Source organism: Oncorhynchus nerka, linkage group LG5 (genome assembly GCF_034236695.1).
Source record: "Oncorhynchus nerka isolate Pitt River linkage group LG5, Oner_Uvic_2.0, whole genome shotgun sequence".
Lineage (NCBI taxonomy): Eukaryota > Metazoa > Chordata > Actinopteri > Salmoniformes > Salmonidae > Oncorhynchus > Oncorhynchus nerka.
The window spans coordinates 16,810,314-16,882,402 of NC_088400.1; the positions used below are offsets into that span (position 1 = coordinate 16,810,314).

Here is a 72,089-nt window from a genome sequence, read left to right on the forward strand (position 1 = left end):
TATCTCTGCTGGCCACCCTCAGCCCATCCCATCTATCTCTGCTGGCCACCCTCAGCCCATCCCATCTATCTCTGCTGGCCACCCTCAGCCCATCCCATCTATCTCTGTTGGCCACCCTCAGCCCATCCCATCTATCTCTGCTGGTCACCCTCAGCACATCCCATCTATCTCTGCTGGCCACCCTCAGCCCATCCCATCTATCTCTGTTGGCCACCCTCAGCCCATCCCATCTATCTCTGCTGGCCACCCTCAGCCCATCCCATCTATCTCTGCTGGCCACCCTCAGCCCATCCCATCTATCTCTGCTGGTCACCCTCAGCCCATCCCATCTATCTCTGCTGGCCACCCTCAGCCCATCCCATCTATCTCTGCTGGCCACCCTCAGCCCATCCCATCTATCTCTGCTGGCCACCCTTAGCCCATCCCATCTATCTCTGCTGGCCACCCTCAGCCCATCCCATCTATCTCTGCTGGTCACCTCAGCCCATCCCATCTATCTCTGCTGGTCACCCTCAGCCCATCCCATCTATCTCTGCTGGCCACCCTCAGCCCATCCCATCTATCTCTGCTGGCCACCCTCAGCCCATCCCATCTATCTCTGCTGGCCACCCTCAGCCCATCCCATCTATCTCTGCTGGCCACCCTTAGCCCATCCCATCTATCTCTGCTGGCCACCCTCAGCCCCTCCCATCTATCTCTGCTGGTCACCCTCAGCCCATCCCATCTATCTCTGCTGGCCACCCTCAGCCCATCCCATCTATCTCTGCTGGCCACCCTCAGCCCATCCCATCTATCTCTGTTGGCCACCCTCAGCCCATCCCATCTATCTCTGCTGGTCACCCTCAGCAAATCCCATCTATCTCTGCTGGCCACCCTCAGCCCATCCCATCTATCTCTGTTGGCCACCCTCAGCCCATCCCATCTATCTCTGCTGGCCACCCCCATCCCATCAGCTCCATCCCCATCCCATCTCTGCTGGCCACCCTCAGCCCATCCCATCTATCTCTGTTGGCCACCCTCAGCCCATCCCATCTATCTCTGCTGGTCACCCTCAGCCCATCCCATCTATCTCTGCTGGTCACCCTCAGCCCATCCCATCTATCTCTGCTGGCCACCCTCAGCCCATCCCATCTATCTCTGCTGGCCACCCTCAGCCCATCCCATCTATCTCTGCTGGCCACCCTCAGCCCATCCCATCTATCTCTGCTGGCCAACCTCTTCAGATTTCTACGCAACACATATCTTTCAACTATGCTGTGATGTTTAACTTACAATTTCAATCTATCTAATCGAATAGAATCCACAGATTGAGAGTTGAAGATAAATACTTTTATTAAGAGTATTAGTATATTAGTAATTGACTGACCCGGTCTCTCCAGATCTCATAACAGTACTATTTGTAGGGTCAATTTTAGATCAATGCTATTCATTTTCAGCCATTCCTGAACCTGAGACCAGAGACAGGCTACCTGAGGGCAATATCAAAATAAATGGTCTATTGATGATTTTATGCCCCAAATATTCAACATTTTGTTGGTGGCAAGAATTCTATATAATAATTTTTTGAATCTTGCGTTGTTTTATTTATCAACTCATACACCCTGTACAATGGAATCGGTACATAAAAAATCTCTTCCCAACTATTTTGCAATCTGTATGGCACAGTTGTCAACATCCTGGCCCTCAAATGAAACTGGTATACTTTCCTATTTATGCTATTTTTATTCCTCCGCCAGTTTTGATCCTTTATATTGGGCAGACAGACCATTTCCCTACCTCCTCCCACTGCCACCTGCCTCCTCCCGCTACCACCTGCCTCCTCCAGTTTTGATCCTTTATATTGGGCAGACAGACCATTTCCCTACCTCCTCCCGCTGCCACCCGCCTCCTCCAGTTTTGATCCTTTATATTGGGCAGACAGACCAGTTCCCTACCTCCTCCCGCTGCCACCTGCCTCCTCCCGCTACCACCTGCCTCCTCCAGTTTTGATCCTTTATATTGGGCAGACAGACCATTTCCCTGCCTCCTCCCACTGCCACCTGCCACCTCCAGTTTTGATCCTTTATATTGGGCAGACAGACCAGTTCCCTACCTCCTCCCGCTACCACCTGCCTCCTCCAGTTTTGATCCTTTATATTGGGCAGACAGGCCAGTTCCCTGCCTCCTCCCACTGCCACCTGCCTCCTCCAGTTTTGATCCTTTATATTGGGCAGACAGACCAGTTCCCTACCTCCTCCCGCTACCACCTGCCTCCTCCAGTTTTGATCCTTTATATTGGGCAGACAGACCAGTTCCCTACCTCCTCCCACTGCCACCCGCCTCCTCCAGTTGTGATCCTTTATATTTGGCAGACAGGCCAGTTCCCTACCTCCTCCCACTGCCACCTGCCTCCTCCAGTTTTGATCCTTTATATTGGGCAGACAGACCAGTTCCCTACCTCCTCCCACTGCCACCTGCCTCCTCCAGTTTTGGGGTAATGCTGTAATCAATTGGATTGAGCAGACCTTCCCGTACAATTCTGATAACTTCATGAAGGACATAACTCTACCATTCCAATTTACAATATAATTTAAGAACAAAATACCCTTTTCAAACATCTTTCCCATAAATACAGGTATTTTATCAACCAGCACATTTGAGTTCAGCCATAATATTTGTTCTATCTTTTCAGGGCGAGGAAATTCAAATTGTAGCCAGCTCTGCAATGCTTGTTTGAAAAAGAGAGATATTTTTAATTAATCGAAAATGAGACGTGGCAATCTGCACAAATGTAAAAAGGCAATTTTTAAACAATGGATGAGATTTTCTTAGTAATGTACTTGATAACTATTTAGGTTCAAGTAAAACGTTTGAATAAGTGAAGCTTTTAGAGAGAGGTTTAGTGCTTTTATATTTAATAATCTCAACCCACCGCCCAATTCATATTCACTATATAGATCGGCATGTTTCATTTTGTCTGGTTCAGTGTCCCAGATAAAGCCACATTTTTTTTGCTCATATGATTTGAAAAACAAATCATCAGCAGTAGGCAGTGCCTTAAGTAAGTGAGTAAACTGAGATATGTCAACTTTAAATATACAGGTATTTACCTCTCCATGGTTGCAGGATTTAGTCTATTGTTACAAGTTTTCTATTGAAATTCATTGTGGAGAACTTATTTATATCTTTTGTGATGTGAATACTGAGTATGTCTACTTCACCATCAGCCCATTTTATAGGTAAGCTGCAGGGTAATGTCAAAGTTGTATTTTTTAAGTATCCAATACGTAATATGGTACACTTATCATAATTAGGTTTTAGTCCAGAGAGTCCAGAAAAGTTATCTAGATCTTTAATGAGACATTGCAGGGATCTAGCTTGAGGACTTAATATAAACTTGAGTCATCGGCATACATGGACACCATTGTTTTTAAGCCTTGGATTTATAATCCTCTAATGTTGTTATTGGATCTGATTTTAATACCTAGTATTTTGATGGCCGTAATGCATAGATATGGTGACAATGGACACCCTTGTTTAACTCCTCTTGACAATTCAAAACTCTGAGAAGTAGCCATTATTTACTATTTTACACCTGGGGTTGCTATGCATTATTTGTACCCATTTTATAAGAGAATCACCGGAATTTTAAAAAATCCAAAAATAATTACTGAAATTGAAAAAAAACAGGCATTTATAAATCCAGTCTTACTTTATCAAATGCCTTTTCAAAATCCGCTATAAATACCATTCCTGGCTTCTTATATGTTTCATGATGTTCTATTATTTCTAGTAGTTGTCGTATATTATCTCCAATGTATCGTCCATGTAAAAAAACCTGTCTGATCAGGATGAACAATACCTGGTAAAACCCTTATAATTCTGAGTGTTTTGGATTTCGCTAGTATTTTTGCATCACAACATGTGTAAGGGGCCTCCAGTATTTTAGATAGACTGGGTCTTTATATTTGCCATCTGGGTCTTGTTTTAATAATAGAGAAATCAGACATTCCTGCTGAGTACCTGACAGACTATAATTTCTATAGGAGTAGTTAAAACAATCTAACAATGGAGCTTTTAGGATATCAAAAAAGGCTTGATATGCCTCTACTTGTACGCCATCAAGCCCTGTGGTTTTTCCAGAATGAAAGGATTTAATAGCTTCAAAAAGTTATTCCTTTGTAATTTGGCCTTCACACTGATGTTTCTGTGCATTTGTTAATTTTGTATTTTTTATACTGTAGTATTTGGAAATAATTCCTTCCCGTAATCTTCATTCAGTGGGAGAGGATGAGACGGAAAAGAGAACATTTGCCTAAAATAATTACCTTCCTCTTTTAAAATGTCATTCAGAGAATCATAGATGACTCCGAGTTTCTGCAAATGGTTTTTGTTAGTTTTCCCGTATTGGAGATTCAGGAAGAATTTTGTGCATTTTTCTCCATATTCCATCCAGTTTGCTTTATTTTTGTAATAGATTACATTAGATCATTCTTGAATAAGTTCCTCAAGTTCTTTTTGTTTTTCCTCTTAACTTATTTTGTACCTCTGTAGTATCGTTTTTATTGCTATCTACCTGTACTATTAGTTCATGGATTTCCCTTGTTAATCTTGTCTCTAGCCAGAAACGTTGTTTTATTATTGATGAATATTGAACTGAATGACCTCTGAAGGTACATTTTAAGGTATCCCAAACAATAAGGGGATTTGCTGAATCTATATTATTACTGGAATAATTCAGTTATAAATTATTTTGTTTCAGTTAAAAATAAATTGTCCTCCAGTAAACTGTGATTACATTTCCAATATCCCCGTCCACATGGAAATCTATAAGTTATGTGAAGGTCAATTAGATGATGATCCGATCGCATTGTCTCCTATTCAAACTTTTAAAATCTTTGATGCAAGAGAGAAAGAGACAAGAAAGTAGGCAAGACGACTAGCTTGATTAAGTCTCCTCCATGTATATCTCACTAGGTCTGGGTTTTTTAGTCTCCAAATATCCACTATTTCTAATGTGTCCATAATATTTGTGATTTCCTTAAGGGCACGGTGATGATAGTTTGTAGAGTGATTTCCTTAAGGACATGGTGATGATAGTTTGTAGAGTGATTTCCTTAAGGGCACGGTGATGATAGTTTTTAGAGTGATTTCCTTAAGGACATGGTGATGATAGTTTGTAGAGTGATTTCCTTAAGGGCACAGGGATGATAGTTTGTAGAGTGATTTCCTTAAGGACATGGTGATGATAGTTTGTAGAGTGATTTCCTTAAGGACATGGTGATGATAGTTTGTAGAGTGATTTCCTTAAGGGCACAGGGATGATAGTTTGTAGAGTGATTTCCTTAAGGACACGGTAATGATAGTTTGCAGAGTGATTTCCTTAAGGACATGGTGATGATCGTTTGTAGAGTGATTTCCTTAAGGACACGGTGATGATAGTTTGTAGAGTGATTTCCTTAAGGACACGGTGATGATAGTTTGTAGAGTGATTTCCTTAAGGACACGGTGATGATAGTTTGTAGAGTGATTTCCTTAAGGACATGGTGATGATAGTTTGTAGAGTGATTTCCTTAAGGACATGGTGATGATAGTTTGTAGAGTGATTTCCTTAAGGGCACAGGGATGATAGTTTGTAGAGTGATTTCCTTAAGGACACGGTAATGATAGTTTGCAGAGTGATTTCCTTAAGGACATGGTGATGATCGTTTGTAGAGTGATTTCCTTAAGGGCACAGGGATGATAGTTTGTAGAGTGATTTCCTTAAGGACACGGTGATGATAGTTTGTAGAGTGATTTCCTTAAGGACACGGTGATGATAGTTTGTAGAGTGATTTCCTTAAGGACACGGTGATGATAGTTTGTAGAGTGATTTCCTTAAGGACACGGTGATGATAGTTTGTAGAGTGATTTCTTTAAGGACACGGTGATGATAGTTTGTAGAGTGATTTCCTTAAGGACACGGTGATGATAGTTTGTAGAGTGATTTCCTTAAGGACACGGTGATGATAGTTTGTAGAGTGATTTCCTTAAGGACACAGGGATGATAGTTTGTAGAGTGATTTCCTTAAGGACACGGTGATGATAGTTTGTAGAGTGATTTCCTTAAGGGCACAGGGATGATAGTTTGTAGAGTGATTTCCTTAAGGACACGGTAATGATAGTTTGCAGAGTGATTTCCTTAAGGACATGGTGATGATCGTTTGTAGAGTGATTTCCTTAAGGACACGGTGATGATAGTTTGTAGAGTGATTTCTTTAAGGACACGGTGATGATAGTTTGTAGAGTGATTTCCTTAAGGGCACGGTGATGATAGTTTGTAGAGTGATTCCCTTTACGGTCCATTGAGGTTCTTAACACCGTGTTATAGTCTGCTGTCATAGTGATTTAATCATTTGTTGCCTGTAAGTTCAATAAATTGGTCTAAATGTTTTCAAAGAAGTATGGACCATATAGATTAATGAGTCAGTGCACCTCATGCAGTCTTGCAAAATAACTTCCATCCCTGCAGCCTCACAACCCTAAGTTGGATAAATAGAGAGAAAAGCAACAGTCACCGTGATCGAGAACCCTCAAGTGTCCTTTTCATTGATGCCCGATTTCACGTTGTTATTTTTTTATCCCGAAAGTCATTAAAGATTGTGAGCACAGAGTAGTGGAAAGAACTCTAACACATCTACTGTAAGTGCAGGTCTGTACGTTTATTTTGATTTATAGTATTAAAGTCACAAAATATCATTTCAGTTTATGTTAGTGCATGTCATGTCATACTCTATGAGATAAAAAGCAACATTAATAAATAAATAATCATAAATATTACTAAATACATTTCATAACAAGTATAAAGATTGTAAAAGTGAAGTTAGAGTGTAAATGAAGTCACCTTTGTCATAATGGATGTTTTAGAGTGTAAATGAAGTCACCTTTGTCATAATGGATGTTTTAGAGTGTAAATGAAGTCACCTTTGTCATAATGGATGTTTTAGAGTGTCAAATAAGTCACCTTTGTCATAATGGATGTTTTAGAGTGTCAAATAAGTCACCTTTGTCATAGTGGATGTTTTAGAGTGTCAATAAAGTCACCTTTGTCATAGTGGATGTTTTAGAGTGTAAATGAAGTCACCTTTGTCCCAATGGATGTTTTAGAGTGTAAATGAAGTCACCTTTGTCATAATGGATGTTTTAGAGTGTAAATGAAGTCACCTTTGTCATAATGGATGTTTTAGAGTGTCAAATAAGTCACCTTTGTCATAGTGGATGTTTTAGAGTGTCAATTAAGTCACCTTTGTCATAGTGGATGTTTTAGAGTGTAAATGAAGTCACCTTTGTCATAATGGATGTTTTAGAGTGTCAAATAAGTCACCTTTGTCATAGTGGATGTTTTAGAGTGTCAATTAAGTCACCTTTGTCATAATGGATGTTGTAGAGTGTAAATGAAGTCACCTTTGTCATAATGGATGTTTTAGAGTGTAAATGAAGTCACCTTTGTCATAATGGATGTTTTAGAGTGTAAATGAAGTCACCTTTGTCATAATGGATGTTTTAGAGTGTAAATGAAGTCACCTTTGTCATAATGGATGTTTTAGAGTGTCAAATAAGTCACCTTTGTCATAGTGGATGTTTTAGAGTGTAAATGAAGTCACCTTTGTCCTAATGGATGTTTTAGAGTGTAAATGAAGTCAACTTTGTCATAATGGATGTTTTAGAGTGTCAAATAAGTCACCTTTGTCATAGTGGATGTTTTAGAGTGTCAATTAAGTCACCTTTGTCATAGTGGATGTTTTAGAGTGTAAATGAAGTCACCTTTGTCATAATGGATGTTTTAGAGTGTAAATGAAGTCACCTTTGTCATAATGGATGTTTTAGAGTGTAAATGAAGTCACCTTTGTCATAATGGATGTTTTAGAGTGTCAAATAAGTCACCTTTGTCATAATGGATGTTTTAGAGTGTCAAATAAGTCACCTTTGTCATAGTGGATGTTTTAGAGTGTCAATTAAGTCACCTTTGTCATAGTGGATGTTTTAGAGTGTAAATGAAGTCACCTTTGTCCTAATGGATGTTTCAGAGTGTAAATGAAGTCACCTTTGTCATAATGGATGTTTTAGAGTGTAAATGAAGTCACCTTTGTCATAATGGATGTTTTAGAGTGTAAATGAAGTCACCTTTGTCATAATGGATGTTTTAGAGTGTAAATGAAGTCACCTTTGTCATAATGGATGTTTTAGAGTGTCAAATAAGTCACCTTTGTCATAATGGATGTTTTAGAGTGTCAAATAAGTCACCTTTGTCATAGTGGATGTTTTAGAGTGTCAATTAAGTCACCTTTGTCATAGTGGATGTTTTAGAGTGTAAATGAAGTCACCTTTGTCCTAATGGATGTTTTAGAGTGTAAATGAAGTCACCTTTGTCATAAGGGATGTTTTAGAGTGTAAATGAAGTCACCTTTGTCATAATGGATGTTTTAGAGTGTCAATTAAGTCACCTTTGTCATAGTGGATGTTTTAGAGTGTAAATGAAGTCACCTTTGTCATAATGGATGTTTTAGAGTGTAAATGAAGTCACCTTTGTCATAATTTTACATTTACATTTAAGTCATTTAGCAGACGCTCTTATCCAGAGCGACTTACATAATGGATGTTTTAGAGTGTAAATGAAGTCACCTTTGTCATAATGGATCTTTTAGAGTGTAAATGAAGTCACCTTTGTCATAATGGATGTTTTAGAGTGTAAATGAAGTCACCTTTGTCATAATGGATGTTTTAGAGTGTAAATTAAGTCACCTTTGTCATAATGGATGTTTTAGAGTGTAAATGAAGTCACCTTTGTCATAATGGATGTTTTAGAGTGTCAAATAAGTCACCTTTGTCATAATGGATGTTTTAGAGTGTCAAATAAGTCACCTTTGTCATAGTGGATGTTTTAGAGTGTCAATTAAGTCACCTTTGTCATAGTGGATGTTTTAGAGTGTAAATGAAGTCACCTTTGTCCTAATGGATGTTTTAGAGTGTAAATGAAGTCACCTTTGTCATAAGGGATGTTTTAGAGTGTAAATGAAGTCACCTTTGTCATAATGGATGTTTTAGAGTGTCAATTAAGTCACCTTTGTCATAGTGGATGTTTTAGAGTGTAAATGAAGTCACCTTTGTCATAATGGATGTTTTAGAGTGTAAATGAAGTCACCTTTGTCATAATGGATGTTTTAGAGTGTAAATGAAGTCACCTTTGTCATAATGGATGTTTTAGAGTGTCAAATAAGTCACCTTTGTCATAATGGATGTTTTAGATTGTCAAATAAGTCACCTTTGTCATAGTGGATGTTTTAGAGTGTCAAATAAGTCACCTTTGTCATAATGGATGTTTTAGAGTGTCAAATAAGTCACCTTTGTCATAGTGGATGTTTTAGAGTGTCAATTAAGTCACCTTTGTCATAGTGGATGTTTTAGAGTGTAAATGAAGTCAACTTTGTCCTAATGGATGTTTTAGAGTGTAAATGAAGTCACCTTTGTCATAATGGATGTTTTAGAGTGTAAATGAAGTCACCTTTGTCATAATGGATGTTTTAGAGTGTAAATTAAGTCACCTTTGTCATAATGGATGTTTTAGAGTGTACATTAAGTCACCTTTGTCATAATGGATGTTTTAGAGTGTCAAATAAGTCACCTTTGTCATAATGGATGTTTTAGAGTGTCAATTAAGTCACCTTTGTCATAGTGGATGTTTTAGAGTGTAAATGAAGTCACCTTTGTCCTAATGGATGTTTTAGAGTGTAAATGAAGTCACCTTTGTCATAATGGATGTTTTAGAGTGTAAATGAAGTCACCTTTGTCATAATGGATGTTTTAGAGTGTAAATGAAGTCACCTTTGTCATAATGGATGTTTTAGAGTGTCAAATAAGTCACCTTTGTCATAATGGATGTTTTAGAGTGTAAATGAAGTCACCTTTGTCATAATGGATGTTTTAGAGTGTCAAATAAGTCACCTTTGTCATAGTGGATGTTTTAGAGTGTCAATTAAGTCACCTTTGTCATAGTGGATGTTTTAGAGTGTAAATGAAGTCACCTTTGTCAAAATGGATGTTTTAGAGTGTAAATGAAGTCACCTTTGTCATAATGGATGTTTTAGAGTGTAAATGAAGTCACCTTTGTCATAATGGATGTTTTAGAGTGTAAATGAAGTCACCTTTGTCATAATGGATGTTTTAGAGTGTCAAATAAGTCACCTTTGTCATAATGGATGTTTTAGAGTGTCAAATAAGTCACCTTTGTCATAGTGGATGTTTTAGAGTGTCAATTAAGTCACCTTTGTCATAGTGGATGTTTTAGAGTGTAAATGAAGTCACCTTTGTCCTAATGGATGTTTTAGAGTGTAAATGAAGTCACCTTTGTCATAATGGATGTTTTAGAGTGTACATTAAGTCACCTTTGTCATAATGGATGTTTTAGAGTGTAAATTAAGTCACCTTTGTCATAATGGATGTTTTAGAGTGTACATTAAGTCACCTTTGTCATAATGGATGTTTTAGAGTGTCAAATAAGTCACCTTTGTCATAATGGATGTTTTAGAGTGTCAATTAAGTCACCTTTGTCATAGTGGATGTTTTAGAGTGTAAATGAAGTCACCTTTGTCCTAATGGATGTTTTAGAGTGTAAATGAAGTCACCTTTGTCATAATGGATGTTTTAGAGTGTAAATGAAGTCACCTTTGTCATAATGGATGTTTTAGAGTGTAAATGAAGTCACCTTTGTCATAATGGATGTTTTAGAGTGTCAAATAAGTCACCTTTGTCATAATGGATGTTTTAGAGTGTAAATGAAGTCACCTTTGTCATAATGGATGTTTTAGAGTGTCAAATAAGTCACCTTTGTCATAGTGGATGTTTTAGAGTGTCAATTAAGTCACCTTTGTCATAGTGGATGTTTTAGAGTGTAAATGAAGTCACCTTTGTCAAAATGGATGTTTTAGAGTGTAAATGAAGTCACCTTTGTCATAATGGATGTTTTAGAGTGTAAATGAAGTCACCTTTGTCATAATGGATGTTTTAGAGTGTAAATGAAGTCACCTTTGTCATAATGGATGTTTTAGAGTGTCAAATAAGTCACCTTTGTCATAATGGATGTTTTAGATTGTCAAATAAGTCACCTTTGTCATAGTGGATGTTTTAGAGTGTCAAATAAGTCACCTTTGTCATAATGGATGTTTTAGAGTGTCAAATAAGTCACCTTTGTCATAGTGGATGTTTTAGAGTGTCAATTAAGTCACCTTTGTCATAGTGGATGTTTTAGAGTGTAAATGAAGTCAACTTTGTCCTAATGGATGTTTTAGAGTGTAAATGAAGTCACCTTTGTCATAATGGATGTTTTAGAGTGTAAATGAAGTCACCTTTGTCATAATGGATGTTTTAGAGTGTAAATTAAGTCACCTTTGTCATAATGGATGTTTTAGAGTGTACATTAAGTCACCTTAGTCATAATGGATGTTTTAGAGTGTCAAATAAGTCACCTTTGTCATAATGGATGTTTTAGAGTGTCAATTAAGTCACCTTTGTCATAGTGGATGTTTTAGAGTGTAAATGAAGTCACCTTTGTCCTAATGGATGTTTTAGAGTGTAAATGAAGTCACCTTTGTCATAATGGATGTTTTAGAGTGTAAATGAAGTCACCTTTGTCATAATGGATGTTTTAGAGTGTAAATGAAGTCACCTTTGTCATAATGGATGTTTTAGAGTGTCAAATAAGTCACCTTTGTCATAATGGATGTTTTAGAGTGTAAATGAAGTCACCTTTGTCATAATGGATGTTTTAGAGTGTCAAATAAGTCACCTTTGTCATAGTGGATGTTTTAGAGTGTCAATTAAGTCACCTTTGTCATAGTGGATGTTTTAGAGTGTAAATGAAGTCACCTTTGTCAAAATGGATGTTTTAGAGTGTAAATGAAGTCACCTTTGTCATAATGGATGTTTTAGAGTGTAAATGAAGTCACCTTTGTCATAATGGATGTTTTAGAGTGTAAATGAAGTCACCTTTGTCATAATGGATGTTTTAGAGTGTCAAATAAGTCACCTTTGTCATAATGGATGTTTTAGAGTGTCAAATAAGTCACCTTTGTCATAGTGGATGTTTTAGAGTGTCAATTAAGTCACCTTTGTCATAGTGGATGTTTTAGAGTGTAAATGAAGTCACCTTTGTCCTAATGGATGTTTTAGAGTGTAAATGAAGTCACCTTTGTCATAATGGATGTTTTAGAGTGTAAATGAAGTCACCTTTGTCATAATGGATGTTTTAGAGTGTAAATGAAGTCACCTTTGTCATAATGGATGTTTTAGAGTGTCAAATAAGTCACCTTTGTCATAATGGATGTTTTAGAGTGTAAATGAAGTCACCTTTGTCATAATGGATGTTTTAGAGTGTCAAATAAGTCACCTTTGTCATAGTAGATGTTTTAGAGTGTCAATTAAGTCACCTTTGTCATAGTGGATGTTTTAGAGTGTAAATGAAGTCACCTTTGTCATAATGGATGTTTTAGAGTGTAAATGAAGTCACCTTTGTCATAATGGATGTTTTAGAGTGTAAATGAAGTCACCTTTGTCATAATGGATGTTTTAGAGTGTCAAATAAGTCACCTTTGTCATAATGGATGTTTTAGAGTGTCAAATAAGTCACCTTTGTCATAGTGGATGTTTTAGAGTGTAAATGAAGTCACCTTTGTCATAATGGATGTTTTAGAGTGTCAATTAAGTCACCTCTGTCATAGTGGATGTTTTAGAGTGTAAATGAAGTCACCTTTGTCCTAATGGATGTTTTAGAGTGTAAATGAAGTCACCTTTGTCATAAGGGATGTTTTAGAGTGTAAATGAAGTCACCTTTGTCATAATGGATGTTTTAGAGTGTCAAATAAGTCACCTTTGTCATAGTGGATGTTTTAGAGTGTCAATTAAGTCACCTTTGTCATAATGGATGTTTTAGAGTGTAAATGAAGTCACCTTTGTCATAATGGATGTTTTAGAGTGTCAAATAAGTCACCTTTGTCATAATGGATGTTTTAGAGTGTCAAATAAGTCACCTTTGTCATAGTGGATGTTTTAGAGTGTCAATTAAGTCACCTTTGTCATAGTGGATGTTTTAGAGTGTAAATGAAGTCACCTTTGTCCTAATGGATGTTTTAGAGTGTAAATGAAGTCACCTTTGTCATAATGGATGTTTTAGAGTGTAAATGAAGTCACCTTTGTCATAATGGATGTTTTAGAGTGTAAATAAAGTCACCTTTGTCATAATGGATGTTTTAGAGTGTCAAATAAGTCACCTTTGTCATAATGGATGTTTTAGAGTGTCAAATAAGTCACCTTTGTCATAGTGGATGTTTTAGAGTGTCAATTAAGTCACCTTTGTCATAGTGGATGTTTTAGAGTGTGAATGCCTACAAACTAGAGTGAATTAATAGGTTAATATTTGATGGCCATCAGTATGGTAAAGATATACTATTGAGACACATTCTTCTTCTTCTTCTTCTTCTTATTCTTCTGCTTTTCCCGCCTCCCCCTCTTGTTTCCCTGGTTGCTGAGTCTGAAAAATCACATCATATTGTAAAACGTGTTGTTCTACAACCTCTTCTCAGAAATGACATTCTTGAATTGATAAACAAAGGCCCATTTTCCAATTTCAATCCACTTACTGAATGTACTGAATGGAAAACCAAATTGAACCTAACCCTGGTAGTATAGATGTAGCTCAATGTCTCCGTAATGAAACAATAGACTACAGCAGGGTTTTTAACCCTCTACTCTGGGAGCTGTTTCACTATTTTGTTGTAGCCCTGAACTAGCACACCTGATTCCGTACTATTCAAGGGCTTGATGATTAGTTGACAGATTGAATCAGGTGTGTTAACTCTTCAATAGTTCAACTACATGGAACAGCTGGGGGTCCTCGAGGAGAGGTTCTGCTGAATACAGTAGACTAGAGAGTGTGGTACTGACCTGTACTCTGTCCAGTCGCTCCAGGGGGAGTCACATAGGGCATCCTGGGCCCTGACACACACCGTCACCTTGGCCTTGACTGACCACTGGCTGCTCTCTGTGGTGTGAACCTGGGGGAACGCAAAGGTTTATTTCATCAAGCACCAAATGGAGGAAAATGGCCTGACGCAGGGACTACATGAACTTGTCCAATAAGAAATGCTCCTTTTCGTTGCAAAATGTTTTGCTAAGGTGTGCTCTAATGAATTGAACCAGGGACCAGAGTGACCACCTCTATTAGTTGAAGAGTATGAGCCTATTAGTACATGGTCTGGATCTCTTGGGGTAATGGCCCTCAAAAAGCTCCGGAGACAAGGGTTAGTAGGATGTACAGTATGTAGACAGTAGTCCTCACCTCTGTGTAGGGAGAATCACACGTGCACCCATTCTTGCACTTTCTGCCTTCGATCTCTTTGACCTGGAAGGAGAGGGGGAAGTAGGAGATGGGTCTGTTCCAGGAGACAGGATAGCTCCACTCTATAGTACTTCTGTTCACCTCCTTAATGTATACATTGTCTGGCCTCACTGGAGAGAGGGAGAGAGAGCATGTGCGCGCGCGAGAGAGAAAGAGAGAGAGAGAGAGAGAGAGAGAGAGAGAGGGAGGGTGGGTGAGGGAAGGAGAGGGAGAGAGGTGGGATAAGGTGGGATAGATAATATTACCATAACTTCTACTAACACTGCACTATCAACCTAACTTTCAGTAGCACTTAAACCAACAAACTCTCAGCATATAATCTTCTGATAGGCCTACGTATATGTGCAATATATTTGTATACTGATCAAAAATATGAATTCAACATGCAACAATTTCCAAGATTTTGCTGAGTAACGATTCATATAAGGAAATCAGTCAATCAATGTATTAGGCCCTAATCACAACCCAGGGCCATCCACGTGGTCTGCAGTTGTGAGGTAGGTTTGACGTACTGCCAAATTCTCTACTACGACGGTGGAGGCAGCTTATGCTAGACAAATGAACATTCAATTCTCTGGCAACAGCTCTTGTGGACATTCCGGCAGGCAGCATGCCAATTGCACACTTCCTCAAAACCTGAGACATCTGTGGCGTTGTGTTGTGTGAAAAAACAGTATATTTTAGAGTGGCCTTTTATTGTCCCCCAGCACAAGGTGCACCTGTGTAATGCCCATGCTGTTTAATAAGCTTCCTGATATGCCACACCTGTCAGGTGGATGGATTATTTTGGCGAAGGACAAATGCTCACCAGTAGGGATGTAAACAAATTTGTGAACAGAATTTGAGAGAAATACGTTTTTTGTGCATCTGGAAAATTTCAGGGATTTTTACACTTCACATGTTGCGCTTATATTTTTATTCAGTGTATATAGAGGCGGTGACGAAGACTTTAGTAGTGCGTCTCTGCACTAGTGCTCTACAAACTCCTGCCATTTTAGAGAGCTTTGTTTCTGCATTCTAAATGTTTGCTACGGGATAGACAGGTTTACCAGCTCGAAAGCTTTTTATTTTCAGAGACCACTTACATTGTGAAGTTTGTAAATATAATTGTTTAATTAGTTGGTAAATATAGTGAAGTGCACACCTAGACCATTATTGTCACCTTTAAGTAGCCTAAAATCACAACTTGTGCACCTGACCCTGCCAGCCTCTTGCAGCATGTCTGCCCTTATGACTGCAACAAGGTCCCCTTTTAACACTCACCTATCTCTGATAAGTAGAAGTGTTGTGTGTGTGTGTGTCTCTCTGTGTGTGTGTCTCTGTGTGTGTGTGTGTCCTCACCTATGTCTGATAAGTAGAAGTGTTGTGTGTGTGTGTGTGTGTCTCTCTGTGTGTGTGTGTCCTCACCTATGTCTGATAAGTAGAAGTGTTGTGTGTGTGTGTGTGTGTGTGTGTGTGTGTGTGTGTGTGTGTGTGTGTGTGTGTGTGTGTGTGTGTGTGTGTCTCTCTGTGTGTGTGTGTCCTCACCTATGTCTGATACGTAGAAGTGTTGTGTGTGTGTGTGTGTGTGTGTGTGTCTGTGTGTGTGTGTCCTCACCTATCTCTGATATGTAGAAGCATTTGGAGTATTCCTCCAGCAGGTAGTTAGTCCTCATGTAGATGGTCAGGGTGATCCGGTCAGTCTCCTCAGCATAGGGACAATACTGTCTGTCCACACAGGACAGCCCCAGTCCACTACTGTTCACAGAACACATGATGTCACTATGGCCAGACGAAGAGGAACATGTCCACTGCTGTCCACTGGCGTCCACAGAACAGCTGATGTTCTCCGCATCAGACAGGCCACTATAGAAAAGCCAAGAAATGGATGAATAAAAGTAGAGTAACATTGCAGTAGTCCAGTAATATTTGACATTGCAGTAGTCCATTCAGTAATATTTGACAATGCAGTAGTCCATTCAGTAATATTTGACATTGCAGTAGTCCATTCAGTAATATTTGACATTGCAGTAGTCCATTCAGTAATATTTGACATTGCAGTAGTCCATTCAGTAATATTTGACATTGCAGTAGTCCATTCAGTAATATTTGACATTGCAGTAGTCCATTCAGTAATATTTTACATTGCAGTAGTCCATCCAGTAATATTTGACATTGCAGTAGTCCATTCAGTAATATTTGACATTGCAGTAGTCCATTCAGTAATATTTGACATTGCAGTAGTCCATTCAGTAATATTTGACATTGCAGTAGTCCATTCAGTAATATTTGACATTGCAGTAGTCCATTCAGTAATATTTGACATTGCAGTAGTCCATTCAGTAATATTTGACATTGCAGTAGTCCATTCAGTAATATTTGACATTGCAGTAGTCCGCAGCGAGATTTACTTAATTGTTTGTTTTACTGATATATCTGTGTTTTTGCATGTTCTATACATTGATTGATTGATTAATTTTATGCTACATAAAGATAAATAAGATACAGTTTTATAAACGTATCCAATCTGTTAGTTATTGGATTTATTGCACCTGTTACTGAGATGGTTGTTCCAGTATAGATGATTGAGCTAGGCTCAGAATTCAATCTTCTCTACCCTGGCAGTTATTCTGAATGCAGGTCGCAAGTGATATATATACATATTCCACTTGTTGGATATTCTAGCTCTGGCTGGATTTCAATAAGAGTTTAAAGTCAATAAGACTTTGCAAGCCACAGCATAATGTGATTTGCAGTCCTGATGTGGCCTGTGAACCAGGAGTTTCCAAACACCACTTTGTTAGGCTATAACTAGGCGCTCAAAGACAGGCCTTATGATATATGTAATTTAATAATAAAATTATAACGGCTGGTGGAACCATTCATAAAGGGTTCTAGGAAGAACACTTCATAGATAAAAGGGTTCTCGGTAGAACCCATTACAGACGGTTCTTGGCAGAACCCTTCAGAGGGTTCTAGGTAGAACCATAGTATATTATACAGGGGGTTCTCTACATAGAGGGTTTTAGATAGAAACCTCTGCAAAGGGTTCTATCCAGAACCAAAAATGGTTCAAATTGAAGAACCCTGCATGGTTCTACTTCTACTTTCTAATAGTGTAGTAGTAATACATAGAATAGGTTGGTGGTGATAGTACCGTGCCACTTTGACAAACATAACAGTCCCAAAACGTGTAGGGGTGAATTTCCAGGAGCAGTGGAACTCTCCTTGGTAGTTCCGTGTTGAACATTTCATAAAGCCTTAGAACAGAATCAAACAAACAGAAGAGAGACAGAAGATGTCATGTTAGAATTGGATAATGAATGGAAAAACAATATTTGTCTTGATTTCGGATGACAGACAGACAGACATCCTGTATACCTGTTCTGGTGGATCCTTCTAGAATGCGTTTCTCCTCGTCCAGGTGTTTGACCAGCACCGTAGTATTCTTCAGGAGGGTTCTATCCAGGCTGTGACATGTAAATATCCCCCCTCCAGTTCTCTCTTCCAGGTTGACAAGGAAGCTGTTCCCCTTCTTCTTCTCCTCTTCATCCATCATCCATATAATCTCCTCATCCTCCTCTCCATCTCTCCGCCACACCCAGTCATTGTCTCTCCTCCAACCCTCCTCCTCTCGGTTGAAGGAACCCAGGCAGGTTAGAGGATGCTGAACCAGTGAGCCGTCTACGTTCACCACAACAACTGGTGACAACACACACTTCAATCAACACCAACATATAGAGTCAGGTCAAACAGTATTGCCACGCTTGATAAAGATGAGCAAAAAATATATCACAAAAATACTGTATAAAATATATCATAAAAATATTGAACTATACTGTGTGCTCAAATTCTTTTGAGAATCATATTATTTTAAACTAATACAATTGCTCAGAGATCTTGTGTAACAAGCATATTTTTTATTTATTTAAGATTGTTAAAAATGATTGGGAACCCTGTTGTCAATACCTTTCAATTACCTCCCCTTTCAAGGATAATGGCACTGAGCCTCTTTCTAAATTGACCACAAAATCAAGACTTTGCAATGGCCTTCTCAGTCTTCTGACTTGAACCCCATCAGAAACCTGTGGTTTGAATTGAAGAGGCCAGCCCAAAAGAGCAGACAAAGAATATCAAGGATCTGGACAGGTTCTGTATGGAGGAATGGAAAGGTCTAGTATCCTTTCCAATGTGATTTCCAATCTCAAAACATTTTAGAAAAAAGCTCAGTGCCCGTTATCCTGTTAAAAACACGGGTTGCCAATAATTTTGATCAATAGCTTTTTGAGAGAAAAAAAACATATTTGTTGAACAAAATCTCTTTATCTGACTAATTGTATTGGTTTAAAATAATATAATTATTCCATCTGTTTGAGCGTATAAGATACAGTAGTTCAGCATTTGTATTATGGATTTTATACATTAGGGTGCCAATCATTTGGGATCTGACTGTAGCTCATCAACACAAACATATAAAGTACCTCAACTGTATATGGCCTTATAATGAACTGACATACACATAGCTTTACACTCCGGACTGGGAAAACCAAAATAGAACTACAGTAAGTGATCTTTATAGACAGTGCCTTCAGAAGTATTAACACCCCTTGACATTTGACACGTTTTGTTGTGTTACAGTCTGAATTTAAAACGGATTAAACTGAGATTTTGTGACACTGGCCTACACACAATACCCTATAATATAAAAGTAGCATTTTGTTTTCAGAACATTTTACAACTTCATTCAAATTGAAAAGCTGAAATGTCTTGGGTCAATAAGTATTCAATCCCTTTGTTATGACAAGCCTAAATAAAGAAACGGAAGTGAGCTAAGCAAAATACTTGCGGAAAACCTGATTCATTCTGCTTTTCAAAAGACACTGGGTGACAAATTGACCTTTTAGCAGGAGTTGCTTACCAAGATTATATTGAATGTTCCTGAGTGGCCTAGTTACAGTTTTGAATTAAATCGGCTTGAAAATCTATAGAAAGACTTGAAAATGGCTGTCTAACAGTGATCAACAACCAACTTGACAGAGCTTAATAATGTGCAAATATTGTACAATCCAGGTGTGCAAAACTCTTAGAGACTTACCTAGAAAAACTCACATCTGTAATCCTTTCCAAAGGTGTTTATAACAAGTATTGACTCAAGGTGTGAATACTTATGTATAATATGTGGTATTGTGTGTGGAATCAGTCAAGGGGTATGAATACTTTCTGAAAGCACTATACCAGAGTGGAAACACATATACGTTGCTTAATAATGAGATGACAACATACTGACAAGTGTACAGGCTGACATTATTGTGACAAACTGTACTGATCTAACAGATGACAGTAATATACATGTACTGATCAGAGATGATGATTTCCTACCATTGGGTAGAAGATTCCAGCTGCTCTGAGTGAACTTGGGGCTTTGGCTTTTTGCCCAGTGTAGGATTAGAATGCCTAGTAAAGTAGGCAGGATGCTTAGTAAAGTAAACCTCATCTACATGGGAGACAGAGTATGAGGCAGGGAGAGAGAGTGACAGAGAGAGAGAATCATGTTTAGTTAAATCAATTTAAATATCAAAATCTAAGATTCTACCCATGCAAGTGTTCATGATGAATAGAATATGATGTACACAATGAATAATTGATCTGCATAATACATTCATAGGCCAACAAGTTCATTTAATGTAAATTGTTCATACCTTTAGACAGCAATCAAACATCTTCTGATCAACACGTCCTCTGAATAACGCTGAAGTCTCAACAGTGGCTTTTTAATATGTGTCAATGACGATGACATTTAGCATCCAATAGAATTCCCCCGTTGAGAAAAGTACAGGCAGACAGAACGAGGAACTCAACCACTTTCTAATCGAACCTAAATAAGGCATGGTCATAGAGGACTGTTCAGGCATGGCCATAGAGGACTGTTCAGGCATGGCCATAGAGGACTGTTCAGGCATGGCCATAGAGGACTTTTCAGGCATGGCCATAGAGGACTGTTCAGGCATTGTCATAGAGGACTGTTCAGGCATGGCCATAGGGGACTGTTCAGGCATGGTCATAGAGGACTGTTCAGGCATGGCCATAGAGGACTGTTCAGGCATGGTCATACAGGACTGTTCAGGCATGGCCATAGAGGACTGTTCAGGCATTGTCATAGAGGACTGATCAGGCATGGCCATAGGGGACTGTTCAGGTATGGTCATAGAGGACTGTTCAGGCATGGCCATAGAGGACTGTTCAGGCATGGTCATAGAGGACTGTTCAGGCATGGCCATAGAGGACTGTTCAGGCATGGTCATAGAGGACTGTTCAGGCATGGCCATAGAGGACTGTTCAGGCATGGCCATAGAGGACGGTTCAGGCATGGCCATAGAGGACTGTTCAGGCATTGTCATAGAGGACTGTTCAGGCATTGTCATAGAGGACTGTTCAGGCATGGCCATAGAGGACTGTTCAGGCATTGTCATAGAGGACTGTTCAGGCATGGCCATAGGGGACTGTTCAGGCATGGCCATAGAGGACTGTTCAGGCATGGTCATACAGGACTGTTCAGGCATGGCCATAGAGGACTGTTCAGGCATTGTCATAGAGGACTGATCAGGCATGGCCATAGGGGACTGTTCAGGTATGGTCATAGAGGACTGTTCAGGCATGGCCATAGAGGACTGTTCAGGCATGGTCATAGAGGACTGTTCAGGCATGGCCATAGAGGACTGTTCAGGCATGGTCATAGAGGACTGTTCAGGCATGGCCATAGAGGACTGTTCAGGCATGGCCATAGAGGACTGTTCAGGCATTGTCATAGAGGACTGATCAGGCATGTCCATAGGGGACTGTTCAGGCATGGTCATAGAGGACTGTTCAGGCATGGCCATAGAGGACTGTTCAGGCATGGCCATAGAGGACTGTTCAGGCATGGCCATAGAGGACTGTTCAGGCATGGCCATAGAGGACTGTTCAGGCATTGTCATAGAGGACTGATCAGGCATGGCCATAGGGGACTGTTCAGGCATGGTCATAGAGGACTGTTCAGGCATTGTCATAGAGGACTGATCAGGCATGGCCATAGAGGACTGTTCAGGCATTGTCATAGAGGACTGATCAGGCATGGCCATAGAGGACTGTTCAGGCATGGCCATAGGGGACTGTTCAGGCATGGTCATAGAGGACTGTTCAGGCATGGCCTAGCTTTATTTTTCTTACTTCCATATGCTGTGTACACATCCCAAGACATTCATGTATTCTTTGAAAGGTTTTTATTAGTTGCCAACAGTATTTCTTAATATAATCTGGATCTTGTAGCCTCAACCATCCCCTTTCAAAATCAATCTCTTCACTTTGATAGCAATTATTATCCTTCTTATCCATAACGTTATAAATGTAAACATGGTATGTAATTGCACAGTAAACAGCAGTGAAATGAAAATGGTTTCATATAAGCCTTTACTAGTTTTATGTTACTATTCCGCAATACTTGGGCAATGGGCTACAGATGATGTGACCGAGTAGGGACTGAGGAAATGAAGTGATGTAACGCAGGTGAGCGAGAAACACGTCTTTTACTTTCACCTCCTTTGAGACGTGTTTGTCTGTGATGATGGACCTTTGCAGGTATGTGAAAGGTAGTGAGGTAATGAGGTAATGTAGCTAATATTGGAATTCCCTGACAGTGTGCAGAACAGTTTTAGACCTATGAATTAGTCAAGTGAATTGCTGTCTTTTCAGTGTAGTGACATAAATGCACAGGTTTTATGGAAAAGACTGGTTAGTTGTCATATACTGTCAACATAGTATGTAATGATCACTCAATTAAAACACTACTAAATGAGTTAGAATGTAGAATCTGTAAAAGAACATGGTGAACCATTGTGATGTCAGTGGCAGGTACAGCTGAGAAGGACAGCAGTTCTGCAGTGGTCATTCAGTGTCAGGTACAGCTGAGAAGGACAGCAGTTCTGCAGTGGTCAGTCAGTGTCAGGTACAGCTGAGAAGGACAGCAGTTCTGCAGTGGTCAGTCAGTGTCAGGTAGAGCTGAGAAGGACAGCAGTTCTGCAGTGGTCAGTCAGTGTCAGGTAGAGCTGAGAAGGACAGCAGTTCTGCAGTGGTCAGTCAGTGTCAGGTAGAGCTGAGAAGGACAGCAGTTCTGCAGTGGTCAGTCAGTTTCAGGTAGAGCTGAGTAGGACAGCAGTTCTGCAGTGGTCAGTCAGTGTCAGGTAGAGCTGAGAAGGACAGCAGTTCTGCAGTGGTCAGTCAGTGTCAGGTACAGCTGAAAAGGACAGCAGTTCTGCAGTGGTCAGTCAGTGTCAGGTAGAGCTGAGTAGGACAGCAGTTCTGCAGTGGTCAGTCAGTGTCAGGTAGAGCTGAGAAGGACAACAGTTCTGCAGTGGTCAGTCAGTATCAGGTACAGCTGAGAAGGACAGCAGTTCTGCAGTGGTCAGTCAGTGTCAGGTAGAGCTGACAAGGACAGCAGTTCTGCAGTGGTCAGTCAGTGTCAGGTAGAGCTGAGAAGGACAGCAGTTCTGCAGTGGTCAGTCAGTGTCAGGTACAGCTGAGAAGGACAGCAGTTCTGCAGTGGTCAGTCAGTGTCAGGTAGAGCTGAGAAGGACAGCAGTTCTGCAGTGGTCAGTCAGTGTTAGGTAGAGCTGAGTAGGACAGCAGTTCTGCAGTGGTCAGTCAGTGTCAGGTAGAGCTGAGAAGGACAGCAGTTCTGCAGTGGTCAGTCAGTGTCAGGTAGAGCTGAGAAGGACAGCAGTTCTGCAGTGGTCAGTCAGTGTCAGGTGCAGCTGAGAAGGACAGCAGTTCTGCAGTGGACAGTCAGTGTCAGGTAGAGCTGAGTAGGGCAGCAGTTCTGCAGTGGTCAGTCAGTGTCAGGTAGAGCTGAGAAGGACAGCAGTTCTGCAGTGGTCAGTCAGTGTCAGGTACAGCTGAGAAGGACAGCAGTTCTGCAGTGGTCAGTCAGTGTCAGGTAGAGCTGAGAAGGACAGCAGTTCTGCAGTGGTCAGTGTCAGGTACAGCTGAGTAGGACAGTAGTTCTGCAGTGGTCAGTGTCAGGTACAGCTGAGAAGGACAGCAGTTCTGCAGTGGTCAGTCAGTGTCAGGTAGAGCTGAGAAGGACAGCAGTTCTGCAGTGGTCAGTCAGTGTCAGGTACAGCTGAGAAGGACAGCAGTTCTGCAGTGGACAGTCAGTGTCAGGTAGAGCTGAGTAGGACAGCAGTTCTGCAGTGGTCAGTCAGTGTCAGGTACAGCTGAGAAGGACAGCAGTTCTGCAGTGGTCAGTCAGTGTCAGGTAGAGCTGAGAAGGACAGCAGTTCTGCAGTGGTCAGTCAGTGTCAGGTACAGCTGAGAAGGACAGCAGTTCTGCAGTGGACAGTCAGTGTCAGGTAGAGCTGAGTAGGACAGCAGTTCTGCAGTGGTCAGTCAGTGTCAGGTAGAGCTGAGAAGGACAGCAGTTCTGCAGTGGTCAGTCAGTGTCAGGTACAGCTGAGAAGGACAGCAGTTCTGCAGTGGTCAGTCAGTGTCAGGTAGAGCTGAGAAGGACAGCAGTTCTGCAGTGGTCAGTGTCAGGTACAGCTGAGTAGGACAATAGTTCTGCAGTGGTCAGTGTCAGGTACAGCTGAGAAGGACAGCAGTTCTGCAGTGGTCAGTCAGTGTCAGGTAGAGCTGAGAAGGACAGCAGTTCTGCAGTGGTCAGTGTCAGGTACAGCTGAGTAGGACAGTAGTTCTGCAGTGGTCAGTGTCAGGTACAGCTGAGTAGGACAGCCGTTCTGCAGTAGTCAGTGTCAGGTACAGCTGAGTAGGACAGCAGTTCTGCAGTGGACAGTCAGTGTCAGGTACAGCTGAGAAGGACAGCAGTTCTGCAGTGGTCAGTGTCAGGTACAGCTGAGTAGGACAGTAGTTCTGCAGTGGTCAGTGTCAGGTACAGCTGAATAGGACAGCAGTAGTTCAACTGAAGCCACTTTTTCAAAACCCTTCACACAGTCTGCATTACCAACATGCATCTTGGCCAAACAGTTAATCTCACCTCCAAAACTCACTCAAACCACCAAAACACTTCATACATGTTTCAAAATAAGCTTGTTTGACCATAACACTGGCAACAATTCTCACTCAGAAAGCATACATTGTCTTTCATAACACACGGACCTAAAAAACACTATCAGGGAATATTACAAAAATGATGAACTTTTCATAAATCAGCATTTCATTATAGAAAAATAATAACACCTTTTCACTTTATTGACTGTACTAAAGTATATGTAACAAGAATGAACCAGAACTGCAGCAATTGGCTTCAATAGGCTTTTTTTTTCTATATCTTTGCATATAGTAATTTACGTGTGAAAAATAAAATGTTGTAACAAAAAGATAATTCCAGGAATTCCAGGGCTGCAATAATAGTTACAAAAAAAACATTAACAACATGTGTAGTATAACACTCATACTGTACAGTACTGTGAGGGTTCTAGTTCTCATCAACATGTGTAGTATAACACTCATACTGTACAGTACTGTGAGGGTTCTAGTTCTCATCAACATGTGTAGTATAACACTCATACTGTACAGTACTGTGAGGGTTCTAGTTCTCATCAACATGTGTAGTATAATCACTCATACTGTACAGTACTGTGAGGGTTCTAGTTCTCATCAACATGTATAGTATAACATTCATACTGTACAGTACTGTGAGGGTTCTAGTTCTCATCAACATGTATAGTATAACATTCATACTGTACAGTATTGTGAGGGTTCTAGTTCTCAAATCAAATCAAATCAAATTTATTTATATAGCCCTTCATACATCAGCTGATATCTCAAAGTGCTGTACAGAAACCCAGCCTAAAACCCCAAACAGCAAGCAATGCAGGTGTAGAAGCACGGTGGCTAGGAAAAACTCCCTAGAAAGGCCAAAACCTAGGAAGAAACCTAGAGAGGAACCAGGCTATGTGGGGTGGCCAGTCCTCTTCTGGCTGTACCGGGTGGAGATTATAACAGAACATGGCCAAGATGTTCAAATGTTCATAAATGACCAGCATGGTCGAATAATAATAAGGCAGAACAGTTGAAACTGGAGCAGCAGCACGGTCAGGTGGACTGGGGACAGCAAGGAGTCATCATGTCAGGTAGTCCTGGGGCATGGTCCTAGGGCTCAGGTCCTCCGAGAGAGAGAAAGAAAGAGAGAATTAGAGAGAGCATATGTGGGGTGGCCAGTCCTCTTCTGGCTGTGCCGGGTGGAGATTATAACAGAACATGGCCAAGATGTTCAAATGTTCATAAATGACCAGCATGGTCGAATAATAATAAGGCAGAACAGTTGAAACTGGAGCAGCAGCACGGCCAGGTGGACTGGGGACAGCAAGGAGTCATCATGTCAGGTAGTCCTGGGGCATGGTCCTAGGGCTCAGGTCCTCCGAGAGAGAGAAAGAAAGAGAGAAGGAGAGAATTAGAGAACACACACTTAGATTCACACAGGACACCGAATAAGACAGGAGAAGTACTCCAGATATAACAAACTGACCCTAGCCCCCCGACACATAAACTACTGCAGCATAAATACTGGAGGCTGAGACAGAAGGGGTCAGGAGACAGTGTGGTCCCATCCGAGGACACCCCCGGACAGGGCCAAACAGGAAGGATATAACCCCACCCACTTTGCCAAAGCACAGCCCCCACACCACTAGATCTCCGCCATGGCACAACCCAAGGGGGGGCGCCAACCCAGACAGGATGACCACATCAGTGAATCAACCCACTCAGGTGACGCACCCCTTCCAGGGACGGCATGAGAGAGCCCCAGTAAGCCAGTGACTCAGCCCCTGTAATAGGGTTAGAGGCATCTCATCAACATGTATAATATAATCACTCATACTGTATAGTACTGTGAGGATTCTAGTTGTCATCAACATGTGTAGTATAATCACTCATACTGTACAGTACTGTGAGGGTTCTAGTTGTCATCAACATGTATAATATAACACTCATACTGTACAGTACTGTGAGGGTTCTAGTTGTCATCAACATGTATAATATAACACTCATACTGTACAGTACTGTGAGGGTTCTAGTTCTCATCAATATGTATAGTATAACACTCATACTGTACAGTACTGTGAGGGTTCTAGTTCTCATCAACATGTATAATATAATCACTCATACTGTACAGTACTGTGAGGGTTCTAGTTCTCATCAACATGTATAATATAACACTCATACTGTACAGTACTGTGAGGGTTCTAGTTCTCATCAACATGTATAATATAATCACTCATACTGTACAGTACTGTGAGGGTTCTAGTTCTCATCAACATGTATAATATAACACTCATACTGTACAGTACTGTGAGGGTTCTAGTTCTCATCAACATGTATAATATAATCACTCATACTGTACAGTACTGTGAGGGTTCTAGTTCTCATCAACATGTATAATATAACACTCATACTGTACAGTACTGTGAGGGTTCTAGTTCTCCTTCTCTCCTGCATTTATTCACACGTTCCCATCAACATCACATCTCATGTCTTCTCTGGTGATACATCTTGTAAAGTATCTTCTGGGATGTCTAATCCAACCCTGCCACTCTTTTTTCCCCACCAACCTGTCTTCCTTGATCCATGTTTCCAAACTAAATCATTCCCGAAGCCGTCCTTTTATGTCTGTTTGGTAACGAGACTAAAAACAGGACACTTGGGTCGTCTTTCACCTGTGTTTTTAGAATGATTCAATATTCTGCAGAGATTTTCTTTTTCTTTCAATCTGGTTACTGCAGAAATGCACAACATTTGCCATCATTCTGTTTTGAATGTCTTTAACAGTTTTATAAACAGTGTGTTAGCTTTTGAAAACGTGCTGCAAAAATATAATTTAGCAGGTGGTGGAGTATGAATGAGAAAAGAGTTTATGGATTTTGGAGAATGTTTTCATTGAATGCATTTTGTGTGAAAGCAGTGAAAAATAAATTCACAGTTTGGTTCACATACACTGTTTCGCTGACTGTGTGAAGAGTTTTGACAACGTGACTTCAGTTTTGACCAACGCATGTTAGCAATTGGAAACAACTGTAAATGATGTGGACTTTGACAGTGTCTACCATCGTCTCTCCCTGCGCAACGCCTAAACACCGTCAGATGACATCAGACCACTGGATGTCCACAACAGGAACACTTTGAATGGTAGATTGTGGATTTATGTGTAAGTATTCCCGAGTTCATTTGTGTACTTAGAAGTGTGTGGGTAATGTGGAGGCAGTAACCTGACAGAACAGCATTGGTGAAAAGGTAGATAGGTTTGTCAGTGTAGTCATAGACATCCAGGCCGTTTGTGTCCTCCTGTACGTGTCTGGGTGTAGCTCATGTTGGTTTTTAAAACATTTTCCCACAAACTTCCTTAAAGATCAGTGTCGGAAGCAGCAAACAGTAGTCTATTTTCCCACAAACTTCCTTACAGATCAGTGTCGGAAGCAGCAAACAGTAGTCTATTTTCCCACAAACTTCCTTACAGATCAGTGTCGGAAGCAGCAAAAAGTAGTCTATTTTCCCACAAACTTCCTTAAAGATCAGTGTCGGAAGCAGCAAACAGTAGTCAATTTTCCCACAAACTTCCTTAAAGATCAGTGTCGGAAGCAGCAAACAGTAGTCTATTTTCCCACAAACTTCCTTACAGATCAGTGTCGGAAGCAGCAAACAGTAGTCTATTTTCCCACAAACTTCCTTAAAGATCAGTGTCGGAAGCAGCAAACAGTAGTCTATTTTCCCACAAACTTCCTTACAGATCAGTGTCGGAAGCAGCAAACAGTAGTCTATTTTCCCACAAACTTCCTTAAAGATCAGTGTCGGAAGCAGCAAACAGTAGTCTATTTTCCCATTTCTCTTCTTCTTGCAGACAACCAGTTCTACCACTTCATGCACCATGTGACACCATGTGACAGGAGATCATGATGACCTTTGACCTGCTAGACTGGAACGCCAGCGGAGAGATCGTCTCAGTTCTACATGCTGGTCTGCATCCTGCTCTGCAGCGAGTTAGTGTTCCTCTCTCTCCCTCTGTGTGTGTGTGTGTGTGTGTGTGTGTGTGTGTGTGTGTGTGTGTGTGTGTGTGTGAGAAAGCTTGTATGTCAGAACCTTTCGGTCAGGAGAATAGAGCTTGTATATCAGAACCATGACTGAAGGCCATTATCTGTTAATCTTGTGTATCATGAGAAAACCACTTCTCATATCTGGCTGTTTGACAAAGAGATGAAAACCCCTTGAACACAACCCACATCCTAATTCATTTTTCATCTCATGAAAACATTGCTGTCATGTTTACAGAGACAACAAAAGGCTTTTCACTGCCATGATTCAAAGTTGACCAGAAAACAGGTTTCATAGAAATGTAATAAATCATAGCTGGAACAATAATGAGACATGCACAGGGTAACGTACGTTACAGAACCTTCTGACACAGGGTAACGTACGTTACAGAACCTTCTGACACAGGGTAATGTACGTTACAGAACCTTCTGACACAGGGTAACGTACGTTACAGAACCTTCTGACACAGGGTAACGTACGTTACAGAACCTTCTGACACAGGGTAACGTACGTTACAGAACCTTCTGACACAGGGTAACGTACGTTACAGAACCTTCTGACACAGACTAACGTACGTTACAGAACCTTCTGACACAGACTAACGTACGTTACAGAACCTTCTGACACAGACTAACGTACGTTACAGAACCTTCTGACACAGACTAACGTACGTTACAGAACCTTCTGACACAGGGTAACGTACGCTACAGAACCTTCTGACACAGGGTAACGTACGTTACAGAACCTTCTGACACAGTGTGTCTTATCTTCATGTGTGTGAATGCATCACGTGTGTGTGTGTGTGTGTGTGTGTGTGTGTGTGTGTGTGTGTGTGTGTGTGTGTGTGTGTGTGTGTGTGTGTGTGTGTGTGTGTGTGTGTGTGTGTGTGTGTGTGTGTGTGTGTGTGTTTTCAACCTCTTCCAGCACCACATGGAGAAGAACATCCTCTTCCGTCACTCCAGGCCGGTGTTTGAGTTGCTGGACATTGATGGAGGTCGGACCATCAGCCCCGCCGAGTTCCAGGCCTCTGGCTTCCTGTTCAACCTCAAGGGACACGCCCTCGATAAGATCTTCTACGAGCTCAATGTCTCCAGAGACGAGGTACACTGACTCTCTCTCCCGGGGTTTGAAATGGCACCCTATTTAATATAGTGTATAGTGCACTACCTTTGACAAGGGCCCAGGGATCTTTTTGCCAACAAGATCTTCTAGTAATGTCTCTCCTGTCCAGCTTAAGGTTGGCATCTATGTGTTTCTACATAGTGTACTCTACACCTCTGTCTACCTTAGCACCTGAGCTACAAAGAGTTGAAGATGTTCACTATCGCCTCCATTGGGGATTTTAGCATGTCAATCTTGGTGGGGCAAAAAAGTGGGATGCATGCCAGCAAAGCCAATACACATTAAAACATAGTTGATATGGCAGACTTGCTTCAATAAATGGGGTTTCTTCTGGCAATTGATGGCATAAGAGGATGACTATAGCATAAGGGGACGACAAACTATGGCATAAGGAGATGACAAGTGGATAACAGGCAATCCGTAATTTCAATTAAGTCGTTAATGAACAAGCGATGACGGACGTAGTCAATATAACTATTTGTTCAGTACTTTTGAAATGTACAGCGACAGAATTCAGAACGTGGGCCGTTATTACAGTGTTCTCCCTGTATACCAAGTCAGAACCATAGGATTAACAAAGGGGGCATATAAACAGACAATGAAAGCTCTTACAATATTCAATGGTGACATTTTCTCTAAAACAGGTTCTAGGCTATTTGTGCACCACCAAGTTAGAACAGTAGATGAAATTAAGAGGTGAAAATAGACCAAATTATTAGGGTGAGGCACGTAGAACGACGTTTGGATCTTTGCGTAAAAAAATAAATACACGTCACATAACACTATTTGACTCATTAAATAAGCTTTTAACTTGACACGTCAAATAACACAATTATATTATAGAATGTTGTGTGTTCTGAATTTGCACGTGCCAAGCGCCACCACTCAGTAGCACTGTCAAAGCTGTACAAAAAGTAGTCTAACAAGCACACACCAGACCATGAACAATGTATTTACAATACCGCGTTGGTGAAAAGAGACCAAATTATTGGGGTGAGACACATCGGCTACTAGCAGCTTGCTAAACAACATACACTTAGCATTACTATATTAGCTACATATTACATCATTTATGCAGCAGCATACAAGACATTCTTGGACTCACCTTGTGAAGGTGGCGCAGCGGTACTGAGTTGGAACATTTGGTCATTAAACCTTGTCATCAAAGTCTGGTAATCTCTGGATTTTAAAAAACACAGCCACTCCATTGCATAGCAGGCCAACATCATTGGTTTCTTTGCAATGCTTGCAGTTAGCTACTGATTCCTTCCAAACCACTCGTTGTTGAATGTACAACTTGTTGTGTAATCTCTATGTGCAATGGACCAATGAGCACCAATATGTTTTATCTATAATTTCTCTTCCTTATTTCTCTTCATATGACAGGGACTGAAAAAGATTTGCCAGTAGATTGTCGACTTGATGTCAACTGATGATGACTGCTAGCTAAGACTTTGAAAGTAAGATGTTGACATGATCAGTCCAATCAAAGCTACTGTAGATATGAGGTGATTTGGTGTCAATCAATCCGTGGCCAGTGACCTTGAGCCTTCTTGGATGGGCACTTCTAATATTACTCTATGGCAGAACCCAAGGGTCAAACATTTTCGAGCTCTGACCTTGGAATTGGGGATGACGTACTGTCCCATGAGTGACGGAAAACTGAGCCAATCCTGACAGAAAACTGAGCCAATGGCTAGCCCCACCACAGAAAACACTGAGATAGGCTGAAACACCTGCATTTTGGAGCTACCTTACTCAAAAAAAGCAAAAAGGAGACCATGTTTGTATGCAGCTTTTCAATTACTTTCTTTTTTTAAAACTTTTTTTTTTAACATTGTTTGCAAACTGATCTGTGACACATATTAATGCCAAAATAACAAAAAAAGTATGGTGCTCAAAACAGGTGCGGCCCTACCCCACCTGCCCTGAATGACAGGCTGCCACCGATCGCCTGTATGGACATGCAGGAGGAGCCCAAGAAGATGCAGAAGTAAGGATTTAGTCTGAGAAGTCTATCTCTCTTTAATACTTTCTGAAGTTTGTACTTTCTGATGCTTGTAACTTATTTATGAACACTTCTTCATTCAAAATGTATTTCCTTTCATTGCTTGGGCTTTATACTTGTTTTAGAAGAACATATTGCTATGTTTTAAATAAAGTTGGATGTGTTTTGATCCCAGGTTGCAGATGAGGAGAGTCAGCACCCCCAGACAGGAGAGAGGTGTGACCAATGCAAGGGTCACACACACCACCCGACTGACACAGCTACCACACTGACTGAGAGATAGGGAGAGATGGAGAGAGGGAGAAAGAGGAGAATATAATTGGGAGTGAAGTTGTTTAGGAAGTACTGTGCTTCTTGTCGATACCTGGCAGGGGTGTGTGTGTGTGTGTGTGTGTGTGTGTGTGTGTGTGTGTGTGTGTGTGTGTGTGTGTGTGTGTGTGTGTGTGTGTGTGTGTGTGTGTGTGTGTGTGTGTGTGTGTGTGTGTGTGAGCGTGCATGCAAGTAAGTGTGTGAATGTGTGTGTGTCTGACGAAACGCAACAGCTATACCAACATGAGCCATTGAAACTGGTTAGCCACCACTGCCAAAGAAATTACCAGGTTACAGTACCATGCTATGCAGCTGAATCTACTCCTAATCCTCAAAATATTTCCCTTTCAGTTCCAGGACTCTCGTTGAGTGATCCTATGAGGTTTATTGCTACCACGAGTCTCTTTCAGGTTCCTATAACTCCTCTGTGCCTCTGACTATGTTGTGGCCAGGTATTTCTGGATGACTCTGGGCAGACAAAAACAAAGTAGCTTCTAAGAAGCTGTAGTCTCACTAACCTTTCACTCTGATACCACTCTTGTCAGACTCTCTGGTCCTTCACATACACACCCACTCAGAATGAAGTGTGCTGCCTGACACAGAGGTATGACATCATCCACACTTTCATCAGAGAGAGCGAAAATAACAAATATTATGATGTAATGCAAGTATATATCTTTGCCCATTGGAGGATCGACAGTTTGAATAGTGAACGTCTGTCAGGAGCTTTCAAGGGGCAGTCCTGTTATATCTCTTATAGAGTGCATTCGGAAAGTATTCAGTCCCCTTAACTTTTTCCACATTTTGTTACATTACAGCCTTATTCTAAAATGTACATATAAAAAAAATCCCCAGCAATCTATACACAATAACCCATAATGACAAAGTGAAAACAAGTTTTAAGAAATGTTTGCAAATGTATGAAAAATAAAAATGAGCAAACATTTATAAAAACCTGCTTTTGCTTTGTCATTATGGTGTATTCTGTGTAGATTGATGAGGGGAAAAAAACAAATGAATCAATTTTAGAAAAAGGCTGTAATGTAACAAAACATGGAAAAAGTCCAGGGGTCTGAATACTTCCCGAATGCAGTGTCAACTGGCTCCAGAAACGTTACATAGGTTCATAGGGTTGGTTCTGATATGTGTCTGGCATCGTCTCCTGTCTAAACTTATAGGACATATTCTGGGCGTTCTGCCAGGTCCTAAGGAGGGGGTCATGTTGCACCCCCTCATGTCTTTACCAAGCACAGGCAGGAACCAAGGATTATTTATGACACTAAAACAAGATTAACATTTTCAAAGCTGTCTCTTCCCGAGATAAAATGTTTCATCACAGGTTTTCCCCAGAATCTCACTGTTGTCTGTCTCAGTCTTTCACACCTCCATCTCTCTCTCCCTCCCTCCCTATTGAGTTTAAATGCCATGGCCAGTTCATGACCCTTGGGCCCTATAGATCGCCCAGAGTTCATCCTGGTGACCTCCCTACCTACCTGTGTGTACCGTACCACTTAGCCAACAAAGCCTTCCTCCACGTAACCTGCTCATTAGTTGAACACTGCCTCATTCTCAGATTGTAGTCATGAGGCACTAGGAGGACAATAGAGGCCCATTGCACAGCTTTGTCACTGTGTCATTTGCATCCCTGTGTGTGTGTCTGTCCTCTGTCTGTCCTTTGCGTGCGGCAGCGTTGCGAGGCTGAGGCTCCTTCCTCTCTGTATTCAGGCGTTCCAGGTTTGACCACCTGCACAGCTGTGACACACAGTTCAGGTTCAGCTGGAAAGACACACTATATATACAAAAGTATGTGGACACCCCTTCAAATTAATAGATTTGTCTATTTCAGCCACACCCATTGCAGACAGGTGTATAAAATAGAGCACACAGCCATGTAATCTCCATAGACAAACATTGGCAGTAGAATGGCCTTACTGAAGAGCTCAATTAGTTTCAATGTGGCATCATCACATTAGCTCCACCTTCCAACAAGTCACTTCGTCAAATTTCTGCCCTGCTAGAACTGCTCAGCTCAACTGTAAGTGGTAGGCCACACAAGCTCACAAAATGGCACCACTGAGTGCTGAAGCGCGTAGCACGTAAAAATCTTCTGTCCTCAGTTGCAACACTCACTACCGAGCTCCAAACTGCCTCTGGAAGCAACGTCAGCACAATAAATGTTCGCCGGAAGCTTCAAGAAGTGGGTTTCCATGGCCGAGCAGTTGCACACAAGCCTAAGATCACCATGCGCAATGCCAAGCGTCGGCTGGAGTAGTAGACTAATCTGGGGTTGACAGATGCCAGGAGAACGCTACCTGCCCCATTGCATAGTCTCAGCTGTACATTTTGGTGGAGGAGGAATAATGGTCTGGGGCTATTTTTTATCGTTCGGGGTAGGCCCCTTAGTTCCAGTGAAGGGAAATCTTAACGCTACAGCATACAATTACATTCTTGATGATTCTGTGCTTCCAACTTTGTGGCAACAGTTTGGTGAAGGCCCCTTCCTGTTTCAGAATGACTATGCCCCTTTGCACAAAGCGAAGTCCATACAGAAACGGTTTGTCGAGATCGGTGTAGAAGAACTTGACTGACCGGCACAGAGCCCTAACCTCAACCCCATCGAGCACCTTTGGGATAATTTGGAACGCCAACTGCGAGCCAGGCCTAATTGCCCAACATCAGTGCCCGACCTTACTAATGCTCATGTGGCTAGATGGAAGCAGGTCCCCGCAGCAATGTTCCAACATCTATTCGAAAGCCTTCCCAGAAGAGTGGAGGCTGTTACAGCAGCAATGTTCCAACATCTAGTCGAAAGCCTTCCCAGAAGAGTGGAGGCTGTTACAGCAGCAATGTTCCAACATCTAGTCGAAAGCCTTCCCAGAAGAGTGGAGGCTGTTACAGAAGCAATGTTCCAACATCTATTCGAAAGCCTTCCCAGAAGAGTGGAGGCTGTTACAGAAGCAAGGAGGGGGGATCAACTTCATATTAATGCCCATGATTTTGGAATGAGATGTTGGACGAGTAGATGTTCACATACTGCTGGTCATGGAGTGTATCTAAAGAACACACCTGCTCATGTTTGAAATCAGAACCCAACACAATCTGAAGATTTAAACGTGTCATAGGGTCGTTTTTGCAGGCCAGAGAAAACATCTACCTAGCCTCGCCAGCCACCCTGATCTCACCAGCTTACATGAATGGTTCACTAGTAGCGGTCTGGATGGCTTGTGAGGCTAGCATCTACTTAAATAACGGCGCAGAACCACATCAACATATGAAACGTGGGATCAAAATGACTGGTGATATTGGGCTGGTTATCAGTATCACTCTTCCTCTATACATGACAATTCTGAATGACCAGACAACTCTAAGATCAGCAAAAGGGAAGAGCATGTGGATTAGAGGAAAGGAGATGAAGGGCAGGTAAGTGAATGTCACAAAGCATATCTGTGTGAGTAAAAAAAGTGGAAATGAGAGTAGGAGTGAAAGTCTTGGGGATAAACATGTGCAACAGTGAAACTATTACTCCCGTCCCAGTCAGTCTAATCCCTGTCTGACAAGAAGTAACTATTGTGTTAAAAAAAGAAGAAGAGGCCCACATCTTCTAATTCCACTTCCCCTTAACGGCTAATAAAACTACAGACCTGTGATTGTGTGTATTTTATGTCACCGTGGCCCCAGATCACACAATCCAAAGATGGTGGATGAATTAAGATATCCAATAAAGGCTGTTTACCATTAAATGCATCACAGTTCCTGTCCACTTTAGGCAGGAGTGGGCAATTCCAGCCCTCGAGGGCATGATTAGTGCCAAATTTTTGCCCCAGCCCAATCTAACACACCTGACTCCAATAATCACCTAATCATGATGTTCAGTTCAGAACGCAATGTGATTAATCAGCTGTGTTTGCTAGGGATGGAGAAACAGTGTGACACCAATCAGGCCTTCGAGGACTGGAGTTGCCCACCACTGACTTAAGGAGTGGTTTTAACACAGGCACCAATGCGATAGAAACTGGGTCTGGTCTTCTTAGTTTATTGACTATATATGTTCCAGACAAAAGGAACCAATTAAATGCCTCTCTTTCGCTTCCGTCTCTGACATAGGTTCCCCAAGACTGCTGCCGGCAGTTGTGAGATAGAGCACCTGCAACACTTATATTTCACCACTAGATGGGGCAGTAGCTTAGGGATGTTTGAGCAAATATTCTTCACTTTACAGTCCGAGTATGTGAAGGTATCAAACAAACTTCAAGCTATTCGGGTATGCGACATTTCAGTGTCCTTATTTAGACCTGGCTTGATTTAGGATTCTTAGTAAACATGTTCAAATAAGGCTTGTGTTTTTCCATTATCTTGTGAGTTGTGGATGTGAAGTTATGTGGAGTTGAAAAGCTTTTAGTGTGTGGTCTTGTGGTCCTTCTGAGAGGCCGAAGCTCATGATTGTTGAATTAGTTCTGTACTCCAGTGGCCAGATTGTGAAGCGGGCTCTGTATTCCAGATGCAGTTGGGGGTATATTTACATTTAACATTTTTGTAATTTACTAGACACTTATCCAGAGAGACTTGCAGTTAGTGCATTCATCTTAAGATACCTAGGTGGGACAATGGGTGTGAGAAGGGGTCGTCGTGAGGAGAGGTTGTGCGGGGGGGGGGGGGGGTAGCTGTGGGATTATTTAAGATACTATTGAAGAGGTAGAGTTTCAGATGTTTTCTGAAGATGCTGTCCTAGCTTCAGGGGGAAGCTGGTTCCACCATTGGGGTGCCAGGCCAGAGAAGAGCTTGGACTGGGAGCTGCTTTCCCATTGGGGTGTGGAAGCAAAGAGACCAGAGGTGGCAGAATGGAGTGCTCGGGATGGGGTGTAGGGTTTCAGCATAGTCTGAAAGTAGGGAGGTACAGTTCCTCGTGCTGCTCTGTGGGCAAGCACCATGGTCTTGTAGTGAGTTTTGACTGGAAGCCAGTGGAGTGTGTGGAGGAGCAGGGTGACATGGGAGAAGCTGGGAAGGTTGAACCTCAGGCAGGTTGTAGCATTCTAGATCAATTGCAGGGGTTTGATGGCACAAGTGGGGAGCCCAGCCAACAGCGAATTGCACTAGTCCATACGGGAGATGACAAGTTCCCGGATTAGGACCTGCGCCGCTTCCTGTGTAAAGTAGGGTCGTACTCTACGAATGTTGCAGAGCATGAACCTGCAGGAAAGATGCACTGCTTTAATGTTTGCAGAGAACGACAGGGTATTGTCCAGGGTTACGACAAGGTTCTTTGCACTCTGGGAGGGGGACACCATGGAGTTTTCAACCGTGATGGAGAGGTCTTGCAGCAGGCAGACCTTCCCTGGGAGGCAGAGAGGCTCCATCTTGTCGAGTTTGAGCTTAAAGTGGTGGGCCGAACATCCAAGCTGAGATATCTGCCACCTGGGTGTCAGAAGAGAAAAGTAGTTGAGTGTCATCCGCATAGCAATAATAGGAGAGACCATGTGACATTCAGCCCTGAGAGGGTGGAAGAGGAGGCAGAGCCTGAGACGCCCAGCCCAGAGAGGGTGGAGAGGAGGCAGAGCCTGAGACGCCCAGCCCTGAGGGGGTGGTGAGGAGGATCTGCTGGTTCACGGAGGCAGGATGATGAGAACAGAGGGTCGGCTTTGGCAGTGCAGAGAGCATCCGTGACACAGAGAAGAGGAGTCTCATTTGAGTGACCCGTCTTGAAGCCTGACTGGTTAGGTTCAAGAAGATTGTTCGAAGAGAGGTAGTGAGAGAGTTGGTCAGAGACAACACGCTGAAGTGTTTTGAAAATAAAAGATAGAAGGGATCTGTAGTTTTTGATGTCAGATGGGTTGAGTGTTGGTTTCTTGAGGAGGGGAGCGACTCTAGCCATTTTGAAGTCAGGGGGAACTCAACCAGTGGTCAGGGATGATTTTATGATGGAAGTGAGGAATGGGAGAAGGTCTCCAGAGATGGTCTGGACAAGGGAGGAGGGGATGTGGTTGAGTGAGCGGGTTGTTGAGAAGCTGGACCTCACCAGTTGCAAGATTTCATCTGGAGAGAGAGGGGAGAAAGAGGTCAAGGCGTAGGGTAGTTCTGTGTGAGTGGAACAAATGGACTCAATAGGCTCAGGGAATGAGGAGCAGATGTCGTCAACATTCTTTTCAAAGTGGTTGACAAAGTGGAGATGTAGCACAATGCCTGCATCCCAAATGGCACACTATTGATTACATAGTGCACTACTTTTGACCAGAGCCCAATGAGCCCTAGTCAAAAGTAGAGCAATATAATGTGTCCTAGTCAAAAGTAGTGCACTATAATGTTCCCTAGTCACTATAATGAGCCCTGGTCAAAAGTAGTGCACTCTAAAGGGAATAGGGTGCCATTTGGGACCATAACCAATGCCATATGGAATATAGTGCGATAAGCTCTCTATTGCAAATACAGTTGAAGTCGGAAGTTTACATACACTTAGGTTGGAGTCACTAAAACTTGTTTTTCAACAACTCCACAAATTTCTTGTTAACTTCTCTAGGGTAGGGGGCAGCATTCAGAATTTTGGATGAAAAGCATGCCCAAATTAAACGGCCTGCTACTCAGGCCCAGAAGATATGATATGCATATAACTGGAAGATTTGGATAGAAAACATTTGAAAACTCTAAAGTTTCCAAAACTGTTAAAATAGTGTCTGTGAGTATAACAGAACTGATTTGGTAGGCGAAAACCTGAGAAAAATCCATTCAGGAAGTCGTTTTTTTAGCTGGTTTGGTAGTTTTGTAGTTTTCAATGCCATTACAGTATCCATTGACTTAGGACTCAAACTGCAGTTCCTATGCCTTCCACTAGATGTCAACAGTCTTTAGAAATGGTTTCAGCCATGTATTCTGATAAATGAGGGAGTAAGACCAGTCTGAATGAGTGGACCCTGACGTGTCACAGAGCTTTTTCATGCGCACTCCCGAGAGAGTGTCTTTCTTGTTTACCTTTTATATTGACAACGTTATTGTCCGGTTTAAATATTATAGATAATTTAGGCTAAAAACAATCTGAAGATTGAATATAAACATTGTTTGACATGTTTCTATGAACTTTACGGATACAATTTGGATTTTTTTGTCTGCCTGTTTTGACTGCGTTTGAGCCTGTGGATTACTGAAGAAAACGCATGAACTAAACTGAGGTTTTTGGATATAAAGAGACTTTATCGAACAAAAGGAACATTTATTGAGTAAATTAATGTGTTCTGAGTGCAAACATATGAAGATCATCAAAGGTTTCTGACTTGTGTAACTCTTCTGACCTGTGTAATACTTATTTTCCACCATAATTTGCAAATAAATAAATTAAATATCCTACAATGTGATTTTCTGGAGAAAAAAAATGCTCATTTTGTCTGTCAGAGTTGAAGTGTACCTATGATGAAAATTACAGGCCTCTCTCATCTTTTGAAGTGGAAGAACTTGCACAATTGGTTGACTTATTACGTTTTTTGCCCCACTGTATATATAAAGATTTTTGTTGTCCCTTTTGTTCTTTTTGTTGGTTGTTGGCAAGTTGTTTGCGCTTTTTTTTTAATTGAATTTTAAAACATGCAATCTCCCTCAATGCGCCAACAACCAACAAAAAGAACAAAAGAGAAAAAAGACAAAGACGAAGGAAAACAGAAATGCAAAAAACAAAAGATATTAAGGACAACAAAAATCATAACAGGAAGGCCAACTGAATAAGTTTTAGGGCATGTATGGCACTATTTTCTTGAGTGTATGTGTGTGTGTCCATGTGTGTGCACATGTGTGCACAAGAACGTACAAGAACTTCCGTGGCATCAGCCTTAGGCAAACATGCAATGGATGTAAGAGTGGAATACTTATCACCAGGGCCTACAGGTCAAAAGTAGTGTACTTTGTAGGGAATAGCACACAGGGTTGCACATTATATCTTAGAAGGTTCAACTAGGACAGTGGTTGTCAACTCTGGAGGGCCACAGTGTCTTTGGACTTTTGTTCCATCTAACAAACCTGCTATATAATATGCTATGAATTTGCCACAAAGCACTCACAAACGTTTTGTGATTTTTGGCACAGAAGATTATGCTTTAACAAAACGAACAGATTGTTTTAATAGAGGGAAAGAAAGAAGTGAAAGAAGATGGTTATGTCGGTAGGGATTGATTGGAAGTATTCAGATGTGCAGTCAGGTGTGCCAGGCAATGAGTCTGAATGAGTCTGACATTGATTGGCTCTATTGTGTACTCAGCTGGCATCGGAAAAATTATTATTGAGCCTGACTGACTGAACAATGACATCACAGCAGCCTTGAGAGAGGGGGGGGGCGATCTAGAGAGAGACAGACCACGCAACACAGCACTGCCCTCCAGATAACAGCAAGGTAACACCAAGCCTTGAATGAGACAGAGAGAGCGAGCGATTATATTTTTCACTTGATTTGGCAATGTAAACATACTATGCATTCAGAAAGTATTCCGACCCCTTGACTTTTCCACATTTCCACACAGCCTTATTCTAAATGGATTAATCAAATATAAATCCTCATCAATGTACATACAATACCCCATAATGACAAAGCAAAAACAGGTTTTTAGAAGTTTGCAAATTTATGACAAAGAAAAAACAGTAATACCTTATTTACATATGCTTTCAGACCCTTTGCTAAAAGACTCAAAATTGAGCAAAGGTGCATCCTGTTTCCATTGCTCATCCTTGAGCTGTTTCAACAACTTGATTGGAGTCCAACTGTGGTCAATTCTATTGATTGGACATGATTTGAAAAGGTACACACCTGTCTATATAAGGTCCCACGGTTGACAGTGCATGTCAGAGCAAAAACCAAGCCACGAGGTTGAAGGAATTGTAGCTCCGAGACAGGATTATGTCTGGGGAAGGGTACCAAAACATTTCTGCATCATTGAAGGTCCCCAACAACACAGTGGCCTCCATCATTCTTTAAAAAATGTAGGGATAGGGGGCAGAATTCGGAAGTTTGGATGACTGAGGTGGCCAAAGTAAACTGCCTGTTACTCAGTACGAGAAGCTAGGATATGCATATGCATGGTAGTATTGGATAGAAAACACTTTAAAGTTTCTAAAACTTTGTTTTGGCAGGCGAAACCCCGAGGACAATCCATCCAGGTGTTTTTTGGGGGGGGTTATTCGACTTTCCAAAGGTTTTCTATGGGAAAGCCGAATTATTAGGACCCAGATTGGAGTTCATATGGCTTCCACTAGATGTCAACAGTCTTTAGAAATTGTTGAATGTTTTATTTTTGAAAAATGAAGAAGAATTCATATTCTTTCTAAGTGTCATTCAGAAGGACTCTAGTATTTTGGTGCGTGTGAATGAACGCTCCCCTCTTTGTTTTTCTTCGGTATTGGAAACAGTTTATTCCGTCTTAAATTTTATCGATTATTTACATTTTAGGGTACCTGAGGTTGGATTACAAACGTTGTTTGAAATGTTTGGACCAAGTTAACAGGTTACTTTTTATATTCCTTTGTAGGCATGTTGGGCGAGTTGGAACAGTTGTATTTCTGAATCAAACGTGCCAAATAAACGGACATTTTTGAGATATAAAGAAGGACTTTATCGAACAAAACAACCATTCATTGTGTAACTGGAACATTTGGGATTACAAAAAGATAAAGACCTTCAAAGGTAAGCGATTTATTTTATCGCTATTTCTGACCTTCGTGATGCATCTGCTTGGTTGGAAAATTATTGTGATGTGCTCCGGTGAGGGCGCACACTTGGTTATTTATCTCTGTTATTGAATATACTATTTTCTTACATTTTATAGTTTATTTACATATTAGGGTACCTGAGGATTGATTAGGAACGTTGTTTGACATATTTGGACCAAGTTTATTGGTAACATTTGGGATTGATTTTGTGTGCATTTTGAACGAGGGGAAAGCGTTTGATTATTGAATGAAGCGCCAAATAAACATACTTTTTGGGGATGTAAACTTTATTTGAAGAAAAGGATCATTTGTTATGAAACAGAGACCCCTGGGATTGCAACCAGATGAAGATATTCAAAGCTAAGGGATTTATTTTATCCGGATTTCTGACTTTTGTGATGCATCTGCTTGGTTGGAAAATGTTTTTAATGCTTTTGTATGCGGGGCGCTGTCCTCAGATGATTGCATGGTGTGCTTTCGCTGTAGAGCCTTTTTTAAATCTGACAACGCAGCTGGATTAACAAGAAGTTTATCTTTTAAATGATGTATGACACTTGTATTTTCATGAAAGGTTAATATTACGATTTCTGTCATTTGAATTTGGCACTCTACAAATTCACCGGATGTTGTTGAGGTGGGTCGCTTGAGGCACGCCTAGCCCAAAGTTAAATGGAAGAAGTTTGGAACCACCAAGACTCTTCCTAGAGCTGGCCGCCTGTCCGAACTGAGCAATCAAGGGAGAAGGGCCTTGGTCAGGGAGGTGACCAAGAACCCGATGGTCACTCTGACTGAGGTCCAGAGTTCCTCTGTGGAGATGGTTGTCCTTCTGAAATGTTATCCCATCTCTGCAACATTCCACCAATCAAGCATCTAGATGGAAGCCACTCCTCAGTAAAAGTCACATGACAGCTCGATTGGAGTTTGCCAAAAGGCACCTAATGGACTCCCAGACCATAAGAAACAAGCTTTTCTGGTATGATGAAACCAAGATTGAACTCTTTGGCCTGAATGCCAAGCGTCACGTCTGGAGGAAACCTAGCACCATCCCTACGGTGAAGAATGGTGCTGGCAGCATCATGCTGTAGGTATGTTATTTAGCAGTAGGGACTGGGAGTCTGGTCAGGATCGAGGGAAAGATGAATGGAGCAAAGCAGAGATGCTTGATGAAAACCTACTCTAGAGTGCACAGAAACTCAGACTGGGGTGAAGGTTCACCTTCCAACAATACAACGATGACCCTAAACACACAGCCAAGATGATGCAGAAGTTTCTGAATGTCCTTGAGTGGCCCAGCCAGAGCCCGGACATGAATCCGATCTAACATCTCTGAAGAGACCTGAAAATAGCTGTGCAGTGACGCTTCCTATCCAACCTGACAGAGCTTGAGAGGATCTGCAAAGAAATATTGGAGAAACTCCCCAAATACTGTTGTGCCAAGCTTGTAGCGTCATACTGAAAAAGACTCAAGGCTGTAATCGCTGCCGAAGGTGCTTCAACAACATACTGATTTGAGCAAGACAGATCATTGACTACAGGAAAAGGCTGGCCGAACAGGCTAGTGACGTGTTAGCAACAGATTTGCCTCTGACTGACCCAATCCCACACTGCAGTGCGATTGACTGGGTTTTGATTGAAGAAAATAATGATCTAGCTAGCTATGTCCCTGGAGGGAAATAAGAGTAAACACAACAGGGTGATGGATTTCTCAATTAAGAAGTTAGTAGATTACTGTATTATCTAACATTAACGACCAAAATCTTAGATAGGATAAACATTCAAGCCAAACCACTTCTGTATTTATTGTAGGTAAGGTTAGCTAGCTAGCTTGCTATATAACAGTTAACGTTACTCAGCTGGCTGTCTCAGTTGTCTGGTGCTTGTTTAAAACATTGAACTCACCGATTCCAATAAAAATGCAAGGTTATGGCTTGGTGTGTAGACTAACGTTACCTCAGTGTAAGTAAGCCAGCAGCTCATGTAAGCTACCTACATTTAGCTAACTGTCAGCTAGTTAAAGCTCAAGGTCCTAAACCATATCATAACCGCCATCGATAAAAGACAGCACTGTGCAGCCGTCTTCAACGACCTGTCAATCACCGTATTGTTATCGGCAGACTCAACAGCCTTGGTTTCTCTAATGACTGCCTTGCCTGGTTTCACTCATGCTGCCAAACATACCCCCGTAAAACTGACTATCCTACCGCTCCTTGACTTCGGCGATGTCATTTACAAAATAGCCTCCAACACCCTACTCAGCAAATTGGATGCAGTCTAACCATATACTACCCACCACTGTGACCTGTATGCTCTCGTTTGCTGGTACTCGCTACATATTCATCGCCAAACCCACTGGCTCCAGGTCATCTATAAGTCTTTGCTTGGTAAAGCCCCGCCTTATCTCAGCTCACTGGTTATGATAGCAACACCCACCCGTAGCACGTGCTCCAGCAGGTGTATTTCACTGGTCATCCCCAAAGCCAACACCTACTTTGGCCGCCTTTCCTTCCAGTTCTCTGCTGTCAATGACTGGAACGAATTGCAAAAATCACTGAAGTTGGAGGCTTATATCTCCCTCACTAACTTTAAGCGTCAACTATCTGAGCAGCTTACCGATCGCTGCAGCTGTACACAGCCCATCTGTAAATACTTATTTTCCACCATAATTTGCAAATAAATAAATTAAAAATCCTACATTGTGATTTTCTGGATTTATTTTCCTCATTTTGTCTCTCATAGTTGAAGTGTACCTATGATGAAAATTACAGGCCTCTCTCATCTTTTTAAGTGGGAGAACTTGCACAATTGGTGGTTGACTAAAAACTATTTTGCCCCACTGTATATCACTCCAGTGTAAATTGCTAAACTGTAAATGCTTCGCCACTATTGGTCTATTTATTGCCTAACCTCCTTACTTCATTTGCACACACTGTATACAGATTTTTCTATTGTGTTATTGACTGTATGTTTGTTTATCCCATGTGTAACTCTGTGTTGTTGTTTGTGTTTGTCACGATCTGACCTTTATTTCCTTTGTTTTGTCGTTATTTAGTATGGTCAGGGCGTGAGTTGGGGTGGGCAGTCTATGTTTGTTTTTCTATGATTTTGGGATTTCTATGTTTCGGCCTAGTATGGTTCTCAATCAGAGGCAGGTGTCATTAGTTGTCTCTGATTGAGAATCATACTTAGGTAGCCTGGGTTTCACTGTTTGTTTGTGGGTGATTGTCTATGTAAGTTGCTTGTGTCAGCGTTAGTAGTTTATTGTTTAGTATAGTTTGTATTCATTGTTCAGTGCTTTCTTTAATAAAAAAATCATCATGAACACATACCACGCTGCATTTTGGTCCTCTCCTTACGACGATCGTGACAGAATCACCTTCCAACCAAGGACCAAGCGGCGTGGTGACAGGCAGCGGCAGCAGGAATAGCGCAAGGAGGAATGGACACGGGAGGATGAGTTGGACGGTAAAGGACCCTGGTAACAGCCAGGAGAATATCACTGCCTCAAGGAAGAGCTGGAGGCAGCGAAGGCGGAGAGGCGCTGGTATGAGGAGGCAGCACGGCGGCGTGGATGGAAGCCCGAGAGTCAGCCCCAAAAACTTCTTGGGGGGGGACACAGGAAGTGTGGCAAAGCCAGGTAGGAGTCCTGCGCCAACTTCCTGTGCTTACCGGAGGGCTAGAGAGACCGGGCAGGCACCGTGTTATGCTGTGAAGCGCACGGTGTCCCCAGTGCGGTACATACCAGCTCCTCGCATCGGCCGGGCTAGAGTGGGCATCGAGCCAGGTGCCATGAAGCCGGCTCTACGTATCTGGTCTCCAGTGCGTCTCCTTGGGCCGGCGTACAGGGCACCAGCCTGGTGTCCCCGGTTCGCCAGCACAGCCCAGTGCGGACTATTCCACCTCGCCGCACTGGCAGGGCGACCGGGAGCATTCAACCAGGTAAGGTTGGGCAGGCTCGGTGCTCAAGAGGTCCAGTGCGCCTGCACGGTCCGGTCTATCCAGTACCACCTCCACGCACCAGCCCTCCAGTGGCAGCCCCCCGCACCAGGCTGTCTCTCCGTCTCATCCCTACAGAGCCCCTCAGTCCAGAGGCGCCAGAGCCCCTCAGTCCAGAGGCGCCAGAGCCCCTCAGTCCAGAGGCGCCAGAGCCCCTCAGTCCAGCGCTGCCGGAGTCTCCCGCCTGTCCGGCGCTGCCGGAGTCTCCCGCCTGTCCCCCTGTGAGTTGGGTGGGCAGTCTGTTTGTTTTTCTATGATTTTGGGATTTCTATGTTTCGGCCTAGTATGGTTCTCAATCAGAGGCAGGTGTCATTGGTTGTCTCTGATTGAGAATCATACTTAGGTAGCCTGGGTTTCACTGTTTGTTTGTGGGTGATTGTCTATGTAAGTTGCTTGTGTCAGCACAGTTCTCATTATAGTTTCACGGTCGTTATTCATTTATTGTTTTGTATAGTTTGTGTTCAGTGCTTCTTTAATTAAAAAATCATCATGAACACATACCAGCAGTGTTGCACTGCTTTGCAGTTGTAAATGAGATCTTGTTCTCAACTGGCCTACCTGGTTAAATAAAGGTGAATTAAAAAAATGAATACGAAATGACAGTACTGATAAATGGTTAAAAATCTAGGTTAATATATCATCAGTTACAAATCAACTCGCAAATTGTATTGAATATTGCAATGATCCCATCCCTCCTTATATCTTAATCTAATGACCTGAAAAAAATGTGCAGATTATTATCAATGTTTTATCAACAGCTGTAGCAAATTGTCCAGTGTAGGAAATCCTCACAGGTACCCCTCGTTTATAGAAAGACCCTGATATGCCAGTCTATTCTGCGATGCTAATACTTTACAGTGTAAGTCTACACCAACAGGCCTGACTATAATGAATGGATCTGAGGTAGGTACAAGATAGATCTGATGGTATATTACCACAGGCACGTTGGGGTCAAACTCAATGAATTACACCTGGAAATCTCATGAGTCTCTTCTCTCATGTAATTGGTTGCCACAGATGGAAGAAGGCGGCTGGCTGTACTACTGTGTGTGTGTCTGTGGTCATCTGAGCAAAAACATGTGCTCAGATTTTGCAATGCTTTGGATGAGATGGTTTTGAGATCATGATAAAGTTTGATTGTTGGTTGATTGATTTATAGATTTTTTGATTGATTTTTGATTGCTTGACTCCACATACTGTCAGGTCAATGTGACCTGAGGAAAAGGGCTAAGGAACACTGTCTCTACTTTCATATAATCTGTCTGACGAAACATCAGGCAAATCCCCAGAGGCTTGAGAAACCTGCCTCTTCAATTGTTTTATGCTTGTAAAACTTTTGTGTAAATCAAGCATTAATGTCGACTGAAGTATAAAGGTTTCTTAAAGTCAACATTTGATCTGTGGTCTTCATCGAAGATAATCAGTCTGTCTCCATTTTTAAATGGCAACTGTCTGTGATCTACTGATTTATATGACCAATAACACCCCTATAACCCTGGGAGAGATGAAGATTACACATGTTATTCCCATTTGTATTCTCTATATGACCAGTACACCCCTATAACCCTGGGAGAGATGGAGATTACACATGTTATTCCCATTTGTATTCTCTATATGACCAGTACACCCCTATAACCCTGGGATAGATGGAGATTACACATGTTATTCCCATTTGTATTCTCTATATGACCAGTACACCCCTATAACCCTAGGAGAGATGGAGATTACACATGTTATTCCAATTTGTATTCTCTATATGACCAGTACACCCCTATAACCCTAGGAGAGATGGAGATTACACATGTTATTCCCATTTGTATTCTCTATATGACCAGTACACCCCTATAACCCTGGGAGAGTTGGATATTACACATGTTATTCCCATTTGTATTCTCTATATGACCAGTACACCCCTATAACCCTGGGAGAGATGGATATTACACATGTTATTCCCATTTGTATTCTCTATATGACCAGTACACCCCTATAACCCTGGGAGAGATGGAGATTACACATGTTATTCCCATTTGTATTCTCTATATGACCAGTACACCCCTATAACCCTGGGAGAGATGGAGATTACACATGCTATTCCCATTTGTATTCTCTATATGACCAGTACACCCCTATAACCCTGGGAGAGATGGAGATTACACATGTTATTCCCATTTGTATTCTCTATATGACCAGTACACCCCTATAACCCTGGGAGAGATGGAGATTACACATGCTATTCCCATTTGTATTCTCTATATGACCAGTACACTCCTATAACCCTGGGAGAGATGGAGATTACACATGTTATTCCCATTTGTATTCTCTATATGACCAGTACACCCCTATAACCCTGGGAGAGATGGAGATTACACATGTTATTCCCATTTGTATTCTCTATATGACCAGTACACCCCTATAACCCTGGGAGAGATGGAGATTACACATGCTATTCCCATTTGTATTCTCTATATGACCAGTACACCCCTATAACCCTGGGAGAGATGGAGATTACACATGTTATTCCCATTTGTATTCTCTATATGACCAGTACACCCCTATAACCCTGGGAGAGATGGATATTACACATGCTATTCCCATTTGTATTCTCTATATGACCAGTACACCCCTATAACCCTGGGAGAGATGGAGATTACACATGTTATTCCCATTTGTATTCTCTATATGACCAGTACACCCCTATAACCCTGGGATAGATGGAGATTACACATGTTATTCCCATTTGTATTCTCTATATGACCAGTACACCCCTATAACCCTAGGAGAGATGGAGATTACACATGCTATTCCCATTTGTATTCTCTATATGACCAGTACACCCCTATAACCCTGGGAGAGATGGATATTACACATGCTATTCCCATTTGTATTCTCTATATGACCAGTACACCCCCCTGGGAGAGATAACCCTATTCCCATTTGGACCAGACACCCCTATAACCCTGGGAGATGGAGATTACACATGTTATTCCCATTTGTATTCTCTATATGACCAGTACACCCCTATAACCCTGGGAGAGATGGAGATTACACATGTTATTCCCATTTGTATTCTCTATATGACCAGTACACCCCTATAACCCTGGGAGAGATGGAGATTACACATGTTATTCCCATTTGTATTCTCTATATGACCAGTACACCCCTATAACCCTGGGAGAGATGGAGATTACACATGTTATTCCCATTTGTATTCTCTATATGACCAGTACACCCCTATAACCCTGGGAGAGATGGATATTACACATGCTATTCCCATTTGTATTCTCTATATGACCAGTACACCCCTATAACCCTGGGAGAGATGGAGATTACACATGTTATTCCCATTTGTATTCTCTATATGACCAGTACACCCCTATAACCCTGGGAGAGATGGATATTACACATGCTATTCCCATTTGTATTCTCTATATGACCAGTACACCCCTATAACCCTGGGAGAGATGGAGATTACACATGTTATTCCCATTTGTATTCTCTATTCCCATTTGACCAGTACACCCCTATAACCCTGGGAGAGATGGAGATTACACATGTTATTCCCATTTGTATTCTCTATATGACCAGTACACCCCTATAACCCTGGGAGAGATGGATATTACACATGCTATTCCCATTTGTATTCTCTATATGACCAGTACACCCCTATAACCCTGGGAGAGATGGAGATTACACATGCTATTCCCATTTGTATTCTCTATATGACCAGTACACCCCTATAACCCTGGGAGAGATGGAGATTACACATGTTATTCCCATTTGTATTCTCTATATGACCAGTACACCCCTATAACCCTGGGAGAGATGGAGATTATGCTATTCCCATTTGTATTCTCTATGACCAGTATTCCATGCTATTCCCATTTGTATTCTCTATATGACCAGTACACCCCTATAACCCTGGGAGAGATGGAGATTACACATGTTATTCCCATTTGTATTCTCTATATGACCAGTACACCCCTATAACCCTGGGAGAGATGGAGATTACACATGTTATTCCCATTTGTATTCTCTATATGACCAGTACAACCCTATAACCCTGGGAGAGATGGAGATTACACATGCTATTCCCATTTGTATTCTCTATATGACCAGTACACCCCTATAACCCTGGGAGAGATGGAGATTACACATGTTATTCCCATTTGTATTCTCTATATGACCAGTACACCCCTATAACCCTGGGAGAGATGGAGATTACACATGTTATTCCCATTTGTATTCTCTATATGACCAGTACACCCCAGTATAACCCTGGGAGAGATGGAGATTACACATGTTATTCCCATTTGTATTCTCTATATGACCAGTACACCCCTATAACCCTGGGAGAGATGGAGATTACACATGTTATTCCCATTTGTATTCTCTATATGACCAGTACACCCCTATAACCCTGGGAGAGATGGAGATTACACATGTTATTCCCATTTGTATTCTCTATATGACCAGTACACCCCTATAACCCTGGGAGAGATGGAGATTACACATGTTATTCCCATTTGTATTCTCTATATGACCAGTACACCCCTATAACCCTGGGAGAGATGGAGATTACACATGTTATTCCCATTTGTATTCTCTATATGACCAGTACACCCCTATAACCCTGGGAGAGATGGAGATTACACATAGTATTCCCATTTGTATTCTCTATATGACCAGTACACCCCTATAACCCTTGGAGAGATGGAGATTACACATGTTATTCCCATTTGTATTCTCTATTCCCATTTGACCAGTACACCCCTATAACCCTGGGAGAGATGGAGATTACACATGTTATTCCCATTTGTATTCTCTATATGACCAGTACACCCCTATAACCCTGGGAGAGATGGAGATTACACATGTTATTCCCATTTGTATTCTCTATATGACCAGTACACCCCTATAACCCTGGGAGAGATGGAGATTACACATGTTATTCCCATTTGTATTCTCTATATGACCAGTACACCCCTATAACCCTGGGAGAGATGGAGATTACACATGTTATTCCCATTTGTATTCTCTATATGACCAGTACACCCCTATAACCCTGGGAGAGATGGAGATTACACATGTTATTCCCATTTGTATTCTCTATATGACCAGTACACCCCTATAACCCTGGGAGAGATGGAGATTACACATGTTATTCCCATTTGTATTCTCTATATGACCAGTACACCCCTATAACCCTGGGAGAGATGGAGATTACACATGCTATTCCCATTTGTATTCTCTATATGACCAGTACACCCCTATAACCCTGGGAGATGGATATTACACATGCTATTCCCATTTATTCTCTATATGACCAGTACTATAACCCTATATGACCATTTGTATTCTCTATATGACCAGTACACCCCTATAACCCTGGGAGAGATGGATATTACACATGTTATTCCCATTTGTATTCTCTATATGACCAGTACACCCCTATAACCCTGGGAGAGATGGAGATTACACATGTTATTCCCATTTGTATTCTCTATATGACCAGTACACCCCTATAACCCTGGGAGAGATGGAGATTACACATGTTATTCCCATTTGTATTCTCTATATATGACCAGTACACCCCTATAACCCTGGGAGAGATGGAGATTACACATGTTATTCCCATTTGTATTCTCTATATGACCAGTACACCCCTATAACCCTGGGAGAGATGGATATTACACATGTTATTCCCATTTGTATTCTCTATATGACCAGTACACCCCTATAACCCTGGGAGAGATGGAGATTACACATGTTATTCCCATTTGTATTCTCTATATGACCAGTACACCCCTATAACCCTGGGAGAGATGGAGATTACACATGTTATTCCCATTTGTATTCTCTATATGACCAGTACACCCCTATAACCCTGGGAGAGATGGAGATTACACATGTTATTCCCATTTGTATTCTCTATATGACCAGTACACCCCTATAACCCTGGGAGAGATGGAGATTACACATGTTATTCCCATTTGTATTCTCTATATGACCAGTACACCCCTATAACCCTGGGAGAGATGGAGATTACACATGTTATTCCCATTTGTATTCTCTATATGACCAGTACACCCCTATAACCCTGGGAGAGATAACCCTGTTATTCCCATTTGTATTCTCTATATGAGATATAACCCTGGAGATTTACACATGTTATTCCCATTTGTATTCTCTATATGACCAGTACACCCCTATAACCCTGGGAGAGATGGAGATTACACATGTTATTCCCATTTGTATTCTCTATATGACCAGTACACCCCTATAACCCTGGGAGAGATGGAGATTACACATGTTATTCCCATTTGTATTCTCTATATGACCAGTACACCCCTATAACCCTGGGAGAGATGGAGATTACACATGTTATTCCCATTTGTATTCTCTATATGACCAGTACACCCCTATAACCCTGTGGATATTACACATGTTATTCCCATTTTGTATTCTCTAACCAGTACACCCCTATAACCTGGGAGAGATGGAGATTACACATGTTATTCCCATTTGTATTCTCTATATGACCAGTACACCCCTATAACCCTGGGAGAGATGGATATTACACATGCTATTCCCATTTGTATTCTCTATATGACCAGTACACCCCTATAACCCTGGGAGAGATGGATATTACACATGTTATTCCCATTTGTATTCTCTATATGACCAGTACACCCCTATAACCCTGGGAGAGATGGAGATTACACATGTTATTCCCATTTGTATTCTCTATATGACCAGTACACCCCTATAACCCTGGGAGAGATGGAGATTACACATGCTATTCCCATTTGTATTCTCTATATGACCAGTACACCCCTATAACCCTGGGAGAGATGGAGATTACACATGTTATTCCCATTTGTATTCTCTATATGACCAGTACACCCCTATAACCCTGGGAGAGATGGAGATTACACATGTTATTCCCATTTGTATTCTCTATATGACCAGTACACCCCTATAACCCTGGGAGAGATGGATTATTATTCATTTGTATTCTCTATATGACCAGTACACCCCTATTCCCATTTGTATTCTCTATATGACCAGTACACCCCTATAACCCTGGGAGAGATGGAGATTACACATGCTATTCCCATTTGTATTCTCTATATGACCAGTACACCCCTATAACCCTGGGAGAGATGGATATTACACATGTTATTCCCATTTGTATTCTCTATATGACCAGTACACCCTATAACCCTGGGAGAGATGGAGATTACACATGTTATTCCCATTTGTATTCTCTATATGACCAGTACACCCCTATAACCCTGGGAGAGATGGAGATTACACATGTTATTCCCATTTGTATTCTCTATATGACCAGTACACCCTATAACCCTGGGAGAGATGGAGATTACACATGTTATTCCCATTTGTATTCTCTATATGACCAGTACACCCCTATAACCCTGGGAGAGATGGAGATTACACATGTTATTCCCATTTGTATTCTCTATATGACCAGTACACCCCTATAACCCTGGGAGAGATGGAGATTACACATGTTATTCCCATTTGTATTCTCTATATGACCAGTACCATAACCCTGGGAGAGATGGACACATGTTATTCCCATTTGTATTCTCTAACCCTGGGAGAGATGGAGATTACACATGTTATTCCCATTTGTATTCTCTATATGACCAGTACACCCCTATAACCCTGGGAGAGATGGAGATTACACATGTTATTCCCATTTGTATTCTCTATATGACCAGTACACCCCTATAACCCTGGGAGAGATGGAGATTACACATGTTATTCCCATTTGTATTCTCTATATGACCAGTACACCCCTATAACCCTGGGAGAGATGGAGATTACACATGTTATTCCCATTTGTATTCTCTATATGACCAGTACACCCTATAACCCTGGGAGAGATGGAGATTACACATGTTATTCCCATTTGTATTCTCTATATGACCAGTACACCCCTATAACCCTGGGAGAGATGGAGATTACACATGTTATTCCCATTTGTATTCTCTATATGACCAGTACACCCCTATAACCCTGGGAGAGATGGAGATTACACATGTTATTCCCATTTGTATTCTCTATATGACCAGTACACCCCTATAACCCTGGGAGAGATGGAGATTACACATGTTATTCCCATTTGTATTCTCTATATGACCAGTACACCCCTATAACCCTGGGAGAGATGGAGATTACACATGTTATTCCCATTTGTATTCTCTATATGACCAGTACACCCCTATAACCCTGGGAGAGATGGAGATTACACATGTTATTCCCATTTGTATTCTCTATATGACCAGTACACCCCTATAACCCTGGGAGAGATGGAGATTACACATGTTATTCCCATTTGTATTCTCTATATGACCAGTACACCCCTATAACCCTGGGAGAGATGGAGATTACACATGTTATTCCCATTTGTATTCTCTATATGACCAGTACACCCCTATAACCCTGGGAGAGATGGAGATTACACATGTTATTCCCATTTGTATTCTCTATATGACCAGTACACCCCTATAACCCTGGGAGAGATGGAGATTACACATGTTATTCCCATTTGTATTCTCTATATGACCAGTACACCCCTATAACCCTGGGAGAGATGGAGATTACACATGTTATTCCCATTTGTATTCTCTATATGACCAGTATAACCCTGGGACCATGTTATTCCCATTTGTATTCTCTAACCAGTACACCCTATAACCCTGGGAGAGATGGAGATTACACATGTTATTCCCATTTGTATTCTCTATATGACCAGTACACCCTATAACCCTGGGAGAGATGGAGATTACACATGTTATTCCCATTTGTATTCTCTATATGACCAGTACACCCCTATAACCCTGGGAGAGATGGAGATTACACATGTTATTCCCATTTGTATTCTCTATATGACCAGTACACCCCTATAACCCTGGGAGAGATGGAGATTACACATGTTATTCCCATTTGTATTCTCTATATGACCAGTACACCCCCCTATAACCCTGGGAGAGATGGAGATTACACATGTTATTCCCATTTGTATTCTCTATATGACCAGTACACCCCTATAACCCTGGGAGAGATGGAGATTACACATGTTATTCCCATTTGTATTCTCTATATGACCAGTACACCCCTATAACCCTGGGAGAGATGGAGATTACACATGTTATTCCCATTTGTATTCTCTATATGACCAGTACACCCCTATAACCCTGGGAGAGATGGAGATTACACATGTTATTCCCATTTGTATTCTCTATATGACCAGTACACCCCTATAACCCTGGGAGAGATGGAGATTACACATGTTATTCCCATTTGTATTCTCTATATGACCAGTACACCCCTATAACCCTGGGAGAGATGGAGATTACACATGTTATTCCCATTTGTATTCTCTATATGACCAGTACACCCCTATAACCCTGGGAGAGATGGAGATTACACATGTTATTCCTATATGACCATTTGTATTCTCTTCCCATTTGTATTCTCTATATGACCAGTACACCCCTATAACCCTGGGAGAGATGGAGATTACACATGTTATTCCCATTTGTATTCTCTATATGACCAGTACACCCCTATAACCCTGGGAGAGATGGAGATTACACATGTTATTCCCATTTGTATTCTCTATATGACCAGTACACCCCTATAACCCTGGGAGAGATGGAGATTACACATGTTATTCCCATTTGTATTCTCTATATGACCAGTACACCCCTATAACCCTGGGAGAGATGGAGATTACACATGTTATTCCCATTTGTATTCTCTATATGACCAGTACACCCCTATAACCCTGGGAGAGATGGAGATTACACATGTTATTCCCATTTGTATTCTCTATATGACCAGTACACCCCTATAACCCTGGGAGAGATGGAGATTACACATGTTATTCCCATTTGTATTCTCTATATGACCAGTACACCCCTATAACCCTGGGAGATGGAGATTACACATGTTATTCCCATTTGTATTCTCTAACCAGTACACCCCTATAACCCTGGGAGAGATGGAGATTACACATGTTATTCCCATTTGTATTCTCTATATGACCAGTACACCCCTATAACCCTGGGAGAGATGGAGATTACACATGTTATTCCCATTTGTATTCTCTATATGACCAGTACACCCCTATAACCCTGGGAGAGATGGAGATTACACATGTTATTCCCATTTGGATATTCTCTATATGACCAGTACACCCCTATAACCCTGGGAGAGATGGAGATTACACATGTTATTCCCATTTGTATTCTCTATATGACCAGTACACCCCTATAACCCTGGGAGAGATGGATATTACACATGTTATTCCCATTTGTATTCTCTATATGACCAGTACACCCCTATAACCCTGGGAGAGATGGATATTACACATGTTATTCCCATTTGTATTCTCTATATGACCAGTACACCCCTATAACCCTGGGAGAGATGGAGATTACACATGTTATTCCCATTTGTATTCTCTATATGACCAGTACACCCCTATAACCCTGGGAGAGATGGATATTACACATGTTATTCCCATTTGTATTCTCTATATGACCAGTACACCCCTATAACCCTGGGAGAGATGGAGATTACACATGTTATTCCCATTTGTATTCTCTATATGACCAGTACACCCCTATAACCCTGGGAGAGATGGAGATTACACATGTTATTCCCATTTGTATTCTCTATTCCAGTCTATGGATGACCAGTTCTCTATATGACAGTACCCCTATAACCCTGGGAGAGATGGAGATTACACATGTTATTCCCATTTGTATTCTCTATATGACCAGTACACCCCTATAACCCTGGGAGAGATGGAGATTACACATGTTATTCCCATTTGTATTCTCTATATGACCAGTACACCCCTATAACCCTGGGAGAGATGGAGATTACACATGTTATTCCCATTTGTATTCTCTATATGACCAGTACACCCCTATAACCCTGGGAGAGATGGAGATTACACATGTTATTCCCATTTGTATTCTCTATATGACCAGTACACCCCTATAACCCTGGGAGAGATGGAGATTACACATGTTATTCCCATTTGTATTCTCTATATGACCAGTACACCCCTATAACCCTGGGAGAGATGGAGATTACACATGTTATTCCCATTTGTATTCTCTATATGACCAGTACACCCCTATAACCCTGGGAGAGATGGAGATTACACATGTTATTCCCATTTGTATTCTCTATATGACCAGTACACCCCTATAACCCTGGGAGAGATGGAGATTACACATGTTATTCCCATTTGTATTCTCTATATGACCAGTACACCCCTATAACCCTGGGAGAGATGGAGATTACACATGTTATTCCCATTTGTATTCTCTATATGACCAGTACACCCCTATAACCCTGGGAGAGATGGAGATTACACATGTTATTCCCATTTGTATTCTCTATATGACCAGTACACCCCTATAACCCTGGGAGAGATGGAGATTACACATGTTATTCCCATTTGTATTCTCTATATGACCAGTACACCCCTATAACCCTGGGAGAGATGGAGATTACACATGTTATTCCCATTTGTATTCTCTATATGACCAGTACACCCCTATAACCCTGGGAGAGATGGAGATTACACATGTTATTCCCATTTGTATTCTCTATATGACCAGTACACCCCTATAACCCTGGGAGATGGAGATTACACATGTTATTCCCATTTGTATTCTCTATATGACCAGTACACCCCTATAACCCTGGGAGAGATGGAGATTACACATGTTATTCCCATTTGTATTCTCTATATGACCAGTACACCCCTATAACCCTGGGAGAGATGGAGATTACACATGTTATTCCCATTTGTATTCTCTATATGACCAGTACACCCCTATAACCCTGGGAGAGATGGAGATTACACATGCCATTCCCATTTGTATTCTCTATATGACCAGTACACCCCTATAACCCTGGGAGAGATGGAGATTACACCCCCTATAACCCTGGGAGAGATGGAGATTATTCCCATTTGTATTCTCTATATGACCAGTACACCCCTATAACCCTGGGAGAGATGGAGATTACACATGTTATTCCCATTTGTATTCTCTATATGACCAGTACACCCCTATAACCCTGGGAGAGATGGAGATTACACATGTTATTCCCATTTGTATTCTCTATATGACCAGTACACCCCTATAACCCTGGGAGAGATGGAGATTACACATGTTATTCCCATTTGTATTCTCTATATGACCAGTACACCCCTATAACCCTGGGAGAGATGGAGATTACACATGTTATTCCCATTTGTATTCTCTATATGACCAGTACACCCCTATAACCCTGGGAGAGATGGAGATTACACATGTTATTCCCATTTGTATTCTCTATATGACCAGTACACCCCTATAACCCTGGGAGAGATGGAGATTACACATGTTATTCCCATTTGTATTCTCTATATGACCAGTACACCCCTATAACCCTGGGAGAGATGGAGATTACACATGTTATTCCCATTTGTATTCTCTATATGACCAGTACACCCCTATAACCCTGGGAGAGATGGAGATTACACATGTTATTCCCATTTGTATTCTCTATATGACCAGTACACCCCTATAACCCTAGGAGAGATGGAGATTACACATGTTATTCCCATTTGTATTCTCTATATGACCAGTACACCCCTATAACCCTGGGAGAGATGGAGATTACACATGTTATTCCCATTTGTATTCTCTATATATGACCAGTACACCCCTATAACCCTGGGAGAGATGGACCATGTTATTCCCATTTGTATTCTCTATATGACCAGTACACCCCTATAACCCTGGGAGAGATGGAGATTACACATGTTATTCCCATTTGTATTCTCTATATGACCAGTACACCCCTATAACCCTGGGAGAGATGGAGATTACACATGTTATTCCCATTTGTATTCTCTATATGACCAGTACACCCTATAACCCTGGGAGAGATGGAGATTACACATGTTATTCCCATTTGTATTCTCTATATGACCAGTACACCCCTATAACCCTGGGAGAGATGGAGATTACACATGTTATTCCCATTTGTATTCTCTATATGACCAGTACACCCCTATAACCCTGGGAGAGATGGAGATTACACATGTTATTCCCATTTGTATTCTCTATATGACCAGTACACCCCTATAACCCTGGGAGAGATGGAGATTACACATGTTATTCCCATTTGTATTCTCTATATGACCAGTACACCCCTATAACCCTGGGAGAGATGGAGATTACACATGTTATTCCCATTTGTATTCTCTATATGACCAGTACACCCCTATAACCCTGGGAGAGATGGAGATTACACATGTTATTCCCATTTGTATTCTCTATATGACCAGTACACCCCTATAACCCTGGGAGAGATGGAGATTACACATGTTATTCCCATTTGTATTCTCTATATGACCAGTACACCCTATAACCCTGGGAGAGATGGAGATTACACATGTTATTCCCATTTGTATTCTCTATATGACCAGTACACCCCTATAACCCTGGGAGAGATGGAGATTACACATGTTATTCCCATTTGTATTCTCTATATGACCAGTACACCCCTATAACCCTGGGAGAGATGGAGATTACACATGTTATTCCCATTTGTATTCTCTATATGACCAGTACACCCCTATAACCCTGGGAGAGATGGAGATTACACATGTTATTCCCATTTGTATTCTCTATATGACCAGTACACCCCTATAACCCTGGGAGAGATGGAGATTACACATGTTATTCCCATTTGTATTCTCTATATGACCAGTACACCCCTAACCCTAACCCTGGGAGAGAGATGGAGATTACACATGTTATTCCCATTTGTATTCTCTATATGACCAGTACACCCCTATAACCCTGGGAGAGATGGAGATTACACATGTTATTCCCATTTGTATTCTCTATATGACCAGTACACCCCTATAACCCTGGGAGAGATGGAGATTACACATGTTATTCCCATTTGTATTCTCTATATGACCAGTACACCCCTATAACCCTGGGAGAGATGGAGATTACACATGTTATTCCCATTTGTATTCTCTATATGACCAGTACACCCCTATAACCCTGGGAGAGATGGAGATTACACATGTTATTCCCATTTGTATTCTCTATATGACCAGTACACCCTATAACCCTGGGAGAGATGGAGATTACACATGTTATTCCCATTTGTATTCTCTATATGACCAGTAACACCCCATATAACCCTTTGGGAGAGATGGAGATTACACATGTTATTCCCATTTGTATTCTCTATATGACCAGTACACCCCTATAACCCTGGGAGAGATGGAGATTACACATGTTATTCCCATTTGTATTCTCTATATGACCAGTACACCCCTATAACCCTGGGAGAGATGGAGATTACACATGTTATTCCCATTTGTATTCTCTATATGACCAGTACACCCCTATAACCCTGGGAGAGATGGAGATTACACATGTTATTCCCATTTGTATTCTCTATATGACCAGTACACCCCTATAACCCTGGGAGAGATGGAGATTACACATGTTATTCCCATTTGTATTCTCTATATGACCAGTACACCCCTATAACCCTGGAGAGATGGAGATTACACATGTTATTCCCATTTGTATTCTCTATATGACCAGTACACCCCTATAACCCTGGGAGAGATGGAGATTACACATGTTATTCCCATTTGTATTCTCTATATGACCAGTACACCCCTATAACCCTGGGAGAGATGGAGATTACACATGTTATTCCCATTTGTATTCTCTATATGACCAGTACACCCCTATAACCCTGGGAGAGATGGAGATTACACATGTTATTCCCATTTGTATTCTCTATATGACCAGTACACCCCTATAACCCTGGGAGAGATGGAGATTACACATGTTATTCCCATTTGTATTCTCTATATGACCAGTACACCCCTATAACCCTGGGAGAGATGGAGATTACACATGTTATTCCCATTTGTATTCTCTATATGACCAGTATTCCCATTTGTATTCTCTATATGACCTATAACCCTGGGAGAGATGGAGATTACACATGTTATTCCCATTTGTATTCTCTATATGACCAGTACACCCCTATAACCCTGGGAGAGATGGAGATTACACATGTTATTCCCATTTGTATTCTCTATATGACCAGTACACCCCTATAACCCTGGGAGAGATGGAGATTACACATGTTATTCCCATTTGTATTCTCTATATGACCAGTACACCCCTATAACCCTGGGAGAGATGGAGATTACACATGTTATTCCCATTTGTATTCTCTATATGACCAGTACACCCCTATAACCCTGGGAGAGATGGAGATTACACATGTTATTCCCATTTGTATTCTCTATATGACCAGTACACCCCTATAACCCTGGGAGAGATGGAGATTACACATGTTATTCCCATTTGTATTCTCTATATGACCAGTACACCCTATAACCCTGGGAGAGATGGAGATTACACATGTTATTCCCATTTGTATTCTCTATATGACCAGTACACCCCTATAACCCTGGGAGAGATGGAGATTATACATGTTATTCCCATTTGTATTCTCTATATGACCAGTACACCCCTATAACCCTGGGAGAGATGGAGATTACACATGTTATTCCCATTTGTATTCTCTATATGACCAGTACACCCCTATAACCCTGGGAGAGATGGATATTACACATGTTATTCCCATTTGTATTCTCTATATGACCAGTACACCCCTATAACCCTGGGAGAGATGGAGATTACACATGTTATTCCCATTTGTATTCTCTATATGACCAGTACACCCTATAACCCTGGGAGAGATGGAGATTACACATGTTATTCCCATTTGTATTCTCTATATGACCAGTACACCCCTATAACCCTGGGAGAGATGGAGATTACACATGTTATTCCCATTTGTATTCTCTATATGACCAGTACACCCCTATAACCCTGGGAGAGATGGATATTACACATGTTATTCCCATTTGTATTCTCTATATGACCAGTACACCCCTATAACCCTGGGAGAGATGGAGATTACACATGTTATTCCCATTTGTATTCTCTATATGACCAGTACACCCCTATAACCCTGGGACCAGTAGATGGAGATTACACATGTTATTCCCATTTGTATTCTCTATATGACCAGTACACCCCTATAACCCTGGGAGAGATGGAGATTACACATGTTATTCCCATTTGTATTCTCTATATGACCAGTACACCCCTATAACCCTGGGAGAGATGGAGATTACACATGTTATTCCCATTTGTATTCTCTATATGACCAGTACACCCCTATAACCCTGGGAGAGATGGAGATTACACATGTTATTCCCATTTGTATTCTCTATATGACCAGTACACCCCTATAACCCTGGGAGAGATGGAGATTACACATGTTATTCCCATTTGTATTCTCTATATGACCAGTACACCCCTATAACCCTGGGAGAGATGGAGATTACACATGTTATTCCCATTTGTATTCTCTATATGACCAGTACACCCCTATAACCCTGGGAGAGATGGAGATTACACATGTTATTCCCATTTGTATTCTCTATATGACCAGGAGATACACCCCTATAACCCTGGGAGAGATGGAGATTACACATGTTATTCCCATTTGTATTCTCTATATGACCAGTACACCCCTATAACCCTGGGAGAGATGGAGATTACACATGTTATTCCCATTTGTATTCTCTATATGACCAGTACACCCCTATAACCCTGGGAGAGATGGAGATTACACATGTTATTCCCATTTGTATTCTCTATATGACCAATAACACCCCTATAACCCTGGGAGAGATGGAGATTACACATGTTATTCCCATTTGTATTCTCTATATGACCAGTACACCCCTATAACCCTGGAGAGATGGAGATTACACATGTTATTCCCATTTGTATTCTCTATATGACCAGTACACCCCTATAACCCTGGGAGAGATGGAGATTACACATGTTATTCCCATTTGTATTCTCTATATGACCAGTACATTTGTATTCTATAACCACTAGGGAGAGATGGAGATTACACATGTTATTCCCATTTGTATTCTCTATATGACCAGTACACCCCTATAACCCTGGGAGAGATGGAGATTACACATGTTATTCCCATTTGTATTCTCTATATGACCAGTACACCCCTATAACCCTGGGAGAGATGGATATTACACATGTTATTCCCATTTGTTCTCTATATGACCAGTTCCCATTTGTATTCACTATATGACCATATGACCAGTACACCCCTATAACCCTGGGAGAGATGGAGATTACACATGTTATTCCCATTTGTATTCTCTATATGACCAGTACACCCCTATAACCCTGGGAGAGATGGAGATTACACATGTTATTCCCATTTGTATTCTCTATATGACCAGTACAACCCTATAACCCTGGGAGAGATGGAGATTACACATGTTATTCCCATTTGTATTCTCTATATGACCAGTACACCCCTATAACCCTGGGAGAGATGGAGATTACACATGTTATTCCCATTTGTATTCTCTATATGACCAGTACACCCCTATAACCCTGGGAGAGATGGATATTACACATGCTATTCCCATTTGTATTCTCTATATGACCAGTACACCCCTATAACCCTGGGAGAGATGGAGATTACACATGTTATTCCCATTTGTATTCTCTATATGACCAGTACACCCCTATAACCCTGGGATAGATGGAGATTACACATGTTATTCCCATTTGTATTCTCTATATGACCAGTACACCCCTATAACCCTGGGAGAGATGGAGATTACACATGCTATTCCCATTTGTATTCTCTATATGACCAGTACACCCCTATAACCCTGGGAGAGATGGATATTACACATGCTATTCCCATTTGTATTCTCTATATGACCAGTACACCCCTATAACCCTGGGAGAGATGGAGATTACACATGTTATTCCCATTTGTATTCTCTATATGACCAGTACACCCCTATAACCCTGGGAGAGATGGAGATTACACATGTTATTCCCATTTGTATTCTCTATATGACCAGTACACCCCTATAACCCTGGGAGAGATGGAGATTACACATGTTATTCCCATTTGTATTCTCTATATGACCAGTACACCCCTATAACCCTGGGAGAGATGGAGATTACACATGTTATTCCCATTTGTATTCTCTATATGACCAGTAAACCCCTATAACCCTGGGAGAGATGGAGATTACACATGTTATTCCCATTTGTATTCTCTATATGACCAGTACATCCCTATAACCCTGGGAGAGATGGAGATTACACATAGTATTCCCATTTGTATTCTCTATATGACCAGTACACCCCTATAACCCTGGGAGAGATGGAGATTACACATGTTATTCCCATTTGTATTCTCTATATGACCAGTACACCCCTATAACCCTGGGAGAGATGGAGATTACACATGTTATTCCCATTTGTATTCTTTATATGACCAGTACACCCCTATAACCCTGGGAGAGATGGAGATTACACATGTTATTCCCATTTGTATTCTCTATATGACCAGTACACCCCTATAACCCTGGGAGAGATGGAGATTACACATGTTATTCCCATTTGTATTCTCTATATGACCAGTACACCCCTATAACCCTGGGAGAGATGGAGATTACACATGTTATTCCCATTTGTATTCTCTATATGACCAGTACACCCCTATAACCCTGGGAGAGATGGAGATTACACATGTTATTCCCATTTGTATTCTCTATATGACCAGTACACCCCTATAACCCTGGGAGAGATGGAGATTACACATGTTATTCCCATTTGTATTCTCTATATGACCAGTACACCCCTATAACCCTGGGAGAGATGGAGATTACACATGTTATTCCCATTTGTATTCTCTATATGACCAGTACACCCCTATAACCCTGGGAGAGATGGAGATTACACATGTTATTCCCATTTGTATTCTCTATATGACCAGTACACCCCTATAACCCTGGGAGAGATGGAGATTACACACGTTATTCCCATTTGTATTCTCTATATGACCAGTACACCCCTATAACCCTGGGAGAGATGGAGATTACACATGTTATTCCCATTTGTATTCTCTATATGACCAATAACACCCCTATAACCCTGGGAGAGATGGAGATTACACATGTTATTCCCATTTGTATTCTCTATATGACCAGTACACCCCTATAACCCTAGGAGAGATGGAGATTACACATGTTATTCCCATTTGTATTCTCTATATGACCAGTACACCCCTATAACCCTAGGAGAGATGGAGATTACACATGTTATTCCCATTTGTATTCTCTATATGACCAGTACACCCCTATAACCCTAGGAGAGATGGAGATTACACATGTTATTCCCATTTGTATTCTCTATATGACCAGTACACCCCTATAACCCTGGGAGAGATGGATATTACACATGTTATTCCCATTTGTATTCTCTATATGACCAGTACACCCCTATAACCCTGGGAGAGATGGATATTACACATGTTATTCCCATTTGTATTCTCTATATGACCAGTACACCCCTATAACCCTGGGAGAGATGGAGATTACACATGTTATTCCCATTTGTATTCTCTATATGACCAGTACACCCCTATAACCCTGGGAGAGATGGATATTACACATGCTATTCCCATTTGTATTCTCTATATGACCAGTACACCCCTATAACCCTGGGAGAGATGGAGATTACACATGTTATTCCCATTTGTATTCTCTATATGACCAGTACACCCCTATAACCCTGGGAGAGATGGATATTACACATGCTATTCCCATTTGTATTCTCTATATGACCAGTACACCCCTATAACCCTGGGAGAGATGGAGATTACACATGTTATTCCCATTTGTATTCTTTATATGACCAGTACACCCCTATAACCCTGGGAGAGATGGAGATTACACATGTTATTCCCATTTGTATTCTCTATATGACCAGTACACCCCTATAACCCTGGGAGAGATGGAGATTACACATGTTATTCCCATTTGTATTCTCTATATGACCAGTACACCCCTATAACCCTGGGAGAGATGGAGATTACACATGTTATTCCCATTTGTATTCTCTATATGACCAGTACACCCCTATAACCCTGGGAGAGATGGAGATTACACATGTTATTCCCATTTGTATTCTCTATATGACCAGTACACCCCTATAACCCTGGAAGAGATGGAGATTACACATGTTATTCCCATTTGTATTCTCTATATGACCAGTACACCCCTATAACCCTGGGGGAGATGGAGATTACACATGTTATTCCCATTTGTATTCTCTATATGACCAGTACACCCCTATAACCCTGGGAGAGATGGAGATTACACACGTTATTCCCATTTGTATTCTCTATATGACCAGTACACCCCTATAACCCTGGGAGAGATGGAGATTACACACGTTATTCCCATTTGTATTCTCTATATGACCAGTACACCCCTATAACCCTGGGAGAGATGGAGATTACACATGTTATTCCCATTTGTATTCTCTATATGACCAATAACACCCCTATAACCCTGGGAGAGATGGAGATTACACATGTTATTCCCATTTGTATTCTCTATATGACCAGTACACCCCTATAACCCTAGGAGAGATGGAGATTACACATGTTATTCCCATTTGTATTCTCTATATGACCAGTACACCCCTATAACCCTAGGAGAGATGGAGATTACACATGTTATTCCCATTTGTATTCTCTATATGACCAGTACACCCCTATAACCCTAGGAGAGATGGAGATTACACATGTTATTCCCATTTGTATTCTCTATATGACCAGTACACCCCTATAACCCTGGGAGAGTTGGATATTACACATGTTATTCCCATTTGTATTCTCTATATGACCAGTACACCCCTATAACCCTGGGAGAGATGGATATTACACATGTTATTCCCATTTGTATTCTCTATATGACCAGTACACCCCTATAACCCTGGGAGAGATGGAGATTACACATGTTATTCCCATTTGTATTCTCTATATGACCAGTACACCCCTATAACCCTGGGAGAGATGGATATTACACATGCTATTCCCATTTGCATTCTCTATATGACCAGTACACCCCTATAACCCTGGGAGAGATGGAGATTACACATGTTATTCCCATTTGTATTCTCTATATGACCAGTACACCCCTATAACCCTGGGAGAGATGGATATTACACATGCTATTCCCATTTGTATTCTCTATATGACCAGTACACCCCTATAACCCTGGGAGAGATGGAGATTACACATGCTATTCCCATTTGTATTCTCTATATGACCAGTACACCCCTATAACCCTGGGAGAGATGGAGATTACACATGTTATTCCCATTTGTATTCTCTATATGACCAGTACACCCCTATAACCCTGGGAGAGATGGAGATTACACATGTTATTCCATTTGTATTCTCTATATGACCAGTACACCCCTATAACCCTGGGAGAGATGGACCATTCCAAAATCTGCCGATCTGCCCTTGAGCAAGTCAGTTAACCCCCGCAACAACTGCTCCTTGGGAGCCGTGGATGTCGATTAAGGCAGCCCCCCACACCTCTCTGATTCAGAGGGGTTGGGTTATATGCGGAAGACACATTTCAGTTGAATGTATCCCCTTTCCCTTAACAACCTTATAACCCCTGGATAGATGGAATGTTCCACATGTTATTCCCATTCATATTCTCTCTCACACACACAAGGAACACATGCACGGACATGGACGCACACACAAACACAAATCTACTTATACTTAACACTTCCAGGAGGACAGGTAGATGACAGTCCATTATCTTCTCCATCCATATTTTAATGGAGGATGCATGGCTGACCAGTATGTATTATCACCAACCAGTTAACACGTGATGTAGGGGTTTTGGTTGAAGTTTTCTGCCCTGGGGGCCGGCATTCTAAAATCTGGGTTCTGCCTCCCATAACTCCTACTTTAACTCCTAGAATGCAGTGGCTGGTGGATGTTGGTTGTACTCTACTCTGCTTTGTGAGTTGTCTTGTAAGGCTTGTCCTGTCCTGTCATGTGTGAGTTTGAATGACGTTACAAACCAACTACTCTGTTTCCCCCCCTCTGTTTTCTCTGTTTCTACTCTGTTTCCCCATCTGTTTCCTCCATCTGTTTCCTCCATCTGTTTCCCCCCTCTGTTTTCCCTCTCTATCTCCCCCCTCTGTTTCCTCTCTGTTACCCCCTCTGTTTCCCCACTCTGTTTCCTCTCTGTTACCCCCCTCTGTTTCCCCTTTCTGTTTCCCCTCTGTTTCCCCCTCGGTTTCTCCTCTCTGTTTCCTCTCTGTTTCCTCTCTGTTTCCCCCTCGGTTTCCCCCCTCGGTTTCTCCTCTCTGTTTCCACTCTGTTTCCTCTCTGTTTCCCCCTCTGTTTCCTCTCTGTTTGTCTGTTTCCCCCTCTGTTTCCCCTCTGTTTCCCCCCTCGGTTTCCCCTCTCTGTTTCCTCTCTGTTTCCTCTCTGTTTGTCTGTTTCCATACATTTTCACGTCAGAATTAAACATTCATCCATGTTTCTCAAACGTCAAGTTTCAAAATTGTTGCAGAAGTCATATTTTGAAGTGTTTAAGGTTATGTTCGCAACCTTTGAAATCAGAGTGAAATGTCAAAGTTGTTGCAAATGTCAGATTTCTAAGTGTTCAAGGTTAAGGTTAGGCATTAACTCTGAATGGTTAAGGTAAGGATTAAGGTTTGGGATAGCCTTAAAGCAAAAACCTCAAAAACAACTTTTTATCACTGTAAATCAGAGGCAGATGCATACGCCCATCCACCATTCCTGTCCACAACGCCATAGCAAAACCAAAACCTACGTGAAGGTAACAGTGCTCACTGTTGCCCCTAGTGGCCGGTTTCCGTTTCATCTTCTGACATCCTCAGACATGGATGTATGTGGAATACTGACTTGTACCACGGGTGGCCTGCCTGCAATACTTGTTCGCAAACCATCCTGGATTGTGACCAAGAACAAATCATTATTCTCCTTTGATCAGCCATTCAGGACATGCCATAGAAATGGAAGGATTAATTAAGGCCGGGTGCTTCCGTAATGGCAATACTTTTGACCAGAGTCTTATGGGGCCCTATTTTATGGGACACACTGTTAAACACCCCTCAGGACTCTCAAATCAAATCAAATCAAATTTATTTATATAGCCCTTCGTACATCAGCTGATATCTCAAAGTGCTGTACAGAAACCCAGCCTAAAACCCCAAACAGCAAACAATGCAGGTGTAAAAGCACGGTGGCTAGGAAAAACTCCCTAGAAAGGCCAAAACCTAGGAAGAAACCTAGAGAGGAACCAGGCTATGTGGGGTGGCCAGTCCTCTTCTGGCTGTGCCGGGTAGAGATTATAACAGAACATGACCAAGATGTTCAAATGTTCATAAATGACCAGCATGGTCGAATAATAATAAGGCAGAACAGTTGAAACTGGAGCAGCAGCACAGTCAGGTGGACTGGGGACAGCAAGGAGTCATCATGTCAGGTAGTCCTGGGGCACGGTCCTAGGGCTCAGGTCCTCCGAGAGAGAGAAAGAAAGAGAGAATTAGAGAGAGCATATGTGGGGTGGCCAGTCCTCTTCTGGCTGTGCCGGGTGGAGATTATAACAGAACGTGGCCAAGATGTTCAAATGTTCATAAATGACCAGCATGGTTGAATAATAGTAAGGCAGAACAGTTGAAACTGGAGCAGCAGCATGGCCAGGTGGACTGGGGACAGCAAGGAGTCATCATGTCAGGTAGTCCTGGGACATGGTCCTAGGGCCCAGGCCAGTTGAAACTGGAGCAGCAGCATGGCCAGGTGGACTGGGGACAGCAAGGAGTCATCATGTCAGGTAGTCCTGGGGCATGGTCCTAGGGCTCAGGTCCTCCGAGAGAGAGAAAGAAAGAGAGAAGGAGAGAATTAGAGAACGCACACTTAGATTCACACAGGACACCGAATAGGACAGGAGAAGTACTCCAGATATAACAAACTGACCCTAGCCCCCCGACACATAAACTAATGCAGCATAAATACTGGAGGCTGAGACAGGAGGGGTCAGGAGACACTCTTCTCTATTAGACCAAGTGGAGAGGTGGTTAAACACCCCTCATTACTCTCTTCTCTATTAGACCAAGTGGAGAGGTGGTTAAACACCCCTCATTACTCTCTTCTCTATTAGACCAAGTGGAGAGGTGGTTAAACACACCCCCATGACTCTCTTCTCTATTAGACCAAGTGGAGAGGTGGTTAAACACCCCCCTCATTACTCTCTTCTCTATTAGACCAAGTGGAGAGGTGGTTAAACACCCCTCAGGACTCTTCTCTATTGGAACAAGTGGAGAGGTGGTTAAACACACCCCTCAGGACTCTCTTCTCTATTAGGCCAAGCAGAGAGGTAGATGTTGTTTGAACCTGTTGCAGCTGTTCTATTGAGACGAGGATTCTGAAGACTGTTGTATCGGTGGGTGGAAGTTGTCTGATACAAGGGTACCGCTACTCCTCCCTCTGGCCTTCTGTGTGTGTGTGTGTGTGTTTTGCGGTGTTCCATCATCTTTGAAATACAAGAGGAAGGCCATACAGTCAGATAGGACTATAGGTGAAATTTAGATTTTGGCCACCAGATAGCAGCGGTGTGTGTACAAAGTTTCAGACTGATCCAGTTAATAATCACCACACTATATTTTGTATCAAGTCTGCCAGGAGTTTGCTCAAATGTGCCGAATCGGTCAATTGATACATTTTCAAGTACATAACTATACAGAACATACACAAATGCTATGGTAATAAAACATTTAAGTTTATCCCTGGAATGTCTTACATGATGGATAATTAGCTTCCCTACAGAGAATACACTAACCACACTAACCTTCTAGATGGCCGGCATGGGTGTTGGGCCAGAGACAGCAGGGGTTCAAACTGTAGAACCCAGTTCCTACATTTTAATATAAAAATGGATTTTATTAAACATAACTATGCCACATTTTATATCTGGGACTCTCAGGATGACAAATCAGAGCAGCATTACTGAATGTAAGTACATTATTTACCTTCAGAGGTGAATGTATCAAACCAGTTGCCGTGATAAAAGTGTTCTGTTGTTGTGCACTATCCTCAAACAACAGCATGATATTTTTCACTGTAAACTGGACACTGCTGTAACGGCCGTTGGTGGAAGAAGGTGAGGACCCAACACGCAGAGTGGTAAGTGTCCATGATTATTTATTATAACAGAACACGAAAATAACAAATAACAAAGTGAACGTAAGAAATGAAAATCGAAACAGTCCTGAAAGGTGAAAACACAAAACAGGAAACAACTACCCACAAACAGCAGGTGGGAAAAGGCTACCTAAGTATGGTTCTCAATCAGAGACAACGATAGACAGCTGGCTCTGATTGGGAACCATACCAGGCCAAACACATAGAAATAGAAAACATTGAAAAACAACATAGAATGCCCACCCACATCACACCTTGACCAAACAAAAAAAATAGAAACATACAAAGAAATCTACGGTCAGGGGTGACAACTGCAGTTAGATTAGCAAGCATGTGAGGGTTCTGCCTACAAGAGCGTACGACATGTCTATACCCCGGAAAGTTGGCTGCACGTTAGCAACAACCGTCCCGGTTTATAGAGACCGATCCCATAGAGGTACAAATATTTAATTGGGTTTATTTAAGAAAACACTCTGAAAGCGTCTGAGGTTTTCTAGCCAAGCCTCGTCACACACCTGCCCTCTATTAGTGGCATTAGTGGTTGTGTGTGTGTGGCTGTGTGTATGTGGTGCCCTCAAACAGGACTAATGTTCACTTCAGGACGATGTGTTATCTGGACGTGTCTGCTACAAGCTGTTAACTATTAACACCATTTAATGTTAATTAGACACTCTATTGTGTGTGTGTGTGTGTGTTTGTAACTCTGTGTGTGTGTGTGTGTTTGTAACTCTGTGTGTGTGTGTGTGTGTGTTTGTAACTCTGTGTGTGTGTGTGTGTGTGTGTGTGTGTGTGTGTGTGTGAACCAATATGAACCTGCACCAGGTAAGATATTAAACTGTGTGTGTGACGTGTGTGTGCCTGCATTCAGGCATTAGCTGTAATTTGAGTCTGAAGTGTATGAAAGCATCTGTTAACTAAGGAAATAAACATCTTCTCTGTCATCTGTTTATTTTGTTCCACGTCCCAAATGACGCTACCTCTTCATTGTACAATTCTTTAACCAGGACCCATAGGACTAGTCAAAAGTAGTGCACTATATAGTCAATAGGGAGTCATTTGGGATGTAATCCCCAGTGTTGTGGATTCGTTCTGCTGTGTTTTTGTTCTGCAGATCAGAATACAGTAAGAGCCCCAGGAACATTATGCCTACCTGTTACATTGAGTGTAATTTGAGATTTGCACACAAATATTGTGTTCTGCCAAACGCATAACAGTCACTTGCTCGTTGCGCTTAGATGTTTTCCACGTGGG

The 72,089-nt window shown here is 41.5% G+C and overlaps 1 protein-coding gene across 2 annotated transcripts; it reads left to right on the forward strand.

Annotated features, from left to right (window-relative positions):
• Positions 1 to 17,685: 17,685 nt before the first annotated feature.
• LOC115129224 (EF-hand calcium-binding domain-containing protein 9-like) lies at positions 17,686 to 36,424 on the forward strand. 2 transcript variants are annotated; one of them, XM_065018416.1, is made up of 5 exons: positions 17,686 to 18,042; positions 28,269 to 28,407; positions 29,384 to 29,560; positions 31,488 to 31,574; positions 31,765 to 36,424. In XM_065018416.1, exons 2-4 carry the CDS (start codon positions 28,321 to 28,323, stop codon positions 31,515 to 31,517), a joined length of 294 nt encoding a protein of 97 aa, XP_064874488.1. In that variant the 5' UTR covers positions 17,686 to 18,042; positions 28,269 to 28,320; the 3' UTR covers positions 31,518 to 31,574; positions 31,765 to 36,424. The 2 variants fall into 2 exon arrangements, with proteins under 2 accessions (XP_064874488.1, XP_064874489.1); XM_065018417.1 differs by lacking the exon at positions 17,686 to 18,042 and having other exon boundaries at positions 26,691 to 28,407.
• The last annotated feature ends 35,665 nt before the right edge of the window (positions 36,425 to 72,089 follow it).

Coding starts and splice junctions, on each gene's coding strand:
- LOC115129224 (XM_065018416.1), top strand. CDS start 28,321: ATGATGACCTTTGACCTGCTAGACTGGAACGCCAGCGGAGAGATCGTC. Junction 28,408..29,383: donor TGCATCCTGCTCTGCAGCGA/GTTAGTGTTCCT, acceptor AACCTCTTCCAG/CACCACATGGAGAAGAACAT. Junction 29,561..31,487: donor TCAATGTCTCCAGAGACGAG/GTACACTGACTC, acceptor TGCTCAAAACAG/GTGCGGCCCTACCCCACCTG.